Source organism: Simochromis diagramma, unplaced genomic scaffold, assembly GCF_900408965.1.
Source record: "Simochromis diagramma unplaced genomic scaffold, fSimDia1.1 OVJJ01000385.1, whole genome shotgun sequence".
Lineage (NCBI taxonomy): Eukaryota > Metazoa > Chordata > Actinopteri > Cichliformes > Cichlidae > Simochromis > Simochromis diagramma.
This window is the reverse complement of record NW_024386751.1, coordinates 903,405-968,214: the sequence shown is the minus strand read 5'-3', so window position 1 is coordinate 968,214 and position 64,810 is coordinate 903,405. Positions and strand designations below refer to the sequence as shown.

Sequence of the window (64,810 nt, the reverse complement as noted above, 5' to 3'; positions counted from 1 at the left end):
AGATTTGCAGTGGTAAATTCAGTTTTATCCCCTTTTTAAGGCAAATACTCAAGCTGCTCAGCCTGTAAGTAAACTCGCATAGTTCACTCTGTAATACATCATTTATTAATAAAGTTATTCACTCCATCAGATGGTCTTGTTAATCCAGTATAGTCTGCACAAAGTCAACGCTGGTCAACAAATGGATCTTTCTGGGTCAGTTTTTCTTTCTTTGGAAATGTAAATCATTATTTTACTCAGTTGTGTTATCGCTGAAGAGCTGTTGCCACATATTTACAATTTCCACAGTTTAAAAAAACATTATCAAAAAGAGGAGATTGAGCAGTTAGTTAAATTCAGGAAGCCCCACAAAATTTATTCTGTACATCTGGATGCATCGTTCCAAAATACCGTGTCCAGATGAACAGAATACTTTTTCTGGGCTTTCCTGACATAGATGATTGAGCATTTATCAAGACCAAGACTTATGGGAGATTTCCCCAAGGCTGGTTGTCTTACCCCCTGTTTAGTTTAAGACAAAAAATATATTAACCACTTATACACCAAAACACAGCATAGGTTCTCGGAAGCTGTAATCTTATAGTGTTTACATGTGTAGTGGTACTAGTAGTATAACCTTTTTAAAATTAGTTTGGGGGAAAAAAATCATATAACTGGTTTAAATTAAAACCCCATCATCTCATATTTAACTTTCTCTAAAATGGATTCATTCATGTTGTGAATTTTAGGTGTGTGGGTTAAAAAAGAAACAACACAAACAAACACATACCTAGAACCACCGACTAATTCATTTTGACCTCAAAGAAATTAATGCAAAACAATTGCAGCACGCCTGGTTGCCAAGCAACACTCTTTATTTGCACATGAAGACTGTTTGACATGAGGACTGCTGTATCAGAACAGCTGAGACACGGTGTCTCTTTCAGACCCCAAAATATGCCACTCCAAAAATTGGTCCACCCCAGGGATCGGGTCCCCTGACACAAACAGAGTAACATAGTGTACGCTGTTAAGTACCAGGAGGATTGCCAGGATTTATACATCGGGGAAACCAAACAACCTCTGGCGAAGCGGATGGCACAACACAGAAGAGCCACCTCGTCAGGCCAGGACTCTGCAGTCTATTTACACCTACAGGCCAGTGGACACTCTTTCAATGATGAGGATGTAACATCCTGGACAGGGAGGAACGCTGGCTTGAGGGCGGAGTCAAGGAAGCTATTTACGTGAAAAGGGAAAGACCATCTCTGAATCCAGGAAGTGAATGGTACTCATGGCCATTGACCAAAGGTCATGACAATTTGTATGTTGTTAACGCCATAACCACATTAACGTGGCAAATCTCTGTTAGCCAGTTATCGCGGATCGGCCCATGCGTGGGGCTGCACGGCGTCAACGCGTTATTGTGGTTAGATCATTAATGTGTTGATAGTGACTATACACATTGCAGGTAGAACACAGTTTCCCCCTCCTGAGTCACCTGACGATTTGCCAGAATCTCTCTGAAAGTCTTTTTCCATGGCCTCTCCAAACTCCTGCTACACAAGTTTTTGCTTCTTCCACTGCCTGAGCTGCATTACGCTTGGCCTGGTACGTATCAGCTGCCACAAAGTTCCACAGGCTAACTGAGCCCGATAGGATTCCTTTTGCAGCCTGGTGGCTCCCTTCATCTCTGGTGTATACAATTTGGTTCGGGGGTTACCACCATGACAGGCACCAACCACCTTGTGGCCACAGCTCAGTGCAGTGGCTTTGGCAATGGAGGTGCTGAACATGGTCCATTCAGACTCAATGTCCCCAGTCTCCTTCAGAATACTGCCGGAGGTATGTGTCGAAGATCTCACGGGCCGGGGCCTCTGCAAGGCGTTCACTCACTATGTGAGTTTGTCTAGCGTCCTCCCCTGCCCGCCTGATTGAACTCACTACCAGGTGGTGATCAGTTGATGGCTCAGCAGCTCTCTTTACCAAAGTGTCCAGAACATATGGCCTTAGGTCTAATAATACGATTACAAAATTGATCATCGACCTGCAGCCAAGAGTGTCCTGGTGCCACGTGAACTTATGGATACCTTCACTTTGTTTGTTATGGACAAGCTGTGATTTGCACAGAAGTTCAACAACAAAAATACCACTCAGGTTCAGATCCAGGAGGCCGTTCCTCCCGATCTAGAGTCATTTCTTTATCCAGAGTTGCACTAACTCAGGCTTCTTTCAAGACAGATGTGACATGTCCCAACTGCTAGTCTTGGTAGCAGAGGATTGCAGAGGACAGGGCCTCCGCTACTGGCTGCAGCCTGACACCCAGCTCCTACGGCACTTCCTGCAGTTGGTGGGCCTACAAGAGGACGGGCCCATGTCCCTTTTGTCGGGTTGTGCCCCGCCAGGCCCCATGGACTAAGGCCCAGCCACCAGACCCTTGCCCTCAGGCACCATCCCTGGGCCTCCCTTCAGGGTGAGACCCCAGTAACCCTATCCAGGACAGGGTAAACTGTTCCCTTAATGGTATACTACCATTGGGGCCCTGCAAGGGGACAAAAGCCCACCTGACAAAATAACCCCTAGGATCCCTGGGACACACAAATCCTTCCACCATGATAAGGTAGCGATTCATGGAGGGGAAACAAATTAGGCATAATATCAGAAAGTATATTTAAAAAGAAAGCTCTTGAAAGAGCCATGTTGGGTGTTTTGAAGCTTTTCCTAATGGCATGTAAATCAATTCCAGGAATCAGATACATTTCTAAAAGGTATATAAAAGGAAAGATGGGAAAAGGGAGGATATTCTAAAGTTAACCAGAAACTTGGGGAAAAATATCAGTACCAGTGGAAAAGTACCTCCTCTTTTTCCTTCAGAGAGTTTGGATGGGAGAACTTGGTGAGATTTTTCAGAGCTTCAGTGCAATGTAGGTTTCTCCACGGGGAACTAACTTGCTGGAGATCCTGAGGTGAAAAGCATAGAAACCGTTTCCATATTTTCTGGTCTTGCCCACAAATCAGCACATACACAAGACATTAGAAAAAAACATTTAAAGTAACAATTCTGTTATCATTTGATACCCTGTACTTAGTTTCCAAATTTCCAACTCTGGAGGGTGATAAGAAGTATTTGTTAGTAGCCGGTAAGAAAGCACTCAACAGGAAGTAACTAATTAAATCTCCCCTTCAACTGAAGTCTGGGTTGATGTGATTTACAATATTTATGTGATGTGAGAAGCTGACACTTCTTATAATGAGACAGGAGTTGGAAAAAAAATTACACTCATCTGGAAACCCTGAACTCACTACACCAGATCCTCTAAGATTTGAATTTTAATAAATAAATAAATTTATTAAAATGAACAGATAATTTTCTTATCTCATGAGTAAAATGCTAGTCACTATTCTCCACTGGGTTTAGAGTCCCATTAAAATTAAAGTTATGGCTATATCTGCATTCATTAAAAAAATAATCATCTACTTTACATCTAAGATGACTGCTGAGTTGTACACGTTGCTTCTTCAAGGACCTGACCGATTCTATAGACTACAGTCAAATGAAGGCAAAATGTCCCCCAAAAGTCCAACAGTAGACTAGAAGGTTTCTAATCTAGTGTTTTTTTTTTTTTCTTTGATTGTTTATTTTAAAACTTCACCTTGAAGTTACATTGAAGAAGTGCAGGTGCTTCAATCAGAAAACTGAAACAGTTTGATCAGCTGTGACTGGTCATCTTTGTGCAGACGACACTGTATTCTCATTTCCTTCCATGAAACCACATGTCTGCCTGATAACATGCTGTGTTGCACAACCTTGTACTGAGGTTAGAGTGGGGAGGGGCAAACTTTAATTCATCATTCGCTACCTGTCCAAGCAGGCTGCAGATACCGGCTTTGTCGCTGACTGGTCTGCTGATTTTGGTTCAGTGTCAGCCAACGGAGAAGATGCTTCAGGAGCTGAGGAACCTGCTATCCCTGGAGGTCCGACTGTGGGGCAGGAAGGGGCACAAGAAGGGGTGCAGGGTGAGACTCGGGGCTGGCCCCAGGGAGAAGGGATTCAGCCAGGTGGAGAATCAACAGCAATCACCCGGGACACTGAAATCACACCAGCTGAAGATGAGGTTAGCAGCTGGGAATCTCAACCTTAGGATTTATGGATTTACTTGATCGTTTTCTCATTAAATCAAGCTGTAGAATAAGAAGTAGTTGGGTTAGGGTTAGTTACTCACCGACCACATGTCCCATGGTACAGCAGTCTGAAAGGAGCAAAAATACTGAATAACTAACACAGTTTGTGAGGTACTGGCAAGAAGAAAGGAACAATGTTTGGACTGTTTGATTTGTCAAATATATTACAGTTTAAGAAAATTCATATAAAACTGCTTATCTTCAGAAGTATTTTTTACTACAACAAGAAGAAATATAAAAATCTAATCTGAGAATTAAGGACCGAAGAGCTACTAACAGGTGTGTCAGCAGCTGAAACGCCACCTGTCTTCTAGTCTGTTAGCTGATAGCAGGTGAATTATTTATCAGTTTGCTTCCCATTGTCATCATTACAGTAAGTGAAGACTCAGCTCTCAATCGCTCCTGCCGAGATGTCAGAAATAAGACCTGTGCACTGCTATGGTTTTCAGGTGTATGTGTGGATGCTTTCGGGTAATAAAGGGAACCTGTGGTACTGGTGAAACGCTTTCATCTGGTTGAAAAGCATCAAAGTCCAGATCAAGAAGAGATTCGCCGGGCCGTTCATTGGGCTGCGGATGACAGTGCAAAAACAAGTAAGCAAGTCTGTCACCCACACGACATCTGCCGTCATTATTCACATGGACTCATACCTGTGATGGCGAAGGAGCAGGTAAAAATTCTCCACCAAAGAGGTCGATGATCTGTTCCTCTGCCACCTCCTTGGTTGGTGTGACCTTTGGTGGAGGAGGCACCGGTGGCCCCTTTTTAAGCTACAACGAACACAGCGAGCTGTTAACAATCATTGTGAAAAAAATAAATAAATAAAAACATGCTGCCAAAGACAGACACCTTCTGACAAACTGTTTCAATGTCTGCACCAGCATTATGTGTCTAATCACTGCCACTGGACATAAAACACAAGAATCCCACAGAAAATGGATAGAGGCTAAAGCACTAAACCAACCTTTAAAACAGGGCTGGGGAACTTTCCTCCACCATAACATGTTTACTTTTCAGCTAAATTGTAAAAGTATGAAGCCAAATTTACTTCAATAGATGATTAATACTTATTTTAATTTTGATACCGTTTTTGAATTTGTTCATAGATTAGACAGTGATAGCTGCTACGTGCGTACAGATCACACAGAGTTTATGTCTGAGATCTGAGACCTTTATCACACAAGTACAAAATAAACCAGTCTGAAAAAAACCTTCAACTGTTCTGATGGCAGACGGCAGATTCTACAACACTGGTTCCTGTGACATCTTCAGAACTGTTGTGCTTTCCAGGAATTGGAGACGCACTCTACCATTTGCCTCGGCCCTGATGGAAAGCACGATGAGGTGAAATGAAAGAGACCTGAGAAGGGCTCGGTCTGGTGTTTAGAAAGTTTGACTGGTGCATCACTGATTAAACATTTGGTGGCAGACGTAGCTGATGTGGCTCTGCTATGGAGAAACAACATCATCCTTTAGATTAACTCGCATACTTCACTCAGTTCTTAGTGAGGGTGGCCTCCTGGAATGTGAATGGGTGCAGGGATGCAAATAAAAGAGCCTTATTAGCTGAGGTGATCAAACAGAAGAGACTAGTGTCGCGGGGTCCTCTCCTAAACTTCTCCCGAACAAATGCAGGCGTAGTCAGAAAGCATTCAGTGTGGATAATTTATTCTGCCGGCCTCCCAGGTGCACAAAAGATTATTTACAAAGAAAATAGGAAACTAACTTAAGTCAACACAAAACAAACATCTATATACAAAACACAGTCTGCATGTTACCCTCTCTGTAACATCTCACTGGAAAAGAACCCAGGTAGGCCCTGACCGCCTTCTTTTATACCCCATAGCCCCTCCCACTAGGCGTAATAGTCATTTCTTTATTATTTCTTTTACCAAACAATCTTTCCCCCCTCAGCTTATTTCCCGCTGTATTCCTACAATACATATATGTATATACAGACATTTATGGCCAATTCCAGGCAGCCTACAGTGTTTCACAATAACAAAAAACAAACCAAAGAATAATGCAGTTCACGTGACCTTTCAAGCGCGCGCGAACCCACTATTTAAACCCCGGAACACCATACCATCGGCTTGCATAACCCCCGTATAATCGGCGATCACAGCGAGTCTCCGCGACCGGCTTTATTAAAGGTAAGTGGGAAAATATGTTGGCCACCCTCTGCGCTGCTCAAAATATACCTCTCACCCCTTTTTGTTTATCTGCCTGATCAACGAAAAGACGCGCAGCCACGGTAATTGTAGAAACTAATGGTGGTGGTGCGTGTATGCGCCCAGATCAGCTGTCTGCGGCCCGGGACAGTGTAACTCCGTCACACTAGATATAGTCTTTCTCCAAGAAACACATACTGACAGTTTAAATGAAATAGACTGGGATCTGTGGTGGGGAGGGCAGAAGTTTCTTAGCCATGGGACAAATTTTAGCGCAGGAGTTGCTGTTTTATTTTCTCCTTCTCTAAATGCAAATATTTTCAGCATAGAGATGATAAAGGGCAGATTCCTTTTGGTGAAGGCTGAAATTGAAGGTTTTAGTTTTACTTTTGTTAATGTCTATGCACCAACCTTAGGGTCTGAACGTGAGATTTTGTTTAAAACATTAAAAGGAAAATTAAGTGGTGCTGCTCAAGGGGACTGTGTTGTGTTGGGTGGGGACTGAAATTGTTGTCTTGACTTTACTTTGGATAGGACTGGGGCGGAGCCGCATCTTCAGTCATCTTCTGCTTTATCAGATGTCCTACGGAAAATGAATTTGGTTGATGCATGGAGGATGAAGCATCCCTCATCCAGGCAGTATACCTGGATGAAAGTGACTGATGGCAGGATTAGTGCAGGGAGATTAGACAGGTTTTATGTGTCTGTTTCATTTACTGCTCGAATTTTTAACTGTCAGTGTTTTCCTGTTGTTTTTACAGATCATCGCTTAGCTTTAATGGACCTGTTTCTATCTACCACCAGCAATTCCAAATCTTTTTGGCGGTTTAATATAAAATTTTTGCAAGATCGGATATTCTGTGACAATTTTAGTTTTTTGGGGGATTACTGGAGATCAAGGAAGGCTGATTTTGATTCCCTTACTCAATGGTGGGAGGTAGAAAAGTCCCAAATTCATGTATTTTTTCAGCAATCTAGTTTTCTTTTTAACAGCCAATATCATGAGAACTGTGCAGGAACTTGAAAAAGAGATAACACGTGTGGAGACTGTCTCTGGTTCACAGTTAGGTCAGCAGGATAATGACTGTCTACATTCTAAAAGGCAAGAGCTTAACCATTTTTTACATGAGAGAGCAAAGGAGCTTTGGTTCGAGCATGTTTCACCAGGCTCCAGGACATGGATGCTCCAACCACATTTTTCTTTAATTTGGGGGAAGTCTGTGGTTCACAGGATGGTGTGTCTTCAGCTTTCGGATGGAAAGGTGACCACAGATCCGGCTGAGATGAGAAGGCATGCAGTGGCCTTTTACACGGACTTGTTTAGTGCAGATAGCTGTGATGTGGACTCTGCTTCAGACCTTCTGCAGGGGCTTCCTCAGCTGTGCCCAGGGGATCGGGACGTTTTGAACAGGGATATGACCTTGGATGAGCTGTCTGCAGCGGTGTCTCAGATGGCTTCAGGCAAAGCTCCAGGAATAGATGGTTTACCATCAGACATTTTTAAGCACTTCTGGAGTCTTCTGGGTCAGGACCTGCTGGATGTGTTTAAGGAATGTTTTATAAAAGGGATACTTCCAGCTTCCTGCAGGCGTGCAGTTATCTCTCTCATACCAAAGAAGGGAGATTTAACCCTTCTTAAAAACTGGAGACCAGTGGCCCTTTTATGTGCAGACTACAAGATTCTTTCCAAGGTTTTATCGAACAGACTGAAAATGGTCATTGAACTGCTGATTGGTTTGGATCAATCTTACTGTATTCTGGATCGGTCTGTGATTGATAACTTATTTTTAATGAGAGATGTGTTTGATATTTGTAAAGTGTATAATGCTAAAGTTGGCATCGTTTCTATTGATCAGGAGAAGGCTTTTGACCGTGTGGACCATGATTTTCTTTTTTCCACCTTGAAGACCTTTGGTGTTGGGCGGGGGTTTCTGACTTGTGTGAAGCTGTTGTATAGCGATGCTTGCTGTGTTGTGAAGGTGGGAGGGTTGAGTTGTCCTGTGCCAGTTCGGAGAGGGATTAGACAAGGTTGCCCTATCTCTGGACAGCTTTATAGCATTGCTATTGAGCCTTTTCTCTGTAGACTGAGAAGCAAGTTGAAGGGTTTCTCTTTGCCAGATATGGTTCAGAGCCCTCCTGTCGTTGTGTCAGCATATGCTGATGATGTTAATGTTTTTATTACGGATCAAAGGGATGTGCAGGAATTGCAGGAATGTCTGGTTTTGTATGGAAACACTTCCTCAGCTAGGGTTAATTGGGATAAGAGTGAGGTCTGTTTGGTGGGGCAGTGGAACTTGTCGAGTATTCCCAAGCTTCCTGGGAACCTTCGCTGGGGTCAAAGGGGCATTGAAACTCTTGGGGTTTACTTGGGGAGTGATGACTTTGTGCAGCAGAACTGGGAGGGAGTGCGGGAACAGGTGGAGGCTAAGCTGTCTAAATGGAACCGGTTGCTCCCCTACCTGTCCTACAGGGGTAGAGTTCTAGTAGCTAACAATCTAGTTGCCTCATCTTTATGGCACAGATTTCTTGTTTTAGTGCCACCACCCGGTCTTCTGGAAGAGGTGCAGCGGCTTCTGGTGAAGTTTGTCTGGTCGGTACAGCATTGGCTTCGTGCGGCGGGCCTGTATCTTCCTGTGGCGGAGGGGGGACAAGGCCTAATAGATGTTTTGTCCAGAACTGCAACCTTTAGACTACAGATGGCACAGAGGCTGCTGTATGGCTGTGGTCACAGCTGGATGACTTCTGCTCAGTTGCTGCTTAGGAGAGCGGGCCGGCTTGGATTGGATAAACACCTCTTTCTTCTGAAGTTGGATCAAGTGGATCTGTCTGGACTTGTGCCATTTTACAGCTCGGTGGTGAACGCCTGGCGGACGCTGAAGGTTGCACGTACTCCTGACCCCAGACCTGGGATGTGGCTTTTCGAGGAGCCACTGTTTTTTAATGACTTTTTTCCCAGCACTGTATTTTCTTCTGCTACAATAAGGACCAAGTTTGTGGAGGCTGGCGTTGTCAAACTGGGTCATCTTACAAGGATGTCTATGGGTGCACTTGGTGGTGTCACAGGCATTAAGTCATACAGAGTGCCGGAGAGAATTATGGAGGAAGTTTGGCAATCTCTGTCGCGATCACTGAGAGACTTTGCTGGAGATCGTGTCCTGGCTGATCAATGGGCTGATGACAGCGAATATGTTTTCCCTTCATTGATGGTCAGTCCTGCCTTTGAGGAGCAGCCTGAGGGGAGTGGCATGCTGCTCTCCCTGGGGACACCAGTGCTGGATAGCTTCAGCTCTTGTGGCAAGAAGCAGCTTTATTTATGCTGTGTTAAGGTGCTGAATTTCCGCTCTCTGGTTGGAATCAGGGAGTCAAAATGGACTGAGTTTTTTGCTTCGGTCTCTACCCCTAAAGGCAGGTGGAGTGTCCTGTATAAGCCTCCTGTTGAAAAACGGATGGCTGACCTCCAGTGGAGGATTATACATGGAGCAATAGCCATGAACAGACACAGAGCCCACCTGGACCCAAGCACTGGGGAGGGTTGTCCTTTTTGTTCAGAAAGGGAGACGCTGGAGCATTTAGTGGTCTGTTGTCTGCGGCTAGTGGGTTTATTTTCTTTGTTGCAGGAGTGGGTGGAATCTTTAGGGGAGACTTTCTCTGTACCTTTGTTTGTCTTTGGCCCTAAGTATTCAGTGCAGAAAAGACGGACCTTGGTTCTGATTAATTTTTTGTTTGGCACAGCTAAGCTGGCAAGATGGAAGACTAGGAAGAACCAAATGTTAGGTGAGGGTTGGACTGATGTTGTGCAAAGTCTAAAGGGCCTGTTGGCATCCCGTCTGAGAGTAGAGCATGCTTTTTACTCTCTGACTGATAGACTGGACTCCTTTGAAACTATGTGGGGGATTGGACGGGTTTTGTGTTCTATAGGAGCAGATGGGACACTTGTTCTTAACTTTTAAGTGTGTGTGCTGGGTACCTTAGTTAATGGTTAGTGTACAATGAATGTTGCTGATTATGTGGTAGCATTTTTGTGTTAGTTTTTTTAGTTTCACCTTTCAGCCTGTTTAGATTTAACTGTTTGGTATTTTCAGTTAGTTCTGCATCCACCCACAGGGTGAGTGGTAGGGCAGGTCACCTACTTACCGGAAGGTTGGTGGTTTGATCCCAGTCTGCATACCAAATCTTTGGGCAAGATACCACCCCATGTTGCTCTCTGAAGCAGTGTGTGAATGTCAGAACGCACTTAAAACAAAAAACAGTGCTTTACTGAATGGTTGTATATAAGAAACAGTCCATTTACCATCTCTATGACATGATTACAATGTGAACCCCCACCATGTCAGACTGACAAGGAGGAATCAGACCCGACCCTGACTCATGTGTGGATCTTAACCCTCCTCCTTCAAAGTTCTGTAAGTAAGAAAAAACAGCAGAGTGCTCCTTTTCTTTCAGTCATCACTGAGATATGATGACTTGTTTTCATTCATTAGTACGGTCAGAGTGTGCTCCAGTCTGCCGTGGCTCTATTTTAAAATTAGACAACAAATGTTTTTTAGAAATGATAAATCTCCTTTCTTTAATTTTGGTTGTATTTCGTTTTTGTAAAAATGTTTTTGATCATTTGTACACCAACAAACTTAATTATTATTGTACATCATACATAAGAATCTGCACATTACACAGCCAGCATCTTTATTTGAGTCAATGAACCAATGCTCAGATATTCCTGTATTTTGTCTTAAGGTGTCTGATGAAATTTCAGTATTAGCAGCAGCTCATATGGGCTGGCTGACAATTGAGATCCTCCGTGTTTTGGTGTTTTTACACTATTTCCTGGTTAAGATATCAGCTCTTGCACTGCACCTTAGCAAACTCAACCAGTGTTGTAGAAACTTGCCATGACATTACAGACACACCAACATACACTGACATGTACAGAACGTTAAATGTTAGGAAAGGTCAGATCTCATGAACATCAGTAGAAACTAGGTGATGTTCTACTCTCGGGCTCTACTGTGTTATATATGATCTGCAGACTGTATATAACACTGCTGTAGTGATCTACAGACAGAGGCACAGACACAGGACAGACAGCTCTTGTTCACTCACCAAATCAACAGACAAAAGTGTGCAGCAAAGAAAAAACAGTCCCAGAAAGTTACCGTGAAGTTCAAACAAACACACACCACTATCAGTCATGCATACCCATCGATCGCTTGTTATTATTGTTCAGTCTGATCAGGTCGAGTTTTGCAGTTAAAGACAATGGTGAGCTGTGACTTTGACATTATTGATCACTGACAGAAATTCCCATTCGCAGCCTTTGAGGTTGGAACAGCAAAGAGATTTCCACCGTCAACAGTGGAGGACAAAAGTTGGTTAGCAGCACTGCCACAGAGTTCTGTTTTTAAAGGAAACACCTGAATGCTTTGGTAATGAGGCCATGTGATCGATCACTGCTGTGAGTGAGGTCGGGTGTTTAAAATTATTAAAATTTTCATGTTTTTAAAAACACAATCCAAATCCAGGGCTGTCAAACTCCAGTCCCTGAGGGCCGCTGTCCTGAAGCTTTTCCATGGTGCAACACACCTGAATAACGTTAGTGGCTAATTAGCAAGACTCTATAAAGCTTGACTGCAACCCCTAACCCTACTCAAGTAACTTAGAGTGAAGTAAAGGGTTTTGAAAAATGTACTTCTAAAAGTACTTTTATTGCACCATGTTCATTCACTCATGAGCTGCTGTTACACGAATCAAAGGGCTGAACTGCCTCCTCAGCTTGCAGTCAAGTCCTATAAAGTCTTGCTAATGTCATTCAGGTGTGCTGCAGCAGGGACACATGGAAAAGTTTAGGACCACAGCCCTCGAGGACTGGAGTTTGACACCTGCACCTATGAAATTAACTTCGGTCAAATATTCAAGTGCAAAACTAATTACTACATTTACATTTTTACAAACAATGAAAATTATTATTTTGTCCAGATACACAACTAGATCCAGTGACTAACATCTACATGGGAACTGACACTTACCTGCATTGGAGATTTGGGTCGAGGCGGTCCAGGTGAGATGGGACGGAGCATATGATTGGTGCTGAGATCTGGACTATCAGGTGGACTCTCGTCTTCTGGTGGTGATGGGGTTCTCGCGAGTCGTAGAGGTCCTGAATCACTGATGAACAGGACAGAAACTAAGCAAAGACTTCTGTCACACTCACATTCAAACTTAGTGTTGAAAATTTGTTAAATTGCTTATAAAATAATTAAATGAAGCCACTTTATTATGTTAATATATAAACAATGCAAATGTGCTCATAAGTGTGTTGGCGCATGTTTCAGGGTTGAGAGCTTCATTCAGCGCTGTTGTCTGGATTTGAAAATTCCAAAAATTTGAAAAACTCTGATTTCCAGGCACCCCTTGCTCTTGTCAGTGCCGCAATTGGTAATGACACGGGTCTGCAGACCAAACGTTGTGGGTTCGATTCCACCTGGTTCAACCTTATTGTTTTCCATTACGAATTAATACACTACCACAGACCAGCAATTTATATTGCTAATTTATTACAATTCTGTAAAGTTTTATGATTTTAGCAGCTTTTCTAATGTGGACCTCAGCTTCTTGTTTAAGCTACCAATTAATAGACTATGACACCGTGTGTGTGTGAGTGAGAGAGAGAGAGAGAGAGAGAGAGACTATTTTTAGCTTTTGGTGCGCAGCATCTTATTGTTGGATTCAAACTGAGCAGATACAGACTAATTGACTGGACACATTGTTTGCTGGACATGGGTTATGTGTCACTGCGTTTCTCTGTGTGTTTGTCCATATTTGCAAATGTTCTTAGGCATGTCATTTTTGCCTTAGCTTTGTGTATCTGCTGGCTGTTCCTTCCTGCTTTTCTAATGTTTCTGCCAATTTTTTCACAGTTGAACAAGTAGTTTTGAGGAAAGTTCAGCTTTTTTCAGCTGGCCATTTTACTTCTCCAATATTTCTGCTTAAGTTATTATTAGTTTTCTGCTAAATTATAGCAGAAAATATTTGTACCAAATCATATTATTCCTGCCAAATCATAGTATTTGTGCTAATAGTATTTCTGCCAAAGCATATTATTTCTGCTAAGTCATTGTATTTTTGCTCAGTCTTAGTATTTGACCCAGAAGGTTAAGTGTCTTCACTTCTTTTCAGCACAAAGTTTTGCTTCTCCACCTGTTACGAGCACAAATTTAAGTTTATTCAACTCTTTTCTGCAGAAAGTGCAAGTTCATAGAATATTATCATTTTCAACACAATTTTCAGTTTCTTCACCTCTTTTCAGCACAAGTTTCAGTTTTCCAGCTCTTTTCAGTAAAACTTTTAGCTCCTTCACCCCTTTTCAGCACGAAGTTCTGCTTCTTCACCTCTTTTCAGCAAATTTCAGCTTCTGCTCCACAGTGCACATTTTTTCCTCTCATCATATCTTTGTTTGGGACCAGAACTCGTTTGGCTCAGTTGGTTGAGCAGCTGCCGTGAGACCCGGTGGCAAACGTTCGAATCCTACCTGTGACGGTTGCCACACATCTTCCCCGCTTGCATGCACTCTGGTTTCTTGACACTCTTCACTGTACCCTTTTCACATACAGCCGTCTTGAGCAAGCACTTCTGCTTCTACACCTCTTTTCAGCAGATAATTCTGTTTTTTCAGTTGTTTTCAGCAGATTCCACTACAAGGCATTCACACTGCATTTTCGCAGGAAATGCAACTTTTTCTAGTTTGGATTACCGTAATGACGACAATATCAACGGCGCGCACAGCGTCGCTGCTTTCAGGAACCATTGGAATTTTTAAGATTGCGCGAAGATTGCGTGTGTTTCTTCAAGATGGCGCCGAGTATGGCAGCCTCGTTGCGAGCTCCCCCAAGCAACAGCTGTTTTCTGTGTTTAATTTTACTTTTCCTTTATTTTTTCACGAGTAGCACATGTCTCCTTGTGTACGACCGACAAACCTTACTGGACATAAAAGACGGTCTTTCTTATAACTGTCCGGAGTTCAAGTTTTGCAACACGGACGCTCCATTTGCAGACCCCCCATTCATCTCACCTGAGACGCCTTTGTTCTCTGTCCCTGGAGGCCGCAAACGCCGACGCAGAGGGAGAAGATCTGGCATTCTGGTTCGACTGAGACGGCGCACTAACAGACCACCGTTACCCAGTTCATTACTGGCTAATGTGCAGTCTCTGGAGAACAAGCTGTGCGAGCTTCGGGCACGGATCTCATTCCAGCGAGAGATGCGGGACTGCTGCGTGATCTGCCTCACAGAAACCTGGCTATCGGACAAGGTACCGGACTCCGCAATACAACTACCGGGGTTCTCTGTGCACCGCGCGGACAGGTCACAGGATCTTACTGGGAAAAGCAGAGGCGGTTGTGTATGTTTCATGATCAACAACAGCTGGTGTGATTATGCGAACGTGCACCCGGTCAAATCCTTCTGCTCACCGGACCTGGAGTACCTGATGATTAAGTGCCGGCCATTCTGGCTACCGAGGGAATTTACAGCAGTGATTATTACGGCTGTTTACATTCCCCCACAAGCCGACACTGACCGAGCACTCAGGGAACTGTACAGTGCGATCAGCAGTGAGGAAACCGCACACCCAGAGGCAGCGTTTATCACAGCCGGAGACTTTAATAAGGGAAACCTGAAGAAAGTCTCACCAAAACTCCACCAACACATCCATTTCAACACTCGTGGAGACCGGCTACTTGACCACTGCTACACCTCTTTCCGGGATGCGTACAAAGCCCTCCCCCGTGCCCCATTCAGCCAATCAGATCACCGCTCCATCCTGCTCCTGCCTGCCTACAAGCAGAAGCTGAAACAGGAAGCTCCAACCCGGAGGGCGGTGCACTGTTGGACGGACCAATCGGAGTCTACGCTGCGGGACTGTTTTCAAATCAAATCAAATCAAATCACTTTTATTGTCACATCACATGTGCAGGCACACTGGCACAGCACATGCGAGTGAAATTCTTGTGTGCGTTTTGATCACGCTGACTGGGAAATGTTTCACGTGGCTGCAAGGGACATTGATGAGTACACAGACTCAGTCTGCGGATTTATCAGGAAATGCGTGGAAGATGTCGTCCCATCCAGAACAGTTAAATCCTTCCCAAATCAAAAACCCTGGATTAACGGAGATGTTTGCGCGGCACGGAGCACCGCCTTTGCCTCCGCGAACACATCGGACTACAAACACGCACACTACCAACTCCGGAAGACGATCAAAGCAGCCAAACGTGAGTACAGGGACAGGGTGGCGCAACAGTTTGACAACCCTCGGAGTATGTGGCAGGGACTAAACACGATCGCAGACTTCAGAGGGAAAACCAGCACACCGCAGACCACGGCCTCTCTGTGTGAGGATCTAAACGTATTCTACGCTAGATTCGACACAGCGAACACCATGAGACCGGACAGTGTGCGCACCGCGGATGACGTCAGTGCGCACACTGTGTCTGAGGAGGATGTGCGGAAGTGCTTCAGGAAGGTGAACGCGCGCAAAGCTACTGGTCCGGACGGGATTCCCGGCCGCGTCCTCAAGTCATGCGCGGCTCAGCTGGCTGGAGTGTTCACGCACATCTTCAACCTTTCCCTCTCTCTGTCTGTAGTCCCAGCCTGCTTCAAAATGGCCACCATCGTCCCTGTACCCAAATCCTCCACCATCTCCTCATTGAACGACTGGCGACCTGTAGCCCTGACCCCCATCGTAAGCAAATGCTTCGAGAAGCTGGTCAGGGACTTCATCTGCTCTGCACTACCCGACTCACTGGACCCTCTACAGTTCGCATACCGCCACAACAGGTCCACTGATGATGCCATAGCCCTGACACTACATACTGCCCTGTCACACCTGGAGAAGAGAGACACGTATGTGAGAATGCTGTTTGTAGATTACAGCTCAGCATTCAATACCATCGTTCCCTCGAAGCTGGACAGGAAACTGCAGGATCTAGGACTGAGCAGCTCCCTCTGCAGCTGGATCCTTAACTTCCTGTCTGACAGACGCCAAGTGGTCAGACTGGGCAGCATCACCTCATCCCCCATCACACTGAACACTGGTGCTCCACAGGGGTGTGTACTGAGCCCTCTCCTGTACTCACTCTACACCTACGACTGCACAGCCACTAACAACTCCAACATCATTGTGAAGTTTGCGGACGACACTACAGTGGTGGGTCTTATCACCAATGGTGATGAGACGGCCTACAGGGAGGAGGTCAGCGCCCTGACCCACTGGTGTCAAGACAACCATCTCACACTCAACGTCGCAAAGACAAAGGAGTTGATAGTGGACTTCCGGAGGTGCAGAGAAGTACACACCCCCATCACCATCAACGGCGCTGCTGTGGAGAGAGTGAGCAGCTTCCGGTGCCTTGGGGTACATCTGGCTGAGGATCTTATGTGGTCAGTACACATAAACAAAACAGTGAAGAAGGCGCAACAGCGCCTCTTCTTTCTCAGGAGACTGAAAAGATTCGGCATGAGCCCCCGCATCCTCAGGACCTTCTATCACTGTGCCATTGAGAGCATCCTCACTGGATGCATCACCACCTGGTATGGCAACAGCACCACCTACAACCGCAAAGCTCTCCAGCGAGTAGTGCGGTGCTCTGAACGGATAATTGGAGGTGAGCTTCCCTCCCTCCAAGACATCTACAGGAAGCGCTGCCTGAGGAAAGCAGGGAGGATCATCAAGGACTCCAGTCACCCCAGCCATAAACTGTTCAGACTACTTCCCTCAGGAAGGAGGTTCTGCAGCATCCGGTCCCGAACCAGCAGACTGAGAGACAGCTTCTTCCACCAGGCCATCAGACTGCTGAACACTTCATAGACACCTCACCTTCACTACTGGAACTTAACATTATGCACTCCATACTGTACAGTAATGCCACTGTTTTGCACATGTCTCAACTCTGTATATTTTATATATTTTATTTTATTGTCTACTCTATTTAATTTGTAAAATATGTGTATACACACACACACACGTAGAAAAACATTTAGTATACACATCCAGAAATGCATATACTATTATATATTGTACATATATTTATTAGTTTCAGATTTAGCCATTCTTGTATTTTGCTTGTTTACGTTATTGTATTTTGCACAACTCTGTTGCTTGTGAAGCTCGCACACAAGAATTTCACTCACATGTACTGTACCAATGTACCTGCACATGTGATGTGACAATAAAAGTGATTTGATTTGATTTGATTTGAACCATTAATTAGTTACGGTAATCGAAGGGTGTATGCTTGGTGGAAAACTCCATATCCCACAATTCATAGCACGCCTCTGCTGAGTCAAACAATGGCGGCCACCACTTAGTTTTTATTTTGCTCTTATTACTGTTTCTATGTCATAAAATAAACCTTTAAGATATTTTCAGGCGAGAATGTAGCTGTGTAAACTTCAAATATCTGCTCGTTTTATCAAGACATTCCATATTAGCAACAGTGCTCTGACGACGTCGGTCCCGCCTGACAGCTAGCCGGCTAGCTAGCTAGCGTGGCTTGGCTGAAAAGTGACCGGGCCTGCCTTACAGTGAGAGCGGGTCACTCTCGTTTCACCCCCCGGTCTCTCGCAAGGACTTGGTATCACAGATGGACTTATTTTTCGTTTATATGGGCCGATGATTTATTTATTCATTTTAGTAACGGTATAAACAGTGAAAGGTGGTGGATCTGCCAGATGCTGGTCGATGTGGAAAAAATAATTCAGTTGTTTGGTGGTGGCTAACGCGGAGCTCAAACAGAGGGCAGCCGGTGGATCAGGGAAATCGAAGGCAGGAGAAGCAGACCCGAGGCGGCCGCCGGTCCGAGCGTCAGGTGAACTGAATTTCAGGTAAGAAGTTATGACTGCAGACTATCTGGGTCAGATATAAACCAAGTTTAGGTATAGTTTATTTTCTTTGTGCTGACTTTTTACAATCAGTTACAATAACTCGTACTGCATGCTAGCTAGCTAAAAACATAACTAAAAACAGAATAATAAAATTGATTTTTTCTAAACCCATTGCTGCCATCACATTGTACAATCAGTTTAAGACACTGAAACCAAACGCTGATCTACCTTCGTTTTCCTCAGTTATGGAAAAAGCTTGTACTGACCTCGGAGCCCCTTGGATGGTGAATATCTTGTCAGAGTGCTGCTCTCCCAGTTTGGTCATCACTTCGTACAGTTCTCTGCACACCTGGATGGTTTAAAAGAGACATTTTTCAGTTCAAATGATTTCGAAGAAAAAAAGAAAAGCAACCCTGTTGGTTTAGGAAATGAAAAACTCACCAGTGAGATCTCACGATGAAACTTTGCTTCAAGATTCGTTACACTCTTGAAGGTGCTGATGTAGAAGCTGACTCGGCTGCAGAACACAAAAGTAAAACTTGGTTGTTGTTGTTGTTTTTATAAATACTACAATTTGGGGCTGTGAAGGTTCTCTTTTTTTTTTCTTTTTTGCCTGTCCCGTTTGGCTCTTTTGCCATCAGAATTATTGTCTAAAGGCGAGGAAAGATGCCCAACGGATTTACTTTACCAAATGGACCATCCCAGCCTTGCCGTAATGGTCTATTTGATTCACCTTTTATTGTTTATTTTATTTTTTATTTTCACTTGCTAAATACGGGACAGACTTGAATGAGGAAAAGAAAAGGGAGAAAGGAAGAGGGGGAAAAAACAGCGGACAAGAGGGACGGGGATAAAGGGCAAAAAACAAAAACCAACAACAACAACAACAACAATCTTTATTTATAGAGCACATTTAAAAGTCAAGGGCATGCCAAAGTGCTTTACATAAAAGAATAAAAGAATAAAACAATTAACACTATAACATCAGAGTCATCTAAGTGTGGAATTATGTTCACAGGTAAAAACCACTAATAAGAGTAAACTATAGCACATAGCTATAGCAAAGTAAAGCTGTACCATCAAACACAGTGATAGAGAACATGGACAACGCAAGACAACGCAAGACAAACAGAAAAATTAATAGAATAACTCACTGCAAACAAGGCCAGGATTTAACTGGTAGAAAAAGCAAGTTCAAACAGATATGTTTTAAGCCGTGATTTAAAAGATTGAATAGAATCAGACGCCCGGATGCCAATCGGGAGATTGTTCCACAGCTCAGGTGCAGCTAGAGCAAACGCTCGATCACCTCTAGACTTCAAACGAGATCTGGGCTGAACCAACAATAACTGTGAGGATGATCTTAAAGCCCTCGCAGGAGCATATGAGTTTAAGAGTTCCTTAAGATAGCTTGGTCCTGTGTTATTAGTCATTTTAAAAGTAAGCAACAGAATTTTAAATTGAATACGAAATTTCACAGGCAACCAGTGCAGATCAGCAAGGACGGGAGTGATGTGAGCAAACTTCTTAGTTTTAGTTAGAATGCGTGCAGCGGCATTCTGGACTGTCTGTAATCTATGTAGAAGGGTAGAGTGGAGACCAAAATAAAGTGAATTACAATAATCTAGCCTTGACGTTACAAAGGCATGGATGAGCTTTTCCAGATCATTGTGCGGGATATAGTGTTTGGCCTTAGAAATAAGGCGAAGTTGGTAAAAACTGGATCTGACGACAGCAGACACTTGTTTATCAAGTTTAAATGAGCTGTCAAGTAGCACACCCAGATTCCTAACAGTGTCAGAGAAGGAGCTAGTGAGAAAACCAAAGGCATCATGAAGTTTGGCACGGAGAGCGTCACTACCAAAGATCATAATTTCAGTTTTCTTATCATTAAGGATAAGAGTATTTGCCAGAAGCCATTGCTTGACCTCACACATGCACTCTCGAAAACTACTCAAGGACAGAGCTAGATCATCATTTAACTCGAAATAGATCTGGATGTCGTCGGCATAATAATGAAAAGCAAAACCAACTAAATAAGCAGACAAAAAATACATCTATCAATCACCTGGATCACCTGTTGAGAAAGAAAACGAGAGCAATACTGGTACGACCAACTGTTCGAGTAACAAAAAAAATAAATAAAAAATACTCCGCAACTCTGAAAGTCTCCGTGTGGTCAACAGCAGACACACATTGTGCCCCTATCGTGGTCTAAACCGATCAAAGATAGTCAGGGGCGGGACCTCTCTGATTGGTCGTGGTCCAGATATTCATGTAATCCGTGTATATGTTTGAAAGTCCAGGGCGGGCGGACAGAGAGAGGTGAGTAGCTTGAAAAAAGTGATATCGATTCATATTCACATCCTGAATCAACTTTTAAATATAAATGTATTTTGTCAGAAACGCCAGAATCTCAGGTTAAAGCTCACAAAACTATTTCAACAAACAGCAAATGAGAGCACGTAAACAGATGCCACACAAAGACGTAAACGCAGAGCGCGGACCCGACACATCTGAATCAGCCTTCTCTTCCTCGGCTTTCTCACCCAACGGCCCTCACATGGCATCGGGGCTGAAAAGCCGACAGCTCACTGATCCTGATGCGTCAGGTCCGCGCTGTGTTTATGTCTTTTTTTGCGCTCGATTCTGAGCTGCAGGTTTTGTCTCCAACCAAAGTTCACTGAACCAGCAGCAAAAGAAGCAACAAACTACGCTTCACATTTGATAAACATCATCATCATCTCTTACTTTTGCTATTTTGCCTCCACCACAATAACAATCACACTTCATGCACAGCTCTCTCTCTCTGTGTGTACTTCAAGAACACTTTCCCCATCTCAAATCATGATAAATGCATTGCCCAAGTGGCCCCTCTCCCCACTGCCTTTCAGCAGCAGGCGGTAGCAAACAGGTCGTCAGAGGAGGCCAATGTGATGATTAAGTTTAACATTTACTACAATATTGCCAAAGAGTGCCAAACACTTTAAGCACAAGCACAAGATTGTTAGTTAATCATTTACAAATCAGTATTGTCTGTATGGACTGCAATTTCCCCCCCCCAAAAAAAGGTGCACATGTAAAACTGCTGTGTTTTAAAAATCTACTTTTATTATCCAAATGGAGACACTGCACTGTACTTGTTATTAACCTCTGTCTCTCTTCCACAGCATGTCTTTTATCCTGTCTTCCTTCTCTCACCCCAACCGGTCGCAGCAGATGGCCCCGCCCCTCCCTGAGCCTGGTTCTTCCGGAGGTTTCTTCCTGTTAAAAGGGAGTTTTTCCTTCCCACTGTCGCCAAAGTGCTTGCTCATACGGGGTCATATGATTGTTGGGTTTTTCTCTGTATCCATTATTGTAGGGTCTACCTTACAATATAAAGCACCTTGAGGCGACTGTTGTTGTGGTTTGGCGCTGTGTAAATAAAATTGAATTGAATAGAGGAACTGCAGGAATGAGTCACTGATCCATAGTCTGATCAATTACCAATTCAATTAAACATATTTGTTCAATATGTGCGGTGAAGGACATGTCCTGGTCAAAAATGACTCCAAGGTTCCTCACAGCGTCACTGGAGGCCAAGGTAATGCCATCCAGAGTAAGAATTTGCTTAGATACCATATTTCTAAGATTTTCAGGGCCGAGTACAATAACCTCAGTTTGATCTAAATTAAGAAGCAGAAAGTTAGCGGCCATCCAGCTCTTTATGTCTTTAAGACATTCCTGCAGTTTAACTCATTGGTGTGTGTTATCTGGTTTCATGGACAGATAGAGCTGGGTGTCATCTTCATAGCAGTGTAAATGTATGCTATGTCTTCTAATGATGCTGCCTAAGGGAAGCATGTATAATGTAAACAGAATTGGTCCTAGCACTGAACCCTGTGGAACTCCATAATTAACCTCAGTGTGTGAAGAGGACTCTCCATTTACATGCACAAATTGGAGTCTATTAGATAGATATGATACAAACCACTGCAGCACAGTAGAATAGAATAGAATTCAACTTTATTGTCATTGCACATGGTAAATGGTAAATGGCCTGTATTTATATAGCACTTTACTAGTCCCTAAGGACCCCAAAGCGCTTTACATATCCAGTCATCCACCCATTCACACACTGGTAATGGCAAACTACATTGTAGCCACAGCCACCCTGGGGCGCACTGACAGAGGCGAGGCTGCCGGACACTGGCGCCACCGGGCCCTCTGACCACCACCAGTAGGCAACGGGTGAAGTGTCTTGCCCAAGGACACAACGACCGAGACTGTCCAAGCCGGGGCTCGAACCGGCAACCTTCCGATTACAAGGCGAACTCCCAACTCTTGAGCCACGATCGCCCATGCACAGGTACAGGGCAACGAAATGCAGTTTGCATCCATCCAGAAGTGCTTTAGTGATATAGATATATTACAATATATATTAGCAATAATATTGATATGTAAGTATATTACAGAAATGGGTCTATTATGTTATAATGTACACGGTATGAAGTATGTTATGAATATGCTATAACTATAAGTATGTACTGTCACGATCTGGTTACAGGGACTCAAACGCAGAGCGGTTAGGTGTCTCCAAGGTGTAGTTTATTTACAGTGCCAGTGCAATATATGTACAGTGAAGGGATCCAAAACTCCGGGGAATCACAGGGTAGCTCTCTCACACTCGCTCACGTCTTCTTTGCTCACACTCACACACTTTCACACGGCAGGGAGGTCGCAGGTCCGGGGGGGGGGGAAGATCTGAGGCAGAAGAGAAGGAAAGTCACCAACTAATCACAAATCACGAATTATGAAGCACAAGTCCACAGGAGCTGTGAGAACACTAACATCAGTAGTACAATCATCCAGCGACGAGAGGATCTGTGTTCCAGCCTCAAATAGTGCTCCCGGTGATGACAGGTGATTGTTGTCAGGTGTGTGTGTGGGCCAAGGGCGGGAGCCCACAGTGAGCTCTGCCCAGGCAGAGAGGGAGAGAACAGAAACAGCAAATGTAGCCTTGTGGGGCCGACCGGGCAGGCACGGAGACCATGACAGTACCCCCCCCTCAACGGGAGCCTCCCGGCGACCCACCAGGCTTACCTGGATGCCTGCGGTGGAAGTCCCGGAGCATGGCCCTATCCAGGACAGCAGCTCGAGGCACCCAGGAGCGTTCCTCTATCCCGTAGCCCTCCCAGTCAACCAGGTACTGAAAACCCCGACCCCGGCGCCGGGAGTCCATGATGCGGGTGATATTGTAGACCAGCTGACCATCCACGAGCCGGGGGGGCGGCGGGGCCCTGGAGGGAGGGCACAACGGGCTGGAGAGCACCGGCTTGACCTGAGACACATGGAAGACATTGTGAATGCGCATGTTGCACGGCAGCTTGAGGCGGACAGACACAGGGTTCACAATGGCTTCAATGGGAAAAGGGCCAATAAACTGAGGGGACAGCTTCTTCGACTCAGTCCGTAGCGGCACAAAACGGGTAGCCAGCCATACCTGTTGACCGATGGTGTACTCGGGGGCCGGTGTCCAGCGACGGTCAGCGAGGGTCTTGTTCCGCTCCTTAGTATGGAGTAGGGCAGCCCGAGTCGCCCGCCAGGCACGACGGCACCCGCGGAGGTGAGCCTGTACTGAAGGAACGGAGTGCTCACCTTCGATGGCCGGGAGCAAATTCGGTTGATAGCCCAGGGACGCTTCGAAGGGAGACTTGCCCGTGGCGGAGGATGTGTGGCTGTTGTGGGCATATTCGATCCATGGAAGCTGTTCACTCCAGATCGATTGGTTGTGCGAAGCGACACAGCGGAGGGCAGCTTCCAGCTCCTGGTTGGCCCGCTCCGATTGCCCGTTACTCTGTGGATGGAAACCGGAAGACAGACTGACCTTGGCCCCCAGTGCGGAGCAGAACTCCCTCCAAACACGGGACGTGAATTGTGGCCCTCTATCCGAGACGATGTCCTCGGGGATCCCGTGAAGACGGAACACATGGGAGGTGAGGAGCCGGGCCGTCTCCAAGGCAGAGGGGAGCTTCGGGAGGGCGACAAAGTGTGCAGCTTTGGAGAAACGATCGATAACGGTAAGTATGGCGGTGTTACCAGCGGAGGGCGGCAGGCCCGTGACAAAGTCCAAAGAAACATGGGACCATGGTCGGGCTGGTGTAGGGAGAGGCTGCAGAAGACCCGGTGGAGGGCGGTTCGAAAGCTTATTCCGGGCGCAGGTCGAACAGGCTGACACGTACTCCTTGGCGTCCTTAGCCATAGCGGGCCACCAGAAGTAGCGTCGGAGGAACGAGAAGGTGCGAAGGACCCCAGGATGGCATGAAAAGCGGGCGGTGTGAGCCCACTGGAGAACCTGAGAGCGGACGGCTGAAGGAACGAAGAGGCGACCAGGTGGGCCAGTGCCAGGATCCTGTTCGGTCTCCTGCGCCTCTTGGATGAGCCTCTCGATCTCCCAGGAGATGGCTCCAATTACGCAGGCGGCCGGGAGGACAGGCTCGGGGTCCGAGTCCTCCCCAGTGATGGAGAATTGCCTGGACAGGGCGCCTGGCTTTACGTTCCGTGTTCCTGGCCTGTAGGTGATAGTGAAGTCAAAACGAGCGAAAAACAGCGCCCACCTGGCTTGCCGGGAATTGAGACGTCTAGCCGAGCGCAGGTACTCCAGATTCTTGTGATCCGGCCAGACGATGAATGGTTGTGCTGCTCCCTCCAACCAATGTCTCCACTCCTCCAGGGCCAGCTTGACGGCCAGAAGCTCCCGGTCCCCGATGTCATAGTTACTCTCTGCTGGAGAGAGACAGCGAGAATAAAAGGCACACGGGTGCAGCTTACTGTCTGTCTGCTGAGACAGAACTGCCCCAACCCCGGAGTCCGACGCGTCCACCTCCACAACGAACTGCCGTGTAAGGTCCGGTTGCCGGAGTATGGGAGCAGTGGTGAACCTGTCCTTGAGCAGGGCGAAGGCTCGCTGAGCGGCAGAATCCCACTGGAAGGGAACTTTGGGAGAGGTGAGTTTAGTAAGAGGGAGAGCGATCCTGCTGAAATCGCAAATGAACCGTCTGTAAAAGTTGGCGAATCCCAAAAAACGTTGCACTTGGCGGCGATCAGGAGGAGTAGGCCATTCCACCACAGCCCGCACTTTCTCCGGATCAGTCCGCAAGTCCCCCTTCTCGATAATGTGGCCCAGAAAACTCACTGAAGTTACGTGGAAGTCGCACTTCTCCCCCCTTCACAAAGAGCCGGTTCTCCAGAAGGCGTAGCAGGACCTGCCGGACATGGACCTTGTGCTCCTGGAGTGTCTTAGAAAAAATCAGGATGTCATCTAAGTACACAAACACACAACGGTTAACAAAATCACGAAGGACATCATTAACCATCGCCTGAAACACTGCGGGGGCGTTAGTCAGCCCAAACGGCATCACGAGATACTCAAAGTGGCCCCGATGCGTATTGAACGCGGTCTTCCACTCATCCTCACTCATCCATACTCACAAGATGGCGCCGAGTATGGCAGCCTCGTCGCGAGCTCCCCCAAGCAACGGCTTTCTTCTGTGTTTAATTTTACTTTTCCTTTATTTTTTCACGAGCAGCACTTGTCTCCTTGTGTACGACCGACAAACCTTACTGGACATAAAAGACGGTCTTTCTTATAACTTTCCGGAGTTCAAGTTTTGCAACACGGACGCTCCGTTCGCAGACCCCCCATTCATCTCACCTGAGACGCCTTTGTTCTCTGGCCCTGGAGGCCGCAAACGCCGACGCAGAGGGAGAAGATCTGGCGTTCTGGTTCGACTGAGACGGCGCACTTACAGACCACCGTTACCCAGTTTATTACTGGCTAATATGCAGTCTCTGGAGAACAAGCTGTGCGAGCTTCGGGCACGGATCTCATTCCAGCGAGAGATGCGGGACTGCTGCGTGATCTGCCTCACAGAAACCTGGCTATCGGACAAAGTACCGGACTCCGCAATACAACTGCCGGGGTTCTCTGTGCACCACGCGGACAGGTCACAGGATCTTACTAGGAAAAGCAGAGGCGGTGGTGTGTGTTTCATGATCAACAACAGCTGGTGTGATTATGCGAACGTGCACCCGGTCAAATCCTTCTGCTCACCGGACCTGGAGTACCTGATGATTAAGTGCCGGCCATTCTGGCTACCGAGGGAATTTACAGCAGTGATTATTACGGCTGTTTACATTCCCCCACAAGCCGACACTGACCGTGCACTCAGGGAACTGTACAGCGTGATCAGCAGCGAGGAAACCGCACACCCAGAGGTGGCGTTTATCACAGCCGGAGACTTTAATAAGGGAAACCTGAAGAAAGTCTCACCAAAACTCCATCAACACATCCTTTTCAACACACGTGGAAATCGGCTACTCGACCACTGTTACACCTCTTTCCGGGATGCGTACAAAGCCCTCCCCCGCGCCCCATTCGGCCAATCAGATCACTGCTCCATCCTGCTCCTGCCCGCCTACAGGCAGAAGCTGAAACAGGAAGCTCCAACCCGGAGGGCGGTGCACTGTTGGACGGACCAATCGGAGTCTGCGCTGCGGGACTGTTTTGATCACGCGGACTGGGAAATGTTTCACGTGGCCGCCAGAGACATTGATGAATACACAGACTCAGTCTGTGGATTTATCAGGAAATGCGTGGAAGATGTCGTCCCATCCAGAACAGTCAAATCCTTCCCAAATCAAAAACCCTGGATTAACGGAGATGTTCGCGAGGCACTGGCGGCACGGAACACCGCCTTTGCCTCCGCGAACACATCGGACTACAAACACGCACATTACCAACTCCGGAAGACGATCAAAGCAGCCAAACGTGAGTACAGGGACAGGGTGGAGCAACAGTTTGACAACCCTCGGAGTATGTGGCAGGGACTAAACACGATCACAGACTTTAGAGGGAAAACCAGCACACCGCAGACCACGGCCTCTCTGTGTGAGGATCTAAACATATTCTACGCTAGATTCGAGACAGCGAACACCATGAGACCGGACAGTGTGCGCACCGCGGATGACGTCAGTGCGCACACTGTGTCTGAGGAGGATGTGCGGAAGTGCTTCAGGAAGGTGAACACACGCAAAGCTACTGGTCCGGACGGGATTCCCGGCCGCGTCCTCAGGTCATGCGCGGCTCAGCTGGCTGGAGTGTTCACGCACATCTTCAACCTTTCCCTCTCTCTGTCTGTAGTCCCAGCCTGCTTCAAAATGGCCACCATCGTCCCTGTACCCAAATCCTCCACCATCTCCTCATTGAACGACTGGCGACCTGTAGCCCTGACCCCCATCATAAGCAAATGCTTCGAGAAGCTGGTCAGGGACTTCATCTGCTCTGCACTACCCGACTCACTGGACCCTCTACAGTTCGCATACCGCCACAACAGGTCCACTGATGATGCCATAGCCCTGACACTACACACTGCCCTGTCACACCTGGAGAAGAGAGACACGTATGTGAGAATGCTGTTTGTAGATTACAGCTCAGCATTCAATACCATCGTTCCCTCGAAGCTGGACAGGAAACTGCAGGATCTAGGACTGAGCAGCTCCCTCTGCAGCTGGATCCTTAGCTTCCTGTCTGACAGACGCCAGGTGGTCAGACTGGGCAGCATCACCTCATCCCCCATCACACTGAACACTGGTGCTCCACAGGGGTGTGTACTGAGCCCTCTCCTGTACTCACTCTACACCTACGACTGCACAGCCACTAACAGCTCCAACATCATTGTGAAGTTTGCGGACGACACTACAGTGGTGGGTCTTATCACCAACGGTGATGAGACGGCTTACAGGGAGGAGGTCAGCGCCCTGACCCACTGGTGTCAAGACAACCATCTCACCCTCAACGTCGCAAAGACAAAGGAGTTGATAGTGGACTTCCGGAGGTGCAGAGAAGTACACACCCCCATCACCATCAACGGCGCTGCTGTGGAGAGAGTGAGCAGCTTCCGGTTCCTTGGAGTACATCTGGCTGAGGATCTTACATGGTCAGTACACACAAACAAAACAGTGAAGAAGGCGCAGCAGCGCCTCTTCTTTCTCAGGAGACTGAAAAGATTCGGCATGAGCCCCCGCATCCTCAGGACCTTCTATCACTGTGCCATTGAGAGCATCCTCACTGGATGCATCACCACCTGGTATGGCAACAGCACCGCCTACAACTGCAAAGCTCTCCAGCGAGTAGTGCGGTGCTCTGAACGGATAATTGGAGGTGAGCTTCCCTCCCTCCAAGACATCTACAGGAAGCGCTGCCTGAGGAAAGCGGGGAGGATCATCAAGGACCCCAGTCACCCCAGCCATAAACTGTTCAGACTACTTCCATCAGGAAGGAGGTTCTGCAGCATCCGGTCCCGTACCAGCAGACTGAGAGACAGCTTTCTTCCACCAGGCCATCAGACTGCTGAACACGTCATAGACACCTCAGCTTCACTACTGGAACTTCAACATTATGCACTCCACACTGTACAGTAATGCCACTTGTTTGCACATATTCAACTCTGTATATTTATATATTTTATTATTATTATTATTATTTTATTTTTTTTTTACTATTTAATTTGTAAAATGTGTATACACACACACACACACACACACACACACACGTAGGAAAATATTTAGTATACACATCCAGAAATGCATACACTATTATATATTGTACATATATTTATTAGTTTCAGGTCGGCCATTCTTGTATTTTGCTCGTTTGTGTTGTTGTGTTTGCACATCTCTGTTGCTTGTGGGGCTCGCACACAAGAATTTCACTCGCATGTGCTGTGCCAGTGTGCCTGCACATGTGATGTGACAATAAAAGTGATTTGATTTGATTTGATTTGATCCCCCTCTCTGATGCGCACCAGGTGGTAAGCGTTGCGCAGATCCAGCTTGGTAAAGACGGTCATGCCCTGAAGCAGTTCAAAGGCCGAGGAAAGCAACGGCAAAGGGTACTTGTTTTTAATAGTGATCTGGTTAAGGCCCCGAAAGTCAATACACGGCCGCAGCGAACCATCCTTCTTATCCACAAAAAAAAACCCAGCTGCGACAGGGGAAGAGGAGGGGCGAATCAACCCTGCCGCCAGCGACTCCGTGATGTAGCGCTCCATAGCATCCCTCTCAGGCCGGGAGAGGCTGTACAGGCGGCTAGACGGCAGCGGAGCTCCAGGAAGAAGATCGACGGCACAATCGTACGGGCGGTACGGGGGAAGGGACCGCGCACGATCCTTACAAAAAACATCCCGCAGATCATGTTAAACCCGCGGAACTATCGAGAGGTCCGGGGCGTCCGATGGCGAGGCCGTGGGCGGGAGCGGAACGGGGGAAGCCGCAGCCCGGAGGCAGTTCATGTGGCAGGCCACACTCCAACCCAGTACGGCACCCTTCTCCCAGTCGATATGCGGGTTGTGGAGAACAAGCCAGGGGTGACCCAGAACCAGCGGAGTGAGAGGAGCCTTAAACGAAAAAAAACAAATCCTTTCAGTGTGATTGCCGGAGAGAGATAATGAAAGGAATTCAGAAACATGAGTGATGTCAGGCAGGCGCTGACCCGATAGTGCGTGAACGCGGAGAGGGCGTGACAGAGGCTCCAAGGCGATGTTCAGTTTGGCGGCGAGTGAGGTGTCAATAAAGTTCTGCTCAGCCCCAGAGTCAATGAGAACGGAGAGAGAATGAGAAACAGTCCGAACACGCAGTGTAGCCGGCAAAAGAAGTCTGGGGAGAGGGCTTTCACTCGACAGATCGCCCACCAGCACCCTCACGATCACTGGTGAGCGCGCCCTTTTGCCAGCGTTGGGCAGGAGGAGACAGAGTGGCCTTTACGGCTGCAATAAACGCACTCACCGGAGGCAAGGCGGCGCTGGCGCTCCGCGGGCGACAGCCGTGAGCGCCCAAGCTGCATGGGTTCTTCCCCATCCCCGGTGTCGGCGTCACACGACCCATGGGCAGCAGTAGAGGTCCCACAAAAATCCAGCGGGGCATGCCCCAAACGCGCGCGCGCGCTCCGATGTGCGCGCACCTGGTCGTCCACCCGCATACACAAAGCCAAAAGCGCATCTAGGGAGGAAGGCAGTTCACGGAGCATCAGTTCATTCTTTATTTCCTCATTAACATTAGTGAGCAATGCACTTTTAAGGGCCTCTTCCCCCCATTTCGCCTGTTCAGCCAAGATAGAAAAGTCAATAGAAAAATCAGCCATGCTGCGTTTACCTTGTTTAAGCGCAAGCAAGCGCTGGCCAGCGGTGGCAGTTGTGGCTTTCCTGTCAAACACACCTTTAAACTTAGTAAGAAAGTCAGAAAAGGTGATGTCCGGCTCCGCCTGAAGCGCAGCTTGAGCCCAGGTTAGAGCACGGTCCTGGAGTAACTGGACGATATAAGCAATTTTCGCACCATCAGTAGAAAAGGCTTGCGGTTGCTGGCGAAACTGAAGGGCACATTGAGTGAGGAAACCAGCACATTTATCAATCTCTCCCGTGAAAGCCCTTGGAGTAGGGAGAAATCTGTCAACGTGAACAGGTGAGGGAGCAGGTGGCGCGACACTTACTGCTGGAACTGGCGCCTCCGACGGAGGAGCGGCGACCAGTGGAGCGGCCGGTCACGGTGTTAGCCGGGCCACGGCCTGTGTGAGGTTCGCGAGCTCTGCTCGAAGGTGAACAAACATCTGCTCGTGGCGTGCCAGCATCGCGGCCAAAGTGGCGAGGGTGGGAGTCGAGACCGCTGGGTCTGCTGAATCCATTTCCGTGGCTGGATGATTCTGTCACGATCTGGTTACAGGGACTCAAACGCAGAGCGGTTAGGTGTCTCCAAGGTGTAGTTTATTTACAGTGCCAGTGCAATATATGTACAGTGAAGGGATCCAAAACTCCGGGGAATCACAGGGTAGCTCTCTCACACTCGCTCACGTCTTCTTTGCTCACACTCAAGGGGGGGGAGATCTGAGGCAGAAGAGAAGGAAAGTCACCAACTAATCACAAATCACGAATTATGAAGCACAAGTCCACAGGAGCTGTGAGAACACTAACGTCAGTAGTACAATCATCCAGCGACGAGAGGATCTGTGTTCCAGCCTCAAATAGTGCTCCCGGTGATGACAGGTGATTGTTGTCAGGTGTGTGTGTGGGCCAAGGGTGGGAGCCCACAGTGAGCTCCGCCCAGGCAGAGAGGGAGAGAACAGAAACAGCAAATGTAGCCTTGTGGGGCCGACCGGGCAGGCACGGAGACCATGACATGTACAGGCTGTAGTGAGTACAAGCTATGAACAGGATATGAATTCAATTTCAATTCAATTCAATTTTATTTATATAGCGCCAAATCACAACAAAAGTCGCCTCAAGGCGCTTCATAGATACAGAGAAAAACCCAACAATCATATGACCCCCTATGAGCAAGCACTTTGGCGACAGTGGGAAGGAAAAACTCCCTTTTAACAGGAAGAAACCTCCGGCAGAACCAGGCTCAGGGAGGGGCGGCCATCTGCTGCGACCGGTTGGGGTGAGAGAAGGAAGACAGGATAAAGACATGCTGTGGAAGAGAGACAGAGGTTAATAACAGATATGATTCAATGCAGAGAGGTCTATTAATACATAGTGAGTGAGAAAGGTGACTGGAAAGGAAAAACTCAATGCATCATGGGAATCCCCCGAAAGCCTACGTCTATTGCAGCATAACTAAGGGAGGATTCAGGGTCACCTGGTCCAGCCCTAACTATATGCTTTAGCAAAAAGGAAAGTTTTAAGCCTAATCTTAAAAGTAGAGATAGTGTCTGTCTCCCGAATCCAAACTGGAAGCTGGTTCCACAGAAGAGGGGCCTGAAAACTGAAGGCTCTGCCTCCCATTCTACTTTTAAATACTCTAGGAACAACAAGTAGGCCTGCAGAGCGAGAGCGAAGCGCTCTAATAGGGTGATATGGTACTACAAGGTCATTAAGATAAGATGGGGCCTGATTATTTAAGACCTTGTATGTGAGGAGCAGGATTTTGAATTCAATTCTGGATTTAACAGGAAGCCAATGAAGGGAAGCCAAAACAGGAGAAATATGCTCTCTCTTTCTAGTCCCTGTCAGGACTCTTGCTGCAGCATTTTGGATTAGTTGAAGGCTTTTCAGCGAGTTTTTTGGACATCCTGATAATAATGAATTACAGTAGTCCAGCCTGGAAGTAATAAATGCATGAACTAGTTTTTCAGCGTCACTCTGAGACAGGATATTTCTAATTTTAGAGATGTTGCGCAAATGGAAGAAAGCAGTCTTACATATTTGTTTAATATGTGCGTTGAAGGACATGTCCTGGTCAAAAATGACTCCAAGGTTCCTCACCGCGTTACTGGAGGCCAAGGTAATGCCATCCAGAGTAAGAATCTGGTTAGATACCATAATTCTAAGATTTTCAGGGCCGAGTACAATAACCTCAGTTTTATCTGAATTAAGAAGCAGAAAGTTAGCGGCCATCCAGGTCTTTATGTCTTTAAGACATTCCTGCAGTTTAATTAATTGGTGTGTGTCATCTGGCTTCATGGACAGATAGAGCTGGGTGTCATCTGCATAGCAGTGAAAATGTATGCTATGTCTTCTAATGATACTGCCTAAGGGAAGCATGTATAATGTAAACAGAATTGGTCCTAGCACTGAACCCTGTGGAACTCCATAATTAACCTCAGTGTGTGAAGAGGACTCTCCATTTACATGCACAAACTGGAGTCTATTAGATAGATATGATACAAACCACTGCAGTGCAGTACCTGTAATACCTACAGCATGTTCTAATCGCTCTAATAGGATATTATGGTCGACAGTATCGAACGCTGCACTGAGGTCTAGCAGGACAAGCACAGAGATGAGTCCACTGTCAGAGGCCATAAGAAGATCATTTGTAACCTTCACTAAAGCTGTTTCTGTGCTGTGCTGAGCTCTGAAACCTGACTGAAACTCTTCAAATAAACCATTCCTCTGCAGATGATCTGTTAGCTGTTTGACAACTACTCTTTCAAGGATTTTTGATATGAAAGGAAGGTTGGAGATTGGCCTATAATTAGCTAAGACTGCTGGGTCTAGAGATGGCTTTTTGAGTAAAGGTTTAACTACAGCCAGCTTGAAGGCCTGTGCTACATAGCCAATCATTAGAGATAGGTTGATCATATTTAAGATCGAAGAATTAATTAATGGCAGGACTTCTTTGAGCAGTTTTGTAGGAATGGGGTCTAAAAGACAGGTTGATGGTTTGGAGGAAGTAATTATTGAAGTTAACTCAGAAAGATCAATTGGAGAAAAAGAGTCTAACTTAACATCAATAGTACTAAGAGTAGCTGTAGATAATATTACATCTGTGGGATGATTACTGGTAATTTTTTCTCTAATGATAAAAATTTTATTTGTGAAGAAGTTCATGAAGTCATTACTAGTTAACGTTAAAGGGATGGTTGGCTCAAAAGAGCTCTGACTTTTTGTCAGCCTGGCTACAGTGCTGAAGAGAAACCTGGGGTTGTTCTTATTTACTTCAATCAGTGACGAATAGTAGGATGTTCTGGCTTTGCGGAGGGCTTTCTTATAAAGCAGCAAACTATTTCTCCAGGCTAAATGATGATCCTCTAGATTTGTGACACGCCATTTCCTCTCCAGATTACGAGTCATCTGCTTTAGGGTACGTGTTTGAGAATTATACCACGGAGTCAGGTACTTCTGATTTGAGGCCTTAGTTTTCACAGGAGCTACAGTATCCAGAGTCGTACGTAGTGAGGAGGTGAAATGATTAACAAGATAATCGACCTCTGTTGGGGTAGCGTTCAGATAGCTGCTCTGCTCTATGTTGGTACAGGGCATTGGAGATGATAACAGTGGGTGGATTATATTCTTAAACTTAGTTACAGCACTTTCAGAAAGACATCTACTTTGATAAAGTCTACTCTTCACCACTGTGTAATCAATTATTGTAAAAGTAAATGTTATCAGGAAATGATCAGACAGGAGAGGGTTTTCAGGAAACACTGTTAAATGTTCAGTTTCTATGCCATATGTTAAAAGAAGATCTAGAGTGTGATTAAAGTGGTGGGTGGGTTCTTTTACATTTTGAGAGAAGCCAATTGAGTCTAATAACAGATTAAATGCCATGTTGAGGCTGTCATTTTTAGCATCTACATGGATGTTAAAATCACCCACAATAATTCTAATAATATGAACAGGATATAAATATGAAAAACTATACAGAATATGAAATAAATAACTTTACAGAAATCTGGGATATACAGCTATACAGAAATTGGAACTATGCAAGTTGTAAACAGTTGTAGGATTAAAAATTCTCGTATGTACAGAATGATTATTTACACAGAACTATACAGTAGTGCAGTTAAGATAAGTGAGATATAATTCCTACAGAGGCTATATAAAGTGCTAGTGGTTGTGAGTGGTGGTTCAGCCCATGTTATTATTGTGTGTATGAGGGTACAGTTGTCCATTGTGTGTGTGTGTAGGTGGTTGTGGGTGTGTGTATGTTCAGTCCATGAGTTTAACGTGGGTCAGATGTCAGGAGGCAGAGTTCAGGAGTCTGACAGCTGTGGGGAAGAAGCTGTTCCGGTACCTGGTGGTCTTAGTCCGGAGGCTCCTGTAGCGCCTCCCAGAGGGCAGGAGGGTGAAGAGTCCCTGTGATGGGTGACTGGGGTCTTTGATGATTTTCTCAGCCCTTTTCAGACACTGCTTCCTGTAGATGTCTTTTATGGCAGGAAGTGGTGCTCTGGCGATGCGCTGGGCAGTTTTCACGACCCTCTGCAACGCCTTCCGGTCCGAGGCAGAGCAGTTCCCGTACCAGACTGTTATACAGTTGGTCAGGATGCTCTCGATGGTGCAGCGATAGAAGTTCACCAGGATGTCTGAGGACAGGTGGTTCTTCCTCAGAGTCCTCAAGAAGAAGAGGCGCTGGTGAGCCTTCTTGACCAGCTTGGAGCAGTTGGTCGTCCAGGTGAGATCCTCGGAGATGTGGACTCCCAGGAACTTAAAGCTGCTCACACGCTCCACAGCCATCCCCTTAATGTGGATGGGTGGATGTGGGTCAGCATTCCTCCTGTAGTCCACGATGAGCTCCTTGGTCTTCTCGGTGTTAAGCAGCAGGTTGTTTCTGTCGCATCACTCAGCCAGACGATCCACCTCCCTGCAGGCGGCCTCATCGTTGTCACTGATGAGGCCAATCACCGTGGTGTCATCTGCAAACTTAATGATGGTGTTGGAACCATCAGCAGGTCTGCAGTCGTGGGTGAAGAGGGAGTAGAGGGAAGGGCTCATCACACAGCCTTGTGGTACACCAGTGTTCATTATGATTGTAGATGAGCAGCGGTTATCCAGCCGGACATGTTGGGGGCAGTTGGTCAGGAAGTCCAGTAACCATTTGCAGATGAGGGAACTGATGCCCAGGTCTGTCAGTTTCCTGATGAGTTGTGAGGGGTGGATTGTATTGAATGCTGAACTGAAGTCTATAAATAGCATTCTGGCGTAGGTGTTGTTGTTGTCCAGGTGTGAGAGGACAGAGTGCAGTGCGATGGAGACTGCATCCTCTGTGCTCCTGTTCTGGCGGTATGCGAATTGGTGGGGGTCCAGGGTGGGGGGGAGACAGGATTTGTAGTGTGCTAGGACCAGCTGCTCTAAGCACTTAGTGATGATGGGGGTGAGTGCTACTGGGCGGTAGTCATTAAGGCTAGATGGGTTGGAGTTTTTGGGTATCGGGACGATGGAGGTGGATTTGAAGCAGGCCGGTACCACAGCGTGGGCCAAGGACAGATTGAATATGTCTGTAAGCACTCCTGCAAGCTCCCCAGAACACGCTCTGAGAACACGCCCGAGGATGCCATCAGGACCTGCAGCCTTGTGGACATTACCTGTAATACCATGTTCTAATCGCTCTAATAGGATATTATGGTCGACAGTATCGAACGCTGCACTGAGGTCTAGGAGGACAAGCACAGAGATGAGTCCACTGTCAGAGGCCATAAGAAGATCATTTGTAACCTTCACTAAAGCTGTTTCTGTGCTGTGATGAGCTCTGAAACCTGACTGAAACCCTTCAAATAAGCCATTCCTCTGCAGATATCTGTTAGCTGTTTGACAACTACTCTTTCAAGGATGTTTGATATGAAAGGAAGGTTGGAGATTGGCCTATAATTAGCTAAGACTGCTGGGTCTAGAGATGCTTTTTGAGTAAAGGTTTAACTACAGCCAGCTTGAAGGCCTGTGGTACATAGCTGATTATTAGAGATAGGTTGATCATATTTAAGATCGGAGCATCGACCATCTGTGAGCGACCATCTTTGAACAGAGGCGGGGGTTTACGACACCAACTCTCTGCCATCTATAATCCAGTTTTGAGATCCCTTCCCAGACGCCTTAACGCCCACTCACATCCTGGGCCATCTGACCTCAGGAATTCGCATGATAAGGTGGGGCCAGGTTTCACAATGAACATACCCGAAACTCTGGCTGATTGGGACCCACGCCCAGTTTCCCACCTTGGCTCAGGCGATTAGAGGATCATCAGGGGGTCCTTTTGTCCCTCTGTGGGGGGTCACTCCCACTAGGTTTATATCTGGGACTCTCCACCATTTGACCTTAGAACTGAAGAAGCTTCTCAGATGAGAGGTGAAACGTCTTCAAGCAACTTAAAGAAGTCCAGACGCTTTTCTTTGCAAGCTCCTTTGACTACGATGACCTGGATGACTGAGAACCTTCACAGACATACAGCCTTCTCTAAGATGTCAGCATTAAAATCCAGACTCAAACCAGGAGCTCGTTGTTCAGGAGCTTTAACCTTTTTTCTTATAAGTTACTCACCCTGAAATTTTAGTTGCCCACTCAAACCTAGCATGCTATGTTAAAACTCACCGATCCCAAAGAGTTGGCAGTTCTTCCTGTAGACCAGTATTCAACTCATCAAACACCTTCTGTGCCTTTTTGAGCTCCTCCTCTGCCTACAGACAAAGTTCATGATTAAATCAACTACAAAACACCTGCACAGATACAACAGCTGCACAGGTAACAGGAAACAGCTGATCCTTTATCTTGTGAATGTCCGTCCACACATGAAATGACTCACTTTGATCATCTTGCGGTCATTCTTCATCCCAGACGTCTGCATGGTTTCCATGTGGTGTCGGGCACTGTCATAGTCAATGAGTTTGCGGCTTCTTTTGGCGACACGGGTCTGAAACAAAAAGAAGTTGAGCTTTCATGACATGCATCCATTTCAGAAAATCATTCCCTAACCAAACTGTTGATTGCCTTGAGATCTGGAAACTGCTGCAGGTATGCATCCAGATTTAGTAGTGTCGAGTCCACCAGCTTGTTGTGGAAGTCTTCCCACAATGCATCACAGTCCTGCAGAAAATAGACACCTAGGTTTATGGTACATATTTCAGGTGGATTTTGGTGTTCTTGTGTACTCTGGGATGTTTTTATGACTCTGACCTTCCCGATGGTCAGGACGTCATCCTTTCCATGCCAGTCGGGTTCATAGACTTCGTGCAGAGACTGAGTCAGGTTGATGGATGCTTGCTGCATCCCTGCCAATGACAGTACAATTTCAGCTGGTGGTCACAATGGCAACATTTAACTTTGCTACTCACTGCGTGAAGAAGATAAGCTTTTCTCTATCGTCCTGTCCGGAAATTTTAAATAGTGAGGTCAGAGCTCTGCCCACCTGCGCCATCTAACTGAAACCTTTTCTGTGAGGCTATGTTAGTTTCCTCAGGAGTTGTAGTTCAATTTAATTCAGTTCCATTTTAATTATACAGCACCAAATCATAACAGTCACCAATTATTACTTCCAGGCTGGACGACTGTAATTCATTATTATCAGGAAGTCCTAAAAACTCGCTGAAAAGCCTTCAGTTAATCCAAAATGCTGCAGCAAGAGTCCTGACAGGGACTAGAAAGAGAGAGCAGATTTCTCCTGTTTTGGCTTCCCTTCATTGGCTTCCTGTTAAATCCTGAATTCAAAATCCTGCTCCTCACATACAAGGTCTTAAATAATCAGGCCCCATCTTATCTTAATGACCTTGTAGTACCATATCACCCTATTAGAGCACTTCGCTCTCGCTCTGCAGGCCTACTTGTTGTTCCTAGAGTATTTAAAAGTAGAATGGGAGGCAGAGCCTTCAGTTTTCAGGCCCCTCTTCTGTGGAACCAGCTTCCAATTTGGATTCAGGAGACAGACACTATCTCTACTTTCAAGATTAGGCTTCAAACGTTCCTTTTTGCTAAAGCATATAATTAGGGCTGGACCAGGTGACCCTGAATCCTCCCTTAGTTATGCTGCAATAGACGTAGGCTGCCGGGAGACTCCCATGATGCACTGAGTGTTTCTTCTTCACTCACTGTGTGTTAATAGACCTCTCTGCATTGGATCATATCTGTTATTAATCTCTGTCTCTCTTCCACAGCATGTCTTAATCCTGTCTTCCTTCTCTCACCCCAACCAATCACAGCAGATGGCCCTGCCCCTCCCTGAGCCTGGTTCTGCTGGAGGTTTCTTCCTATTAAAAGGAAGTTTTTTCTTCCCACTGTCACCAAAGTGCTTGCTCATAGGGGTTATAAATAGGGGTGGGTTTTAATAATCGATTCATCGATTAAAATGGATTCTGGCTTAGATAACGTGATATCGATTCATTAAAATCCTGAATCGATTTTTTTATATAAATGTATTTTGCCCAAAATTCCAGAATCTCAGGTAGAACGTCACAAAATTTTGACAACCACCAAACATTTAAAACAGTGAATGAGAGCAGGAACACGGATTCTGCACAAAGACGTAAACACAAAGCGCGGACCTGCGGATCAGAATCAGTGAGATGTCGCCTTTCTTACCTGACGGCACGGACACGGTCGGGGCTGAAAGCCGACAGCTCGCTGATTTTGATGTTTCGGCAGGTCCGCGCTTTGTGTTTACGCCCTTTTTGCGCTGATTCTGAAGCTGTTAGTTTTATCTCTCTGCAAACAATATTGACCGAACCAGCAGCAAAAGAAGATCCAAACTACGCTTCACATAAACATCGTCATGGACTCCCTCTGACTTTTGCTGTTTTGCTTCCACCACAATAAAATCACACTTCATGCACAGCTCTCTCTCTCTCTCTCTCTGTATACTTCAAGAACAGTTTCCCGTCTATCCCCGAAATCTGTTTTCTGCATTATTCGCTTGCTTGTTATGCACCGTCTACCGTTGTTTACAGCGCTGTCGGCCGCTGTTTTTTTTTCCTTTTACTTACTTCCGAAAAGAAAACCTAATTTCTGCTGTTCAATAGGCTTCTGAACAAATGTAAACTTTTTAAAATTATACAAAATGCAAAACGCTCAGCTGTGTCTCTAATAAAACCGCTGTAACTTCAGAGGTAATGTTCATAAGTTGATTAATGATTTTCTTTCGTTTTTGATGTACTGCAGAATATTTTTATAAAATCCCAGGCCAGGAAAATCACCTCCAAGTTTTTCTGTGTTTTATCTTCAGCTGCTTTGACACAAAGGCCTCTGCTGTGATGTTCACACCTTTGATAAAGTCTCGCAAGTGTCAGCTTCCTTTTTATAGATACAAAAATATGTAAATGTACTGATCTGAATTATAATATTTCTGACTGTCTGAGGAAAAATTTCCCAGATGCAAATAGAACTGAATCGAATCGTGGATCGAATCGATTCAGGACCTTGTGAATCGGAATCAAATCAATTCTAGAAATCAGTGACGATACCCAGCCCTAGTTATAAAGCACCCTAAAGCGACTGTTGTTGTGATTTGGTGCTGTATAAATAAAACTGAACTGAGTTGAATTGAATATTGAATAGAATCCTAGTGAGGGGCAGCCAATCATAACAAAGTAGTCTTGAAGGGGAAGAAACTAAAAAAGCTTTTTTAAGACAGAGGATGAACTGATGCCACATTCCAGGCACCTCGTAATTCAGCAGTGGCATCACTCCTGAGTTCATATGTTTCAGTAAGAAAGTTTGCAATGTGAGAAAACAAAACAGGATTTGTTTTGTTTCTTAGCAAGATAGAGTCCTTCAGTTATTACTGACAATACAGCATAATAATATTTTTTGTACTTAAAAACTCCCCTGCAGCACATTCATGGATAGAGCCTGGTCAGTACTCTCTATGTCTTATTTAGTGAGTTGCAAATACACCACAGTGGCAGTACAGATTCAAAGTTGACTGCCGCCATCTTGGACTGTTTACTTCTGTGGCTGCTCTGACTTTCCAAGTAGGTTGCAGCATTAGATAATGAAAGATCATTATAAACTGTGAATCATGCAAAGTGTCACTGAAGACGTTTCTTTCATTTGAGGTTTGTATCACGTAGATAATGAACCATACAGACCTTTAATGGCAGACATGTAGGCCTTCATCTCCCTCTGCAGCCGAGAACCTTCAGTCTGGCAAAGCACATACAAACATGTGATATCAGTTATTTTACACTGGAGGAATTTGGTTTCCACATTTTGCAGAGGTTTCCTCCTGTTCGAAGGGAGTTTTTCGTTCCCACTGTCACCAGTTTCTTGTCTGAGTTTTCTCTTTATATTATAGGGTCTTTATCTTACAATATAAAGTGCCTTGAGGCAACCGTTGTTGTGATTATGCACAATATCAATCAAATCAAACATAAACTGAGGTTTTTCACACTAAAGGCATGAACTGAGCTCTCTACGACACAGGATTTGGAATCCAGGTACCTTAAAGTTTAACTGTGTTTTCAAGGTTACACAGAGTGTTTACGTCTTACCAGGTTACATTGTCATGGTAAGTGGTGCTGTACTCCATTCACATATTATGTTAACTGCCAACTAACAAATCAGATCTCTGGAAAATAAGGCCACTGCAGATCTGTTAGAATGGCTGAGATCTCATCTACAGCACGCCTGGGCATTAAAAACACCTGGTCACGTGGCTGCCTGGCCCCTTTCAGGTCAAAGGGAAATTTGTTAAAGCATATATCATGCAGTTTCTCCCCATCAGAGAATGGCTTACCGTTTACCAGGAAATCACAATGTAATTTTGTTGCTTTTATTTTTAAAGCAACTCTTATTTTAAACATTTACATCTGTATAAAATTAAAAGTCTTTGAATTTTTGAAATTAATGTGAATGCTGATTAAACAGTGATCAAACATTGGTGTTTTTACATATACACTGCCTGACTGTAACACCTGCTCCCACCAGCAGTGGTTTATAATGAGGTCAAATATGGAGACAGTCAAGTTCAGCTTATTAACCAGTTTGTCAGTAATTATCCTGCCTTTGTCTTCAAGTGTCAGTGAGAGCTGTACATCCAGAGCAGAGCATTGAAGTCTTCGACCTTCCAGCTCTGTATAAAATCTGTAAGTAAACTAAGCCAAGTTGGCCTGGTAAACGGCCTGTATTTGTAAAGCGCTTCACTTAGTTATCCCAGGTATCGTCTTACCTCCTGCCTCCGGAAGTTGATGACCACCTGTTCAAACTGCTCATCTTTGGTCTCGTCTGCTTTTCCCAACTTCTGCAGAACCTGAAAGAGAAATCACATCAAAGCGCCTGATAAATAAAACTAAGGTAGCACAATGACGTCATCACGTCGTGGACAACATTGTCGACCTTGGACCTGGGAAATACGTCACTAACGTCTTTAATTTTCAAGAGGAAAACGTGCGTGACGCGTTTTACCGCACACGTGACATCACGATCTGCTTCAGCCAATCAGAACGCGCTCTATTTGTTTTTGATGATTTTTCCGTTTCTGATGATTTTTCTCCTCAGCCCGTAGCTAATCACGTGACCTCCGAGCGGCTCAATAGCAGATGATCAGTAAAACATCGATCCTCATGTGTGAGCGATCGGATTAGAGAGCGGCGGTGACCGGGCCTCCTGCAGCCTCCAGCACCACTTCTCCATCCGCCCTCCGCATCACCTCCATCACCTGCTCCTCCTCTCCTCCCACTCTCACCTTCTCCTGGGCTCGGTTCAGGCGCTTCTGCACGTTCTTAGCGAAGATTCCCGTTTTGATTTCCGCCATGACGACCGCACCGAGAGAGCGCGGAGGATTACCGGAGACACGGGAGGGGGAGGGGTGTGTAAGTGTAGTGGGGCGGGGCCGAGGACTCAGTGCTCCTCTGATTGGACGGTGTGTGTGTGTGTGTCCGCGAAGCTTTCAGACTGTCACGGGTTAATCTGCAGGTGGAGCAGCTTACTCACGAGCTATTTCAGGTTTTAACTCAAATCTACAGTAAACAGGAAGTGATGTAAAGCCTGTCCTGACGTCATTAAGCAACAAAACGTTCTTTTTCTAGGTGAACAAGCGTTAAGGCCTGACAGCGCATATGGGCTAAACTCCTGACCCTCGCATAGAAGCTCCTTCAACTGTGACAGGTGTGACAGCTAACCCCAACAACCAGGTGTGGACTAATGGGTCATGATCTCTGATCAATAATCAATAAGGAGTGATTGGTTGTGTAGCAGCAGAGTGATCCAGGGGCGTAATTTCCAGGTGGGTTGTGACCCCCCCAATAATCCGACCCAGCCAATATAACCCCCACAATAAAATTATGAATGATCTTGCATAAATAGGCTGTTGATTTTCTTTACTCATTTCAGTTATTACCAGGAAAATAGTTGCATGTTTCGTCTGGGGATTTACCCACATTTATTTATTTATTAAGACAGAGATCTTGACCCCCCCCCCCCCCACACACACACACACACACACACACATAATGTTCACCACAAAGTTACTGGAATGATCAAAGCTAAAACACACCTTTAATGAATCTTTTATTTTATTTTATTCAATCCCCTGTGTGTGTATAATTACATCTGAGTAGCACTCAAACCCTAACCTGTGTGGGGCCACTTTGTGTTTAAAGGGAGTTCTTCCTTCTGGCTTCGATCCTCAGCCCGTTGGTGGGCAGCTCTGTACACCTGAACATCCAGAGCACATTGGATTTTGTTGAAAAGGTGAGAGATGTTATTGTGGAGGCAGATGAAACAATGGTCTCGCACGATGTTACATCTCCCTTCACTTGTATTCCAGTCACTCAAGTGTTGGAGATAATTTGTAAGAGATTACAGGATGAGCCCAACGTCAGCAATAGGACCACTCTCAGAACACCACCAAGTCATTGGTTCAGATATGTGGATGACACCTGTGTGAAAATCAAATCTCAGGACGTACCACAATTCACATACCACAATTTAGATAGATTTTTTGATTTAATAAGTCAAAAAAAGACAGTATGCTGGGAAATGTATACCTGTATTTGCTGACTTTGATCTCTTTGAGGTAAATGTCTGTGATCCCACTGACATCATTTCTGCCTCACTTTGTTTTCTGGCTGGTGTTTAAGAGCAGCGGTCCCCAACCCTTTTTTGCGCCACAGACCGGTTTAATATTCAGACAATATTTTCATGGACCGGCCTTTAAGGTGTGGCAGATAAATACAACAAAATAAAATGATACGACCAAAACAAAAACTGTGGTATTTTGTAAATATAATAATAAATGTGAATTCACTGTGTAAATGTTTTACTTTATTAGCAGCGTGCTCCTGAAAAAACACTGAGAGTAACATCCTCTCTTCGCTGCACGGACTCCATTGATTCTTTTAAGAAACAGCTGAAGACATTTTTATTTAGAAAAGCATTTGATTAATTTCTTCTTATGCTGTTTTTATAGTTTTATTGTTTTACATTGTTTTATTTACTGTTATATTGTTTTTATATTCCCATTTTCTGTGTTGTAAAGCACTTTGTGATTTTTATCTGTGAAAAGCGCTATATAAATAAATTTTACTTACTTACTTACTTACTTACTCCTCTCTGCCCCTTAATGCTCTCTGGTTGCTATGGTAACGCGTAAATATTTCTTTCAAGTAAAGACACACAACTACAAAAGAAATATAAAGTTGACTAAATTGTTTAGAAAATTTATTCATAACACACGGGAAAAGACCCAGGGAAGCCGAGTTAACGATAAAACCCTGAAAACCATACATTTCACACCCGAGCCTCAACTCTTGAGGCCCAGTACCAAACGACTCACAGACCGGTACCGGTCCGTGGCCTGGGAGTTGGGGGCCGCTGCTTTATAGAGCAGTTTGTCAATGTGTCGCCAACAACGTCTGCCCCTGTCCAGGCCTGTAACACCTGTCAGGGCAGCATGAAGCACCTTGAGGCCCCTATCGATTGATTATCGCTTGGTGCTGTATTACTAAAGCTGAACTGATTGAATTTAATGTCCAGAAAAAACCAGCAGAGGGCAGCAGAGCCTCAAACTACATGTTGGAGAAGACTATCTGGTCTTTAAGTGATGACGAGATGAATCCTGCTTCCGGGCCCAAACTACTCTACGTTTAATAAGGCTTTTGTGTTTTTAACATGTTTTAATGTTTTGTATCTAGTTCTATTTAATCTTAACAAGCCCCTAAAAACAGTCAGTGATCACTGTCGGCTTTTCTCAGTTTTTATTACCACTGTTCATTTTAAAGCTCAGTTTTTAAAACCTTCCGATGTAACTACAGCCCATGCAGCAGTATATTAATGACTAACCTCGTATTGTGGATGGATTATCTCGGTTGTTCTCCTGACTGAAGTTTGGTCCGTTTACAGCATCCTGCCATGCGATTGCATTTGTCCCTAACTATTCTGAACCCTCACGTTAACTTTTATCGAGTGGAAATAAGTTAGCGTTCATCCTCCAGCTTCACTGTGCTAATGTTATGCTAACATAGCTGTGTCGCTAGTGATCACGTAGCACATCATTATATACCAGCTAGGCCAACTTCAGTAACCCTACAAACGTCACTGCTGTTTAGTTTTCTGTCTTCATTTATGTTGGAAGTGATAACAGAGCTGTACGTTTGAATTGTGTCATAAATCTCTCAGTCAGAACATGCTATATCATGTTTAGATGGAAGCTAGCGAGCTAACTTCCTGCTAACTTCTAACTCTGTTAAATTTAATAATTTTTGTTTTCATGGAAGCCTGGATGTTAAACTTAATTGTTACACCTGGTAAAGCAGCGACGCTGATCGTTTTATTAAAGATGAAAAATTTAGACAGTTTTTAACTTTCAGTGATGCTGCAGTGTTCGTTTGACTTTGGGACCTGCAGCGGAGTTTGGGCTCAGGCACGGCTGATGACATCAGACTTAATGACCGGATTGTTTCCATGAGTCCTGCTTGTGTCGCGGTTCTGTTTGTGTGTTGTTGAAGTAAAAGATCGTTTCCAGCTTAGAACATTATTTAAATTTACTCTTGATCATCAGGCTCTGTTTCAGAGCCCCTTCTCTTCAGTTCTGTCTTATAATATATAATAGGGGCGACCGTGGCTCAGGGGGTTGGGAAGCGTATCTGTAACCGGAAGGTCGCCGGTTCGATCCCCGGGCTCTCTGTCCTGGTCGTTGTGTCCTTGGGCAAGACACTTTACCCTACTGGTGTTGGCCAGAGGGGCCGATGGCGCGATATGGCAGCCTCGCTTCTGTCAGTCTGCCCCAGGGCAGCTGTGGCTACAACCGTAGCTTGCCTCCACCAGTGTGTGAATGTGAGAGTGAATGAATAGTGGCATTGTAAAGCGCTTTGGGTGCCTTGAAAAGCGCTATATAAATCCAATCCATTATTATTATTATTATTATAAAGGTTACATTTGTTATGACACTGTAAGAATACTGAGTACAGTTATGTAGTTCATAGGGTTAGTTAGCTGCTAATTCTTCGTTCCACGCCAACCGTGTTCAGACATCAGTGGGTTTCACGTTGCGCTGCTCCACAGCGAACACTCACAGCATGTTAAACCCTGCAGTCTGTATTCACACATTCACCCTCATTCAGTTTTCATGCAGATGCGTAAATTCGATGGGTGCACCTGGGGCACTTTGACCACTTTCAACATGCAGATTGGATTCTAACCACCAACCTACCAAACACCACAAAACCCCACTACCTCCTGAGTGCTGTTTTCCACAGATCAGTGTGTCTGGTGGGGGAACCCTGAAGTTCAGATGTAGAGTGTCAGTGGGGAAATGAGTCACTTACAAAGAAGTCACATGATCATTTCTGTCCAGTAAGATTTATTTTCTGTGCCGTGTGGGTCCTAATGTTTCTGCAGGTGTGCAGCTGATGACTCTGCCAGTCACTCAACAGCCATGTTGAACTGGAGATAAAGTATCTGAATTTCTGGAGCGGGACCACATCTCCAAACACGCTCCTTCCAGTTCTTATCTATATATGTTACCTCAGTTCTACATGCTTTTCGTTCTCGTCTATGTGCCCCACCCTCCCTTCCCTTTTCTTTAACTTCTTCTCTTCTATTTAGTGCATGGGGATCTGCCAGGCCCGGGAGCCGGCGCCAGTCCCCTTCAAGGCCTTCCCCAAACCGCAGCTCAATTCATGTCCAAGCCATTCACCTTTATCGACTAAAACACTGTCAAACCTAAAATGAGGACGTGGGCCAGCAAGTGAAATGAAGCTTATGTGTAAGTTCAATAATCTGTAATCACTCAACTGCTGCTTCTGTTCTTTTGCATCGCTTTTCCACGCTGTCAGTCTCAGCACTGACATCATTGCTCTAGTCCAGGGGGTGGGGAACTCCAGGCCTCAAGGGCCGGTGTCCTGCAGGTTTTACATGTGTCCATGATCCAACACAGCTGATTTAAACAGTTAAATGACCTCCTCTTGAAGTTCTCCAGAGGCCTAGTGTTGAACTACTCATGTAATTCAGGTGTGTTGACCCAGGGTCAGATCTAGAACCTGCAGGACACCGGCCCTCGAGGCCTGGAGTTCCCCAACCCTACTCTAGTCCAATCATCTGCTGGTCTCATCTTTATACAGGATGCTTCAAACAGCTTCTGCTTTAAATGATGTAACAGCATTACGTCATTTAAAAGTGAGATCAATCAAAAATTCACATCTACTTGAATTTTGTCAAAAAAAAGCACTTCTTGCCAGTTGACATCTTGAATTGATCAAACAAACGAGTGACTGTGTGACATTTTCAGCTGACGCTTGACCTGTGTTATGACGGCATCACATTTTTAGGCTTTACAGCCGTTCAGGTTGGACATCTGCGGTCAGTTCACTGACATCCACACATGGATATTCCCGATGTTTCTCCTTCCTGCCACAGAGCTGACAGACCTGTGTGAACTTATAGGAGCCACTGACTCAGAGGGTCCCTCTCAGGTGAAGAGGACACTGTAGGTCCTGACTCCCACCAGCAGAGGGCGTGCTGATGTCACTGTGTGTGCGTGTGTGGTAGTCTGTTTTGAGCACGCTCCATCTGCTCTGTGCAGGACTGGTCTTTAGAACAAACTCTCTCCATTCTAAAAATTTATTTCACACCGACAGTCTCTCCTCCACGTGAGGTGATGATGACGCTACGCTGACTCATCTGTGTGTGTCTGTGCATGTGTGTGTGTGTGTGTGTGTGTGTGTGTGGTGAATGAATCAGGGACACTACCTCCTCTTTCCTCCTTCCTCCTCCTCTTATGTCGTGACGTTCATTCAGGAGGAAACTCCACAAACAGTCCTGAGGTATTCTGAGAGACTTTACTCACTGTGTGTGTGTGTGTGTGTGTGTGTGTGTGTGTGTGTGTGTGTGTGTGTGTGTGTGTGTGACTCACAGGGAAATACCTCTGTGGATGGAGGGAGGGATTAAACAGGCTGAGAGGTATAATTACTGTAACAGAGCAGAGAGGAAGAGTAGAGTGACCCTGCACACTGTTCGTTCAGTTCAGGACCATCGGGCCAGCACCAGGAGGACTAGCAACACCAGAACAAGCCTCACAGCGCATCAGACCTGCAGCGACTTCACGTCAGGGTTTCTAGTTTCCGCCCTGAAGTCTTTTGAATTTCAGAGGATTTCATCTGAAGAATCTCAAACCTGTTTCAAATAAAAACTCTACTGTCTTTTACTCTGCATCAGACCGCCAACCATTATGTGTTCTCTTTCTGCCGTGGTCTTTTCCATCTCAGCATGGCTTCTCATCGATGCCTCTCCGACCATCTCTCCGGCACCACGGCTGCAGGACTCGGCGGTGTCTTCTGACTGTCCTTCGTGCTCTTTGCCTCAGCTGAGGAGGAACTCGTCTTCGTCCGGAGCTCAGAGTGACATGGTGGAGGCAGTGAAGCGTCACATTCTCAACATGCTGCACCTGAGCGCCCGGCCCAACCTGACACAGCCAGTTCCTCGTGCCGCTCTGCTCAACGCCATCAAGAAACTTCACGTGGCCCATGTGGCTGAAGACGGCAGTGTGGAGATCCAGGAGGAGGGCCAGGGCACGGGCAATTCAGCACCACCTGAACCGCCATCTGAAATAATCACCTTTGGAGAGCCAGGTGAGTCCCACGGCACATCAGGCGTGGTTTATCTTCTTGTCCTGACAGAGAACACATCCAGTTTCTGAGTTCAGGGTCAGTGTTATTAGTGTTATTAGTTCTGGTTAAATACAGCCGTAGAAAGTTTTCAGGCTCACCACTGAGCCCTCTGACTGGTTAAAGCTAATTCTGCGAGGAGGCGTCTGGCAGAAAAAAACCCTTTAATGTAAGAACTGAAGACACGATGAGCCTTTGACATTCAGGATGGATTAAAGAGTGTCTGTAGGGAACATTTTCTCTTGGCTGGGTTAGGGTTCGGTTATTAACGTCAGCAGATCCAGACTCAGTGGAGTCTGTGGAGTCAGACTCTTCAGAGGTTCACTGACCGTCAGTGATGTCAGACTGTCTGTTTGCTCTTTCAGCTCATTCACAATAATCCAAAGAGGCCAAAGTGTGTTTACAGATTTCAGCCACAGGTTTTCATGTTCAGGTCAGAACATTCAGCTCACATTCATGTGTTTTACTGCAGTGCTGAAACTTCCAGTTTGTCTCCGAGTGAAATAAACGTGTTTGTTCTGTTGACAGAAACAAGGAAGGGTTCTCTGATGGAACGACAGCCTTGTTTCTTTCATTTCTGAACCCCAAAATGTAAACTAACAAATCAGCTTCTCATCAAAGTTCAAACAGTCACTGAAGATGTCCATCAGACAGACTGGTGACCAATTAGCGGACAAACTTTACTTCAAACAGGAATGTTCAAATGATCTGCTGGTTTGGGTCACAAAGACTCAGAGTAACAATCAATATGAGGACATCTTAAATCTACAGAGTATTTTCACTGAGAACAACAGCTGGAGAAAGTCTCAACAGATGAAAGATGAGGGAAACAATGGTCTGAACAGCGGTAGATCTTTGCTGGCAGAATCTTTGCTGCTTGTCATTAACCTGCTCTCAATCCACTGTGACTTACTGAAGATGATGATGGTTGCAAAGCCTTTAAAATCTCCTGTGAATACGGACCCGTCACATTGCTGCTTTGCTTTGTTCTATAAATAGTTGTCTCTATCAAAAGGCCCCTCAAAGGATGCTCGCCCAAATTAGTGCACAGTAATTTGGGCGAGCATACCAAGTGATCTTAGCGCGTAAATAATCTGTTCATTCAGATAAATCTGGGCCTCACTAATTATTCTCTAACAGGAGACAAAGAAGGAAGCGCTGAGACAGGACGGGCTTTTTTTTGTTGGGGTGGTGTCGGGTGGGTGGGGGCGGGGTTAGTGTCCTATATGACCAGGCTTGTTAACATCATTAACATCATTCCCTGAAATCAGGCCTGGTCTTTTTTTAGTGCCTTTCCTCATATTGAATATATTTAGAGGCTGAAGCTCCATTCGAGCTTTCACTGTTAAGAACATCGACTTTGTTCACTCATTAAAATTTCTATCTGGGGGGGGGGTGCGTCAGCGGGGTCATGGTTTCAAGTTCCTCGTTTGTTCCCTTCAGGGAAAAACAAACTGCCAGATGAAGTTGGTCTTTCCTAAGGCGTCTTCAGCACGTTTCATTTGATATCTTCCCAAACTCAGACACAGGTTATCGCCCACACCAACCCTAATCCACCCAGACTTAACCCTAAACCACATTAACCCATCCAGTTTCCACTTAAAATACAATCTGAGAGGTCAAAGGTCAAAGACTATCAGACTGAATTCTGAACGCCCCTCTGTCATTGTCAAGGGTCAGAGATCGCACTGTTTTAGACTGAAATTTTCTGACTCTGAGCAGTAAATGTGACACAGCACTAATGTCCTAACTATTCTCTTTCACAGGCGACGGGCCAAACACGGTGACCTTTGACATTTCAAGGGAGGGCAGTGGCTCGTCTGTGGTGGAGCAGGCAAACGTTTGGATCTTCCTGAAAATGTCAAAGATGAACCGCCTGAGAAGCAAAGTGATGCTGCGGCTTTATCGTGACGATGATGACGAGGACTGTGTTTCAGAGAAGATGGCGGACACCCGTCGTAGTGGCTGGCACACCCTCGCCATTCCTCGCACTGTTCAGAATCTACTGGACGGCGGCAGCAGTCCTCTTAGGTTACGGATTTCCTGTCCTCTGTGTCTCGAAGCAGGTGCCGCTCCCGTCCTGACGCCTGCAAACGGTGAACCGGCCACGGGACGAGATCAGTCACACCGGCCGTTCCTCATGGTGGCGCTTCGAGATCAAGAGGAGGTGGCTAAGCGCCGAGCTAAACGAGCTCTGCAGTGCGATGGGAAAATCCGCATCTGCTGCAAACGAGAGTTTTACGTGAACTTTAAAGACATCGGCTGGAGCGACTGGATCATCGCTCCGGCTGGTTACCACGCCAACTACTGCGAAGGCGACTGTCCAAACCACATGGCAAGCATTGGAAGCTCACCGCTGTCTTTCCATTCAACGGTCATCAACCATTATCGCATGAGAGGCTACAGCCCATTTCAAAACATCAAGTCGTGCTGCGTGCCAACGAGGCTGCGAGCAATGTCAATGCTCTACTACAACGAAGAGCAGAAGATTATCAAGAAGGACATCCAGAATATGATCGTGGAGGAGTGCGGCTGCTCGTGAACAGCTGCCTTTTGCTCTGCTGCTTCTACCAGACGTGGAAAAGACTCTGGAAACTGTCAGAGAACCTCTGAGAAATATTCTATGAAACCTGCAACCTGCAGGAAGAAACATCTGATATGCTCTTTCCCAGGAAAGACAGTCTCCTGTGTTCAGTGAATTTTTGTGTTTCATACTGGGAGAGACTTTTCCACATTGGAATGTGCTGAGGATACTATGCAACGTGGATGTCTCTGTGTGCTTCATCAGTGTTGGTTTTCTGCTGCTCAGAGAACATTTCCACATTATTAGCATGTTCCACTGAAGCTGAAAGTAGTTAATCTGGTTGCTGAAGCCAAACGTTATTTTCGTTATTGTTATGAAACACACTGAATGTAGATATTTGCACAGTAATAGGTATTTCTAGATGCATTGCCTCAGTTTGGATTCAGATGAAAGCCAAAGACAAATGTTTGGTTCATTTTCCTGAGAGACAAACGGCTGAAATCCACCTGTGTCAGATTAAACCTTTAATCTGCTGAAACAAAAACAAACTGAAGACATTTCTCTTCACATCAATCTTTAATTGTAATATATGTTGTTTCTGTAATTTATTTCCATTGATTGTTTTCTCATTAAACGGACTACCAATCCACATTTTGTCTCTGTCTTTGGAAAACTCTAAATAACACAAGTCTTTGCATTTCAATGACTCTCTGAGAGTTCGTGCCACCCTCAGGACAAACCTTGCACTGCAAATATGAGAACAGCTCAGCCATTATGAACTCTTTCAAACAGGGGTGGGGAACTCCAGGCCTCGAGGGCCGCTGTCCTGCAGGTTTTAGATGTGTCAGCTGATTCCTCAACATGTCCTGAAGTGCTCCAGAGGCCTGGTAATGAACTAATCATGTAATTCAGCTCTGTTGACCCAGGGTGAGATCTAGAACCTGCAGGACATCGGCCCTCGAGGCCTGGAGTTCCCCACCCCTGTTTTAAAAGGTTTATTAAGGTCAATCATGAGTTAATATCACAGATTTGGGCTAGCTCAAACATCACTAAAGTGTATCCTGACTAAAGCAAAATGAAGATCTGAAAAGCAGGAAGTGATTTCATTTACTGCAGATCAGTCATTTTATTTCAGATTTGGTGTGATTGCTGGCACCCAGCCGCTTGGTTTTCAGGTTTCAAAGTGGGGTTTTTTTTTTGCAACCAGCCTTTATTTGATTCTCGAACCCTAACTCTTTTCAGAGGAAGACGTGCTTATGGGAAACTTTCAGGCAGCTACTCTCTGATGTTATTCATGCTGTAAATGGTAAACAGACTTGTTCTTAAATAGCTCTTTTCTCCTCTAAGCACATTTCCTCTAAGCTTCATTCATACAGATACTTTTCTTCTATACTCAAGCACCTTTCAAACATCCACAAACACACTGACACCCTGATGGGTTCAGTATCTTGGCCTGGACATGCAGGCTGGACTCCTGACGCATGTGTTCAAAGACACCCAGCCCCTCAGCTCTGAGCTGAACTCTGTTTTCACACATTCACAAAGCCATTCAGAGCGATGGAGAAATCTGAGAGCCAGCTCTTTGTCTTCAGGTAAAAATGGGAGCGATGGCTGGCAGACTGAGAGGCTCCTTCACGTTCACCTCTGTCTGTTCTGCCCCCTGATTGGCTGTTGACAGTGGTAAAGTTAAACCTTTCGCAGGCTGAAAGCAGCGGAGCAGCCAGCTGGCATGGTGGCGCTCTGTTTGTTCACTGACCTACAAACTCATCGCTGAGTTAACAAGTTGGTTTAAGAACCACAAAGACTGTTGAGGCAAACCCAAAGAATTCTGGGTACTGGAGCACAGAAACACTTGATGAAAAGAGCCTGAAACACAACATCAGGAGTCAGTTTCAAACGTGCCCACAGAGCTGCAGGCTGAGAAAAAACAATATATCCGAAAGGGTTGTAGACAAAAGTACAGAAAAAAAACAAACAGAATGCAGAAACATTTAAGCTAAGATGCCTGTGATTGGCTGGAAACAGGGCCAGTACCCTCACCCATTGAATCCTGGGAGAGACTCCAGCAGTTACTGAGGTTATCAGGCTTATCAGCACTCTGGGCACTGATGAAACTCTTTGGACAATGACCAGCTTCAGCTCAGAGAGGTACTATTTGGAAGGTTTGAACTTGTTGGACCCAAACAGAGGAATTTGCGAGAGTTTAACTTTTAGCTTAAATTGTTTAAATTCACACAAACAGAGATATGGTTTAGATGGCAATTACATGAGAAAACCACTGTGGCGTGGGTGTGGTCTCTGGCCAGCTGCAGAGGAGGGGTGACGCAGTGAGTTCCCGGGGCAGCGCAGGGGCGGGGTGAACAAGTGTGCTGGGATCTGACAGTGATTGTGTCTCTTTATATGTTGGCAGTGACAGTCGGAGGAGGGAAGCGTACGTGACAACAGAGAGAGAGAGTGGGAGTGTCTGTGTCCCAGTAAAAACCACAGTATTAAATAAAAGTTCTGCTGTCATCATATTTGCTCCAGCTTATGTTTCTTGGGTCCAACGTTACAACCACCAATAACATCAGTCCATTGTCTTTGTTCTAAACAAAGTGAGATCCTTACAGCTGACGGGTTAGATCCCCAATAACACAAACCATCATGAACAGGCAGAACATATACTGTAAAAAAAAACAGGAGTCAACGCTGCTCTGAGCCTTTATATTTTAACACATTGGTTAAAATGTGTGTTCTTGTGAAATGTGTAGCATGTTTCCTCTGTATAAAACAATACATTATTACCATTAGAAACGAGTGGGATACCCTTTGGTTACTAAAGCTGTGCTGTATGAAAGAGATAGATGTATTGCCTGTAAAACAGAAATCATTCCTGAAGGTTTTGTTTATAATTAATGACATTATATATAATGTTAGTGAGAATTCATGTTTGGTTTCCACAGGTCTACATCGGGCATCAGTTCAATTCATTTTTATTGAACTGAAAAAAGGAATTGAATTTATATCATGACGACAGTTGCCTCACTGTGTTTGATGAGCCTTATTGTAAGGTAAAGACCCTACGATAATACACACTGTAAATGTATTTTACAAGTATTAAAGGCTAAAGGCCACATGTACTCTGGAATATCTGAATGGCAGATCTGATTAATTACACTATAAACTACTGAAACTCTGTCTGTGACTCAGGGTGTTTCGATTTCGATTCTTTCCCTGATTTCGATGCAATAGTTGTGATCCCTGTTTAATATTTGTATTCTTAGTTTTGTTATCATTCCTCCTCTGTTTCCTTGTCATCTTGGGTCTAGTTTCCTGTGTTATTGATGTCTATCTGTGCTCGTGCCCTCTGTATGTGGTCAGGCTAAGCCTCAGTGTGTCTCTCGTACTTCCCGTGTTATTTTTTCAGTTTCCCGTTGTCAGGCACTGGCTCTGTGCACCAGCAGTTTGAGTTTATTTTGTATTTTTGATTTCTTATGTTATATTGGAAATAGGTTAAGTTGAGGGAGTACTTGAGTCTACCACATGTCCTGATGTATGAGTCTTTTCTTGTCTTCAGTGTTTTTTCTTTCAGTAATGCATGTCCGTTAGTCTCTCCTCGGTTCCATGTTCTAATTGTCCGGCTTGTGCTGTCATGTCTACGTCGCTCCATGTTTCCTGTTTCATTTTGAAGAGTCTGGTGTTTCCATGTCCAGTGTGTATAGTTTTGGTCCCCCTATGGCGTCATGTTCATTAGTGTCAGCTGTGTCTCCCCAGGTGTTTCCACTTCCATCATTATCCTCCTGTGTATTTGAGTCGTCTGTCTCCTTTGTTCTTTGTCTTCACGTCAGGTCACAGAGTTTTTTCCCCTACTGTTCAGGTTCTTGTTCATGCTGTTTTGATTATTGCACAGTTACATTTTTGCATGTTCCCGTTCAGTTTCATATTCATGTCTTTTCCCAGTTTAAGTTGTAGTTTAGGTCTGCCTTTGTTTTCGCCTTCCTTATCTGTTTTTTTTTGCATCAGTCACAATAAAGGCTCGCTTTTGTTTAAACTTCAGTTCATTTCTTCCATTTCTGCTTTTGGGTCCACTCTACAAACACACCGGTGATCCCTGCCATGGCACTCTTCCTGTGTGCATTGTGTTCTGTTCTGCTTCCCATCTCATCAGTCACACTGTGTTCAGCTGTGTTCCTCACATGTTTCTTCTCTGCCCTGATTCTTTCTTGTGTATATACAGTGGGGCAAAAAAGTATTTAGTCAGCCACCGATTGTGCAAGTTCCCCCACTTAAAATGATGACAGAGGTCAGTAATTTGCACCAGAGGTACACTTCAACTGTGAGAGACAGAATGTGAAAAAACAATCCATGAATCCACATGGTAGGATTTGTAAAGAATTTATTCGTAAATCAGGGTGGAAAATAAGTATTTGGTCAATAACAAAAATACAACTCAATACTTTGTAACATAACCTTTGTTGGCAATAACAGAGGTCAAACGTTTACTATAGGTCTTTACCAGGTTTGCACACACAGTAGCTGGTATTTTGGCCCATTCCTCCATGCAGATCTTCTCGAGAGCAGTGATGTTTTGGGGCTGTCGCCGAGCAACACGGACTTTCAACTCCCGCCACAGATTTTCTATGGGGTTGAGGTCTGGAGACTGGCTAGGCCACTCCAGGACTTTCAAATGCTTCTTACGGAGCCACTCCTTTGTTGCCCGGGCGGTGTGTTTTGGATCATTGTCATGTTGGAAGACCCAGCCTCGTTTCATCTTCAAAGTTCTCACTGATGGAAGGAGGTTTTGGCTCAAAATCTCACGATACATGGCCCCATTCATTCTGTCCTTAACACGGATCAGTCGTCCTGTCCCCTTGGCAGAAAAACAGCCCCATAGCATGATGTTTCCACCCCCATGCTTCACAGTAGGTATGGTGTTCTTGGGATGCAACTCAGTATTCTTCTTCCTCCAAACACGACGAGTTGAGTTTCTACCAAAAAGTTCTACTTTGGTTTATCTGACCACATGACATTCTCCCAATCCTCTGCTGTATCATCCATGTGCTCTCTGGCAAACTTCAGACGGGCCTGGACATGCACTGGCTTCAGCAGCGGAACACGTCTGGCACTGCGGGATTTGATTCCCTGCCGTTGTAGTGTGTTACTGATGGTGACCTTTGTTACTTTGGTCCCAGCTCTCTGCAGGTCATTCACCAGGTCCCCCCGTGTGGTTCTGGGATCTTTGCTCACCGTTCTCATGATCATTTTGACCCCACGGGATGAGATCTTGCGTGGAGCCCCAGATCGAGGGAGATTATCAGTGGTCTTGTATGTCTTCCATTTTCTGATGATTGCTCCCACAGTTGATTTTTTTCACACCAAGCTGCTTGCCTATTGTAGATTCACTCTTCCCAGTCTGGTGCAGGTCTACAATACTTTTCCTGGTGTCCTTCGAAAGCTCTTTGGTCTTGGCCATGGCGGAGTTTGGAGTCTGACTGTTTGAGGCTGTGGACAGGTGTCTTTTATACAGATGATGAGTTCAAACAGGTGCCATTCATACAGGTAACGAGTGGGGGACAGAAAAGCTTCTTACAGAAGACGTTACAGGTCTGTGAGAGCCAGAGATTTTCCTTGTTTGAGGTGACCAAATACTTATTTTCCACCCTAATTTACGAATAAATTCTTTACAAATCCTACCATGTGAATTCATGGATTTTTTTTCACATTCTGTCTCTCACAGTTGAAGTGTACCTCTGGTGCAAATTACTGACCTCTGTCATCATTTTAAGTGGGGGAACTTGCACAATCGGTGGCTGACTAAATACTTTTTTGCCCCACTGTATTGTCTGTGTCTCCTGTGGTCCATTGTCACAATGTCCCTGAGCCCTTAATGCTGAGTGTTCTGTCCTGTTAATGTTCCTTTTAGTTGTGGTGTGTGTGTATGTATATATGTGTGTGTGTGTATACACACACACACACACACACACACACATATATATATATATATATGTGTGTGTGTGTGTGTGTGTGTGTGTGTGTGTGTGTGTGTATATATGTGAGTGTGTGTGTGTATGTGTGTGTGTGTGTATGTATATATATGTATCCTGCTTGACTCACACAGCATTATGATACATACCACTTTCCTGGTTTGGTCATTTTTCAATACCTACATGGTTAACATTCATTTTAAAAACGATGACTATCAGAATTTCCTTTCCCCAGTTAACATGTATTTGCTGGCCTATTCACCATCACAGTGATACCCTTCATCTCTGACTGGGCTGTTTTATCGAACCAGCTAACACTGAAAAGGCCCGGCTGTGATGTTCTTCATAGTCACCTGCCTCAGGTTCAATGACTTTAAGCTGATGACAGCACAGTGAAGTGGATGGATTATGTTTTGGTGGCACAATATAAACAAAAAGTTAGTCAATGATGTTTCTTTATTCCCACATTCATCTTCAGCCCTTGGCACAGTAAACCACACAGTGAAGTACACACTAAGCAGCATCTCCCAGTATCACGGCAAAGCATGCAATCTCCACCATCAGCTGTTACATCAGGATGAGCATTAGCGAGGGGAGGCCCTGGGTGACCGGACGTGAACCAAGTACAGATCAGCTGGAGCTCACTGCAGGGCTGACCTCAAACTAGCTCAGTTTGTTCAGAGAGATACAAACAGTTGGAGAGGAAGAGACTGAGCAAATAGTCAGAGTTCATTCACTGCATCTCTGCAGCCGGAAATGTTAACTGAGCAATGTTTGGACCCACACACTGGTTTCACTGGGTTTACTGGTTTAAGTGTGTGACAGACAGTCACTGCAGTCAGAAACTGAAGCATCACTACACTGGGTTGACTGGAGGACAGATGGTCACAGAGCCTGTTTCACATGTTTCAGTCATCCCCACCTGCTCTTTCAGTATTGGCTTAGGACACTAAAAAATGAGCTCTGTCATTGTTTGTCAGGTAAAAAAAAGGCAGATTTATTCACAAAGCAGGGGTTATGATGACATAATACATCTGGAAAGAGCCTGTAAAAAGAAAAATAGGTTATACAGGATTTTTTTTGACACATAGAACAAAGGAAAATGAAGACAAATATAAGAAATATCGAAATAAATTAACATCTATTATGCGATATGAAAAGAAAAGATATTATGAACAGCTGCTTCAAAAACATAAAAGTAATATTAAGGCTACCTGGAGTGTATTAAATAGGATAATAAAAAATCAACATAATATATGTTCTCCAACACGTATTGTAACAAGAGGTAATGTAGTGATTGAGAATACTGAGAGCATAGTTAATGAATTTAATGATTACTTTGTTTTGTTTTGTTTTCTTTTTTTTGCCTGTCCCGTTTGGCTCTTTTGCCATCAGAATTGTTGTCTAAAGGCAAAAAAAGATGCCCAACGGATTTACTTTACCAAATTGACCATCCCAGCCTTGCCGTAATGGTCCATTTGATTCACCTTTTATTGTTTATTTTATTTTCACTTACTGAATACGGGACAGACTTGACTGGGGGAAAGAAGGGGAGAAAGAAAGAGGGAAAGAGATACAGCTGAGAAGAGGGACGGGGGAGAAGGGCAAAAAATAAAAACCAACAGAATGGGCAGGAAAAAAAATGCATATATCAATCACCTGGATCACCTGCTGAGAAAGAAAAAAAGAAAACAAGCAGAAGAGAACAAGAGTAATAGAATAAACAGCATCACAATGATATATGGGAATATGACAGTAAATACTAAATATTAAACATTATTGTGCAGCACATAAGATCAACAGAACAGTGTGCTTTGAGGTAGGAGCCAAAAAGGGTGTAGTTTGTGGGTGTGATCACCCGTGTGTACACCTGTGAGCATGGACGCGCTTGTTTTTAAAAGGTTCCTTCATGTAATGATCTGCTAGAGGGTGTGGGGGGGCCACAGCCCCGTCCTCCAGGGCATGAAGCAGGTATGGAGGAGATCAAAACTCCAGACATCCAGAGGCCCCCAGAACACAAGAGACCAAGGAAGACCAACAGAGGGGCAGCCGCGCCACTGTCCCAGAAAGAGCTGAGGAGAGTCCCAGATGAGGGCTCACTCAGCAGCCGCGGAGCAGAAGCCAGGGGGAGTTGCAGTGACGCGCCCGTGAGCTCCGCCGGCAGCCAGCCGTGCCTGAGTGACCGAGCCCCAGGCCGAGAGGCCGGGGGCACCCCACCTCCGAAGTGGCCCGAGCGAGCCCCAGGCTCCAGGCCCCGATAAGCGGCCGCCAAGGAGTGAGCCGGTGTGTACCTGGACACCCACCCCCGGACACAAAGAACCACCAACGCACCGACACCTGAGGGAGTCCGCCACCGGCAGGGGAAGTGGTGGTAGGGGGAGATAGGCCTCCAAACCTTGGAGGGCCTGAGATGTCCCCAGAGAGGTGGCGCCTGACACCCAACCTGGCATATAGACACAGAAATACAGGCACACACATATACAAACATCCATTCCCACCCTCATGCTCTCATATGCACTTACTCCACACTCAACCAACGTGGAGACAGACATAAAGAGACGCTGTACACACGATCACACTCCCCAAGCGTACTCTACAAACCGGGTCTAGGTACCCTTACCCCTGAAGGGGGAACTGCACCCAGACCCAGGTGGTGTTACCCTTTTCCCTGCGGTGGGGGGAGGCAGACCGCCCCGACTCCGCAGCAGCAGGGAGGCCCCACACTCCAGACCGCAGTCGGACGGCCAACTCCTCCTCCTAGCCCCCCCGCTCCAGCAGGTCGCAGAGAACGGGGGTGAGAGAAGACTCCAAACCTCCCTCCACCCGCTCATTGTAGTGTTGATGCATGTGTGTTCTAAGGTGCATTTAAAACCCAGGAGGGCATGGAGCTACCTGCCAGAGAGCAGCAGGTAAGCGCATGGTCCCTCCTGCTAGCCCTCAATGTCTACGTGTATTTAACCTTGAGAGGTGGGCAACGACGCCAGGGGTGGGGTGTACACCCTGATGGTACTTTGGATTCCGTGTATCGTGCCCACCCCCAAGATCCTATATGTATGTGTAATGAGAGTGTGAGTAATGTGAATGTCTAAGTTGTGGGATAAAATTGAGGCAGAGGCAGCCAGAAGGGGACAGGGGGGGGGGGGGGGGGTAGCCTCCTCTGCACCCTGGTGACATACCCCTACTCCAAGGTCCTGCATGTGTGGGTGGTTGTGGTGGAACGGGAAGAGGGAGGCAGCTGGAGATGGGGAGGGAAGGAAGGGAGGGGCAGGTGACCCCTCCCTGGGGCCAGCTCCCCCGCTGACCCCAGTAGGCACCCCTATACTCCGCGACCCGCCAGGGAAAGGGGGCCCAGGCCCATCCAGACCGGGGCCCAGTGCAGCAGCGCCTCCCGGCCCCACAGAGCCCGGGACAGTCCACCCAACCCCACCACAGAGAAAACTGCACCCACCCCACCATCCACTCATCTTCCAGACTACATAAGACAATAAACACCCAGGCTGAGATCTTCCTCCACCTCTCCTGTATCTCCCCCTCCTGCAGAGAGAGCTCCCGAGGAGAGGAAAGCTCCTGCAAGATGTGACAATCTCCCCCACCAGTTGAAGAGCCCCCCAGGTGGCTCGATGCACCGGCGGCACCCTGCTCCAGGGGTGGGCCCCCATGCACCCACCCGCCCACAACCCCGGCAACACACCAACCAGGACCCAAGCCCCCAAGGCCCGGCCCGGGCCCCAGCCCAGAGACGGAGCGCCCCCAGAATCTCACGCCCATCCCAGACCCACCCAGGGGCAGCCAGGCTACCAGGTCAGTAACCCACGTCCGTCAGCACAGACCCTCCCCTAGCCCCGCTGCACGCAGCCGCGAGGAAACAGTCACCTGAGAGCCAACAGAGCCCCTAACCGGACATGACCGCTACCCCGGGTTGAGCCCCCCAAGGAAGATGCCTCCGGGGAACCCCCCGACGCCCTAAGCCTGTCCCTACCCCCACACCAATCACAACAGTGAAGGCGGGACCAAACTATGACCCCCCCACCCCCACTAGGTGATGGAGCTGATCAAAGGAGCCCAGAGCAATTGATCTGATGTGGTGGCAGAGGCTGTGATGATTACTTTGTTAATGTAGGTCCCAACTTGGCAAAAGAGATTTCTGTACCAGGAGGAAATGATGAAGTAGATTCTACTTCTTGTAAATGTAGCTCAATGTTTCTTGGTGGAGTCTGTGAGAGTGACATTGTAGAAGTGGTGAGTAAATTCAAGAGTAAAAAATCCACGGATTGTGACGACCTTGACATGTCGCTAATTAAAGAAGTTCTTCATAGTGTCCTTCAGCCGTTAACATACATTTGTAACAAATCATTTCAAACTGGAATTTTTCCAGATAAAATGAAAATTGCCAAAGTGATCCCACTATATAAAACTGGTGATAAACAGATTGTGTCAAACTATAGACCGGTATCTTTACTGCCTCAGTTTTCAAAGATTCTTGAAAAACTATTTGCAAACAAACTAGATTCTTTTATTGATAAATATGATTTATTGAATGATCATCAGTATGGGTTCAGAAGAAATCGCTCAACATCTCTAGCTGTGATGGAATTTATTGAAAATATTGCAACGGCTGTGGATGAAAAACAGTTTGGAATAGGTGTGTTCATTGATTTACGTAAAGCCTTCTATACGATAGATCATTCTTTACTTTTACAGAAGTGTGAAAGGTATGGTTTAAGAGGTGTTGTACAATTCTGGTTAAATAGTTACTTGAATAATAGGTTCCAATATGTGAGTATTAATAACATGAAGTCTAAACTTAGAAAAATAACTTGTGGAGTTCCGCAAGGATCTGTTTTGGGACCTAAGTTATTTTTACTTTATATAAATGATATTTGTACAGCCAGTGATACTTTAAAATATGTGATGTTTGCTGATGATACAAACTTATTTTGCTCTGGAAAAGACATAAAGAAATTACTGAAAACAGTGGAAACAGAACTCATGAAGTTAAATAGATGGTTTGTATTTAATAAACTATCATTGAATGAAAGTAAAACAAAATTTATGTTATTTGGAGGTAGTAACAGTAATATTAAAGTAAAATTGAATTTAAATAATGATGAAATTGAAAGAGTATATGAGACAAAATTTTTAGAGTAATTATTGATGATAAACTTTGTTGGAAGCCCCACATAGAACATGTGAAACGGAAATTATCCATGTCTATTTCTATTCTTTATAAAACAAGAGATTTTTTGAATAAGAACTGCCTTTATTTATTGTATACTTGCCTTTGTTTGCCTTATATGACCTACTGTGCAGAAATTTGGGGGAACACATACAAAACATATTTGGATTCAATATTTAAATTGCAAAAAAGAGCTATTAGAATAATAAATAAAGTTGGATATAGGGAGTCCACCAACCAGTTTTTTGTAGGATCATCTATGTTAAAATTCATGGACATTATATATTCTAAAACTTTAGAAATGATATATCGTGTGATGAAAAAGAATGTTCCAATTTGTATTTTAAGTATGTTTCAACTAAGAGATGGAAAATATGATTTGAGGGGGTCTTATAAGTTTGAAATGCCTAAAGTGAGAACCAATGTTAAGTATAGATGTGTGTCAGTTTTGGGAGTGAAATTATGGAATGGACTTAATGATGAACTCAAGATGTGTTTTTCTTTGTCATTCTTCAGGAAGATTTTAAAAATTAGTATCATACAAGGTTATAGAAATTTGGTTTGTTAAAAAAAATTTGTGTTGATTTAATTTCTTGATTTATCATTGATTTCTTTTCAAACTGTTATACAACTTATTTATCAATGCTATTTATTTTCTTGGTTAAGGATTTGATTACTTCTATGGGGGTAAGGGATAGGATAAGTATAAGCCATAAGGCTTCAGCCTATTCCTTTTTCGGTTACTGTTTGAGTACTTTTATTTAAAATTATAATCTGTTGTTGTTGTTGACTGGAATAAAAATTTCAATTAAAAAAATAAATTAAAAAAAATAAAATAAAAATAATAATACATGGTAAATGTCCCATTACATAAAACTTCATACCACGCAGAGTCTGTTCTACCAAACAGCCCCACCGATCTCAGCAGGTCCAGGTCCCACACCCAGGAGCCTTAAAGAAAAGGATCACATTGAGAACGAGGGACCCACTGGTAAAGGGAAGTACACGACTGGCAGATGCTTTTGCTATGGCACATCTGGTGCATGTTACAAGATGTTTCCAACTGTATAACTGATGCAGAAGAGTGCAAGGAGTGTCTTGCCCCATCTGGCAGATCTATCCTTGCAGCTAGTTTCAGTAAGAAGTTGTTAAGACCTGCGACCAAATCAAAACGTTGGTCACAGAGGGACTGCCAGAGGTCATCACAAATGTCTAACATCACATGGTCTGCAGCAACAAAAATAAAAAATCACCACAATGTTTTATCAAAAGCCCAGCAACCAATAACAAATCTAGAATTAATGTATAAGCACCAACCAAAGTGGCATACCTAAAGGTTCCTCCAGATTCTCTAGTCAAGCAAAACATCCCCAAGATGCCAAGAAAGAAGGAATCAAGCTTCAACAAAGCTCTCATAAAAACTCCGAACACAGCTAAGGTGCCTACAGAGAAGCTGCCAGAATAAAACTTCCTGTCACGGTCTATGGACCTTCTTGTGCCTCCTTGTAATCTCTCCTGTCATGCGCTTTTCGATTTACTATCTGTTTCATGTTAGCCATGTTAACCAAACAAGCATTTCATTATTCCAACCAGGTACTTTGTTAGGCCACAAATCCATAGACATGTGTACCAGAACAAGTGCAGCAGTAACGATAATGCCACAGAGTCTGTGCCAGTATATCCAGAATAAATCTCAATCCTAGTCTAGACAGATACTTGTGGTAGGTACTTGATTAGACTTGCACCAGACAATAAGCAGAAACCGGTAACACCCTATAAATCAGGAAAATGTTCCTGAGGCATCACCCACATTCTCCGCTGCACTTAGGAGGAAACCTGGCAGATCAGCCACACCTAAGGGATGCAGAGGTCATGCAAACTTGCCCCAAAGGACTTTTTATGTCTTCAATACATGGATTTGGACATCCACTAAAGCTAACCAAACAAAAGTAATGAAACCCACTAATCCAAAGAAAACGCTGTCTTTTGTGGAACTCCTCAAAGCATTCTGCACAATGCTGAAATAATTAAACTCAAACGAAAAGCTCCCCAGTCTCACCCCCAATGAGGTTGACTATTCTGTGTTTGATAAGTCCACAGGAGGTGGACTCCAAATGTCAAGCCAGTGGAGTATCCGTAGTCCACAACAGGAAATGCTGCACAGGTTTGAAACCTAGATGCAGTGAGCAGGAGGACAATATGAAACCTTAGATCCTCTATGATGCCCTCCAACACAAAACTCTCCTGACCAGGTGTAACGAGCAACTCATCAAGGGTCACTTTTTGGTGAAAGAGCAGCTCCTCAGAGTTTCTGTGCTGCTTAAGTTTGCAGTGCCAGTAGTGCTGATGAAGTTAGACCAAAATGACGCAGATGGTGCCCTCATGGGTTTATTCATGATGTAATCTAATGAAGCTTGTTCTGTCCGCGCTGGCTAAATTTATCCCTGCTAAACTCTTGGTGAGGACCTTCTCCTTCCATCAGGACTGTTAGTTTATTTTTACAGGTGAGGTGTTTTTGATCAAACGTGCATACAGTCTGACGGAGGCAGTGACGACGTGAATGTGCAGACGGACTGCGAGGAGGGAAGACGTCCAGAGAAAC

General features: G+C 45.4%; 2 protein-coding genes and 2 long non-coding RNA genes across 5 annotated transcripts; 2 read left to right on the top strand and 2 right to left on the bottom strand.

Annotated features, from left to right (window-relative positions):
* Nucleotides 1-4,096: 4,096 nt before the first annotated feature.
* amph (amphiphysin) lies at nt 4,097-42,255 on the bottom strand. Of its 2 annotated transcripts, none has more exons than XM_040023492.1 (13): nt 42,128-42,255; nt 41,612-41,692; nt 40,533-40,587; nt 37,630-37,724; nt 37,444-37,539; nt 37,259-37,366; nt 37,048-37,133; nt 18,650-18,725; nt 18,475-18,557; nt 12,356-12,494; nt 4,812-4,931; nt 4,647-4,730; nt 4,097-4,229 (listed from the first exon to the last, which is right to left on the bottom strand). In XM_040023492.1, the coding sequence occupies exons 1-13, from the start codon at nt 42,194-42,196 to the stop codon at nt 4,191-4,193; spliced, it is 1,131 nt and encodes a 376-aa protein (XP_039879426.1). In that variant the 5' UTR covers nt 42,197-42,255; the 3' UTR covers nt 4,097-4,190. The 2 variants fall into 2 exon arrangements, with proteins under 2 accessions (XP_039879426.1, XP_039879434.1); XM_040023500.1 differs by having other exon boundaries at nt 4,812-4,922.
* LOC120728539 lies at nt 13,040-14,271 on the bottom strand. Its single transcript, XR_005694740.1, has 2 exons — nt 13,687-14,271; nt 13,040-13,625 (listed from the first exon to the last, which is right to left on the bottom strand). It is a non-coding gene; the product is annotated as an uncharacterized LOC120728539 (long non-coding RNA).
* A 7-nt stretch (nt 42,256-42,262) lies between the features above and the next one.
* On the top strand, nt 42,263-45,423 carry LOC120728534. Its single transcript, XR_005694739.1, has 3 exons — nt 42,263-42,387; nt 42,471-42,803; nt 45,412-45,423. It is a non-coding gene; the product is annotated as an uncharacterized LOC120728534 (long non-coding RNA).
* A 1,949-nt stretch (nt 45,424-47,372) lies between these two features.
* inhbab (inhibin subunit beta Ab) lies at nt 47,373-51,861 on the top strand. The gene is made up of 2 exons (XM_040023480.1): nt 47,373-48,509; nt 50,312-51,861. Exons 1-2 carry the CDS (start codon nt 48,110-48,112, stop codon nt 51,085-51,087), a joined length of 1,176 nt encoding a protein of 391 aa, XP_039879414.1. The 5' UTR covers nt 47,373-48,109; the 3' UTR covers nt 51,088-51,861.
* The last annotated feature ends 12,949 nt before the right edge of the window (nt 51,862-64,810 follow it).

Bases quoted from the DNA above. Each gene is read 5' to 3' on its own strand.
- amph (XM_040023492.1), bottom strand. From the start codon at position 42,196: ATGGCGGAAATCAAAACGGGAATCTTCGCTAAGAACGTGCAGAAGCGC. The intron at 37,134-37,258 runs GTGAGTCATTTC...CTTTGTCTGTAG, and splicing joins ATGACCGCAAGATGATCAAA to GCAGAGGAGGAGCTCAAAAA. The intron at 4,731-4,811 runs GTATGAGTCCAT...TGTCATCCGCAG, and splicing joins CTGCTCCTTCGCCATCACAG to CCCAATGAACGGCCCGGCGA.
- inhbab (XM_040023480.1), top strand. From the start codon at position 48,110: ATGTGTTCTCTTTCTGCCGTGGTCTTTTCCATCTCAGCATGGCTTCTC. The intron at 48,510-50,311 runs GTGAGTCCCACG...TCTCTTTCACAG, and splicing joins AATCACCTTTGGAGAGCCAG to GCGACGGGCCAAACACGGTG.